Source organism: the organism of the source record quoted next, unplaced genomic scaffold, assembly GCF_019419815.1.
Source record: "Pyrus x bretschneideri cultivar Hongxiangsu unplaced genomic scaffold, Pyrus_bretschneideri_v1 Contig71, whole genome shotgun sequence".
NCBI lineage: Eukaryota > Viridiplantae > Streptophyta > Magnoliopsida > Rosales > Rosaceae > Pyrus > Pyrus x bretschneideri.
The window spans coordinates 208,069-259,897 of record NW_025999811.1 but is presented as its reverse complement, the minus strand read 5'-3'; the positions used below and the strand labels follow the sequence as shown (position 1 = coordinate 259,897).

General features: G+C 38.1%; 5 protein-coding genes and 1 pseudogene across 9 annotated transcripts; 3 read left to right on the top strand and 3 right to left on the bottom strand.

The window, feature by feature from the left end:
- Nucleotides 1–5,539: 5,539 nt before the first annotated feature.
- Nucleotides 5,540–9,174, top strand: LOC103933547 (annotated as a pseudogene).
- A 2,191-nt stretch (nucleotides 9,175–11,365) lies between these two features.
- LOC103933572 (pectinesterase) lies at nucleotides 11,366–13,107 on the top strand. Its single transcript, XM_048574406.1, has 2 exons — nucleotides 11,366–11,957; nucleotides 12,023–13,107. Exons 1-2 carry the CDS (start codon nucleotides 11,366–11,368, stop codon nucleotides 13,105–13,107), a joined length of 1,677 nt encoding a protein of 558 aa, XP_048430363.1.
- A 5,351-nt stretch (nucleotides 13,108–18,458) lies between these two features.
- Nucleotides 18,459–19,356, top strand: LOC103933548 (protein RADIALIS-like 3). The gene is made up of 2 exons (XM_009343238.2): nucleotides 18,459–18,924; nucleotides 19,133–19,356. Exons 1-2 carry the CDS (start codon nucleotides 18,623–18,625, stop codon nucleotides 19,158–19,160), a joined length of 330 nt encoding a protein of 109 aa, XP_009341513.1. The 5' UTR covers nucleotides 18,459–18,622; the 3' UTR covers nucleotides 19,161–19,356.
- A 1,334-nt stretch (nucleotides 19,357–20,690) lies between these two features.
- Nucleotides 20,691–29,147, bottom strand: LOC103933550 (proline-, glutamic acid- and leucine-rich protein 1). 4 transcript variants are annotated; one of them, XM_009343239.3, is made up of 14 exons: nucleotides 28,902–29,147; nucleotides 28,351–28,633; nucleotides 27,833–27,949; nucleotides 26,964–27,028; nucleotides 26,624–26,741; nucleotides 26,059–26,130; nucleotides 25,328–25,387; nucleotides 25,090–25,219; nucleotides 24,807–25,000; nucleotides 24,477–24,661; nucleotides 23,684–23,811; nucleotides 22,877–23,172; nucleotides 22,144–22,387; nucleotides 20,691–21,738 (listed from the first exon to the last, which is right to left on the bottom strand). In XM_009343239.3, the coding sequence occupies exons 2-14, from the start codon at nucleotides 28,612–28,614 to the stop codon at nucleotides 20,981–20,983; spliced, it is 2,631 nt and encodes an 876-aa protein (XP_009341514.2). In that variant the 5' UTR covers nucleotides 28,615–28,633; nucleotides 28,902–29,147; the 3' UTR covers nucleotides 20,691–20,980. The 4 variants fall into 4 exon arrangements, with proteins under 4 accessions (XP_009341514.2, XP_048430410.1, XP_048430412.1 ...); XM_048574453.1 differs by lacking the exon at nucleotides 28,351–28,633; XM_048574455.1 differs by lacking the exon at nucleotides 28,351–28,633 and having other exon boundaries at nucleotides 27,833–27,945.
- A 1,417-nt stretch (nucleotides 29,148–30,564) lies between these two features.
- Nucleotides 30,565–39,878, bottom strand: LOC103933551. Of its 2 annotated transcripts, none has more exons than XM_018644069.2 (5): nucleotides 39,429–39,878; nucleotides 33,161–33,567; nucleotides 32,418–33,001; nucleotides 31,185–31,700; nucleotides 30,565–31,054 (listed from the first exon to the last, which is right to left on the bottom strand). In XM_018644069.2, the coding sequence occupies exons 2-5, from the start codon at nucleotides 33,447–33,449 to the stop codon at nucleotides 30,920–30,922; spliced, it is 1,524 nt and encodes a 507-aa protein (XP_018499585.1). In that variant the 5' UTR covers nucleotides 33,450–33,567; nucleotides 39,429–39,878; the 3' UTR covers nucleotides 30,565–30,919. The 2 variants fall into 2 exon arrangements, with proteins under 2 accessions (XP_018499585.1, XP_018499586.1); XM_018644070.2 differs by having other exon boundaries at nucleotides 33,206–33,567; nucleotides 39,429–39,875.
- A 7,427-nt stretch (nucleotides 39,879–47,305) lies between these two features.
- Nucleotides 47,306–49,661, bottom strand: LOC103933552 (two-pore potassium channel 5). The gene is made up of 2 exons (XM_009343243.3): nucleotides 48,451–49,661; nucleotides 47,306–47,900 (listed from the first exon to the last, which is right to left on the bottom strand). Exons 1-2 carry the CDS (start codon nucleotides 49,644–49,646, stop codon nucleotides 47,753–47,755), a joined length of 1,344 nt encoding a protein of 447 aa, XP_009341518.2. The 5' UTR covers nucleotides 49,647–49,661; the 3' UTR covers nucleotides 47,306–47,752.
- Nucleotides 49,662–51,829: the final 2,168 nt, after the last annotated feature.

Here is a 51,829-nt window from a genome sequence, read left to right as displayed (position 1 = left end):
TTTCGACATGTTTGGTCCGAGCATAGAAGACAGGACTTAAGGCTAAAGCAATCGTAGAGATGTTATCACACCAAATCTGAGGTAAACTGGACAACTGAAAACCAATATTAGTAAACAATTTTCATATCCAAGTGATTTCAGCAGCTGTATGAGCTAAAGATCTATACTCAGCTTCTCTGGAGGAACGGGCAACAGTATGTTGCTTCTTTGCACTCTAGCTAATAAGGGAAGAACCAAGAATGATACAGAAACCACCAGTTAATCGTCTATCCCAAGAGCAACCGGCCCAGTTAGCATCAGAAAAGGCTTTGAGTGTAAAAGAGGATGAAACCTGGGGAAACCACAAACCATGTCCAAAAAAGCCTTTGAGATATCTCAGTATCCGTTTTACAGCTTGAAGATGTTGATCCCTTGGAGAATGCATGAATTGGCAAACAAGGTTAACATCAAAGGAAAGATCAGGCCTTGTCCAAGTGAGATATTGAAGAGCCCCAACAATTTGTCGATATTCTGCAAGATCTGCAAGCAATGCACCAGTGTGGTCAAATTTAGCAGAACCGATAGGAGTAACACATGGCTTTACTCCATCCATTTTTGTCCTTTTAAGCAAGTCTAATACATATTTAGACTGATGAATAAAAATGCCGGCATAAGACCTTTGTACTTTTAGCCCGAGGAAGTAATGAAGATCTCCCAAGTCTTTGACAGGAAATTGAACACTTAACTGAGATATCACATCACTGCAAGCAGTTGAAGAAAGTCCAGTCACAAGTATATCATCCACATAGATAAGGACAAGAACTAGAACTGGTTTGTGAAGGACAAATAAACTGTGATCTGATTTGGAGGCTTGAAATCCCATAGAAAGTAATGCAGACTGTAGCTTCTCAAACCAAGCTCGTGAAGCTTGTTTCAATCCATAGAGAGTTTCTTTAAATGGCAGACATGATTGGGGTGATCTTGATCAATGAATCCAGATGGTTGAGTCATGAACACATTTTCTTTCAAATTGCCATGTAAGAAAGCATTGCTAACATCCAATTGATGCAGAAACCAATTAGACTGAACTGCCAAAGTGAGTAGAATTCTGATAGTGACAGGCTTTGCCACTGGGCAAAAAGTGTCACTGTAATCAATTCCTTCCTGCTGATTATACCTTTTGGCCACTAATCTGGCCTTGTACCGGTCCACAGAGCCATCAGGCTTTCTTTTACTGCGAAAGACCTATTTACACCCAACTAGATTTTGAGATGGGTTAGAAGGAACCAATGCCCAAGTTCCAGCACTTTGCAAGGCATTGAATTCTTCTTGCATTGTTGTCCTCCAATGGGGAAATTTAGAGGTTTGCAAATAGGTAGAAGGAACATACTCAAGATTCAGGGTAGATGGCAAGGGATGTTTGGTTGCAGTGTATGCTTTTGATTTATAAATTCCAGATTTGGATCTAGTTTGCATAGGATGAGTAGAGGTAATGGGAAGTGGTGGATGTGATGGTAAGGGTACTGTAGAAGAAGTATTAATGGAGAGGGAAGGAACATGAGTGTCTTCTGTGGGTGGTATAGGTAAGGATACAGAGTGGGATGGTAATGGGGACATAATTGAAGTTGAAGGGTAAGAGGAAGGAGACTGATGGGGTGATGAAGGATATAAACTTGGAAAAGTAAGAGAGAATGAAGATGATGAAGTGGTGGTTGTGGAAGGGAACGTAGACAGTGACATAGAAATAGACTGATGAAAGGGGGAATGAGCTTTCATCAAAATAAACATGGCGAGAAATGTAGACTCTGTTGGTTAAAGGATCTAGACATCTATATCCTTTGTGAACTAGACTATAACCAATGAACACACACACCTTGCTCTTAGCCTCAAGTTTAGAGTTAGTATAAGGTTTTAGCCAAGGGTATCATGTACACCCAAAAACCTTAAGGTGAATGTAATCTGGTGACCTGTTGAAGAGTTGTTCCCATGGTGAAGGCTTGGAGACAGGTGGAAGTCTATTGATTAAATAAGCTGCAGTGAGAAAGGCTTTGACCCAAAATTGATGAGGAACGTTTGATGCAACCAATAAAGTTCTAGCTGTCTCGACAACATGTCTGTGTTTCCTTTCAGCATAGCCATTTTGCTGAGGGGTGTAGGGACAACTAATATGTTGTTGAATACCATGTGTAGCAAGATGTGTCTTAAAGGCATAACTGAGGAATTCACCCCCTGAATCAGATCGTAAAGTATCAATTTTGGTTCCATACAAGTTCTCAACAAGAGCCTGAAATTGTACAAATGTATAAGAGACATCTGATTTATGCTTCAAAGGATACAGCCAAGTATATTTCGTGAAGTCACTAACGAAAATTACATATAACCGAGAGCCACTCACAGAGAGTAAGGGTACTAGTCCCCAAACATCAGCATGTACCAGTTCTAAGGCTCTAGAAGTAGTACAGATAGAATCATGAAAAGGTAATCTGGCACATTTGCCTAAGATGCAATTTGAACAATGAAATTGAGTAACATTATTAGTAATAGGCAAGATAGACTTTGATACAACAGATTGAAAAGTCTTGAACGTTGGATGCCCCAAACGTTGATGCCAGATTTGAGTAGTGGCTTTTATTGCAGGATTTGCAGAGAATCTTCGTGTAGAAGGAGAGGACACAGAGAAGGGATAGAGACCACTACGAACATGACCTCTAAAAAGCATCATCCCCGTAGTAAGATCCTTGACATTAAAGTCAAAAGGATTTAGTGTTAAAGAGCACCAATTATCTAAAAGAAACATATTTGCAGAGATAAGATCATGTTGCAGATGAGGAACATGCAAAACATTGTTCAATTTGAAAGTAGCAGAAGGTGTTTGAATAAACGAAGAGCCTGAGTGGAGAATTGGCAAACCTTGGCCATCTTTAATGTAAACTTTGTCAGGACCAGTGTATGGCTGAGGGTTTTGCAGATTGTGAACATTGTTTGTCATGTGAAAGCTTGCACCAGAGTTAAGCAACCATGGCAGGGAAGAATAGGTGGTGGTGTTAGCACATATTGCAAGTTTGGCAGGTGGAATGCGCCCTTGGAAGTTGGGATTCATACGATTAACACAATCGATAACAAGATGACCAGGATCCTCACAAATTTGACAAGGAATAGGGCGAGGAGAATTGTAATTATTGTTGTAATAATGTCCACCATGATTGCCACCACGATGTCCTCCGCGATTGGTATTATTGTAGCGATTAAACTTGTTGCGATTGGAATAATTGCGCTGTGAGTTATGCCTTTGAAAATTATTTCTGTTTGGCTGAGTTTGAGCATTGTAAGCTTGCACATGAGGAACATTGGGTGTAGGCAGCAGCGGAGGTTGAGTGGATGCTTGGATGAAATTGAAAGCTTGATACTCGTCATTAGAAAAAGAACCTTGATTTTGCTTCTTTCTGGAGAGAGCCATCTCTTTACTGAGAAGAAAGCCATAAGGATCATCAATGGTGGTATCAGCCAAACGGAATTGAACAGAGTCCACAAATGAGTCATTTTTATTAGGAAGGCCACTGAGAATGATGAGTAGAAGATCATTGTCATCAACTGGCGATCCAGCAGCAGCAAGAGCATCTGTGACTTCCTTGATACGCTGTAAATAGTCAGAGATTAAAGAGGATCCTTTTGTCATGGATTGAAGACTGGAACGGAGTTGATGAATGTGTGATCGAGAGACGCCACCAAATCGACGTTCAAGATTCTGCCAAAGCTCACGGGCAGATTGGACTCCAACAGTGAACGGAATGAGATCTTCTAAGAGAGTAGAATTTATCCAAATGATAATGTTTTGGTCTTTCTCATACCACTGCTCGAAGGCTGGATTTGGAATAGAGTGGAGATTGCCAGATAGATCAGCAAGAAATTGAGGCAGTGCTGGCTCAGATCCATCAACAATTCCGGTAAGCTTGTAGCGGCGAAAGATCGGATCGAAAAGAGATTTCCAGACAAGATAATTGTGACGTTTAAGCTTTGTTTGAACCATACTACCAATGTTGTGGATCGTAATCGAATTGATTGAAGCCTAAAATGAAGAATTAGGGTTTGAGAAAAGCGGAGAAGAATTCGAATTTACGATCGCAGGAGGAGATCAAGGAGGTGCGACCGCCGGAGAAGATGAGCCAGAGTGTTCCGCCATTAAGAATCAGAGAGACAAAATCCTGAGCAAGAATTGAGAAGATGGAAGCGGAAGTCGAGCTATTTGGTAGGTGAGAAAATGACTGTTTGGTAGGTGGGAAAATTTTTTGGGGAAAAGGATCGAGGTTGTTAGACTGTGGCGAGAGATACCATATTGAGGAAAATGAAATATTTTCTCATTTTCTTCATAATAATTTTACAGAGTATATATATATAACAACTCCTAACTAAAGTTACCACAGAGTAAAAGTAAAGGAATTATTACTACAGTAGCTCTAGCTAACTTTTGACTCTCTATTATTCTCTTCATATCCTACTACTATAAATAAAGACATAATGAGGTGATATAACACACGCCTCACAATTAAATATCTCTCTACTCTCTCTTATTGCTGCCGGCCTCCCCTCTCTATTTCATTATAATAGTTCAGTCAGATAGGCCTACAACATACTGTAAATTGTTAAGAAGATAAGAAAGTAGCTTTGAAAAAGGAAAAAAAAAAGGGATAATTAGCTTTGAAAAAGGAAAAAAAAAAAGGATACGAAAAAATGCATGATCCATGTATTGGAAAAGGATTCTCGTCGGATTTTTTTTTTAGGAATTCTAAGAATCTCATGATAGTGACCGTTCATCGTACATTGTACGGTTAGAAATCATTTCAAAATTTAAAATTTAAAATTAAATATAAATAGTACGTAATGAAAACTAACTACACAATGTACGATGAACGATCATGAACACGAAATCTTTAGGATCCCTGGAAAAAGAATCCGGTCCTTTCCTCACGTATTGGGTATTTCTTTATGGATTTGCAGTGGCCTAGTGGTCATAGAATCACTAACCCCACTCTTTCGGCATTAACCAGGGCCAAGATATAGACTCATTCTTTTTCTTTTCTTTTTTTTCCTGGTCAAAGTCGTCTTGCCCAGTTTCGACGTTAGAAATTGTGAATCTGCGCCACCACCCACCCAACCCACCCACCTAACTAGTCTCAACGAAGGTAAATGTTTTCCCCACTACAACCAGGAAATATATTGTTAAAAGACGAAAGTATCCCACAACTCACGTTACCGTTAGGCCTGCTAGCATAATGAGGGCTAAAATAGGAAAATCACTTAACCCTACCCCACGAAAGTGGTCGTGGCGGTGCAGGATAGTATTTAAGTACGCGAGTGAGAGAGAATCAAAGTAAAAGGCAAAGAAAACCAAGTAGCGACTCAATCCACCGGATTTCCATTTCCATTTCCATTTGGTGTTTATGTTTTGAAGAACCGATCGTCTTCGCTCGTCAGTAATCGTTAGATCTCGATTTTTTAGAGAGCGCTAATGCCTGTGGATGTGAACGGAAGCAGCACGGCGTCGGGGGCCGCCTCCATGGGTATGGCGGAGGCGCAGTACCAGAAGGCCAAAACGTCAGTGTGGTGGGACATAGAGAACTGCCAGGTTCCCAAGGTCTGCGATGCCCACGCCATCGCACAGAACATCAGTTCCGCCCTCGTGGACATGAATTATTGTGGACCCGTCTCCATCTGCGCCTACGGCGACACGAATGGCATCCCTGCTTCTGTTCAGCAAGCCCTCTCCAGCACCGGCATCGCCCTCAACCACGTCCCAGCCGGTACTTTTCTTTTTTCTTTTTCAATTATAAATATTATTATTATTATTATTATTATTATTTTGAATTTTGTATTTTGTATTTTCTTGGCCTGCTGCTGTTATTTTAATTTTCCGATTCGATAGCATCAAGAATTGATTTTTTTTTTCAATTTATTTATTTATTTGATGAGTGAAATTGATTGTGTCCAAGTGTAATTTGATTGTTGTATAGTGATCTACTGATTTTCTTTGTCAATGATTTTTGTTAATTTGTCAGTCCTCAATTTGAAATGGCAAACTGAATCAACATGGTGCTGTTTTTGGGTAATTCATAAATTGCTTCAGTTTAGCAACTACTTGTTTTGTTTATACCTCTAGTGCTTGAATTTACGTTACAAGCTGTGTTTCTCATAGCAGATTGATCGTATGCTACCTCCTTTTTATGTTATCGTATTCATTCTTGTTAATATGTTGTGATTATTGAATGTTTTGTTGTTGTTGTAATTGGTATTTTGTATGGTTTTTCTCTTCAAATGATTTATGATGGTAGTTAAGTTGTCATCGTCCTTAGCATCTTCGTTGACGGCTCATTGTCTGAAACAGGTGTGAAAGATGCAAGTGATAAGAAGATTCTAGTCGATATGTTGTTCTGGGCAGTAGATAACGCTGCACCAGCAAACTACCTGCTCATTTCTGGAGACAGGGATTTCTCCAATGCTCTACACCAGTTGCGCATGAGAAGATATAATATTCTTCTAGCACAACCACATAAGGCTTCCGCACCCCTCATCGCTGCAGCAAAAACTGTATGGCTTTGGACGAGCCTCTCAGCTGGAGGGCCCCCACTTTCAAGCCGGGAATCATCTCAGCTTGTAAATGGTAACAATTCTTATAACCCTGAAACGCGGCAGCATTCCATGCCTGAAATAAACCCACCTCCAGTTTATTTTGAACATCCTGTGGGAAATCAAAAGCCTTCTACCAACGGAAGGGTTGGTGATACTAAAAACAAGGGGAAAGTCAATCGGAAAAACCCAAATCAACCCTACATATCAAGAGTCTCAAGTATGCCAGTTGGGAACCAAGATGACAAGAATACTGATTACTCTTACCAGTCGGAACATACACAGGCAAATCAGTTTAAGAAAGCTCCTCACTGAATTATATGGTTCTGGTGAGACTTCAGTCTCCACTAGTAGGTCCACTCCCGTTTTCTTCCATGGAAATTCTGATCCTTCAGGCGGTAATGGCAATAATTTCCTAGGTCAACCAAATCAGTATCCTCCTTCTTCAACGCCAAACAACTTCCACATGCAACCTAATTATTTTGGACCAGATACCATCCTCCCTCCTAATTCTCATAGTCATGGTTTTCGACCTATTCCTCCCAGACCTGATGGCCCTAAATTTTCTTCAGCCCCACCTACAAATGTGCCTGACATGAGTAGGCTAAATATCTCTGAGCACAACAACTATGCTCAAAATCCACAAAGGTTCCCTCATCGAAATGGGGAAGAGTTTAGAAGACCAAGGTCTAGCGATTCACTGAATTCTGCTAGCTTAAATGTGCCTCGTAAAGGCCATCATATGCAGAGTGGCCAGGTGTTTCATCATGATTCCATGAACAACAGGTATCCTGGTTCTGAGTATCAGTCTCCTCAGTCCTCCCCTGCTGTTGGAAACAACATACCTGGTAATGGTACTTGGGGAGCTCAAGGCTGCACACCACCATCTGAACATGTTCAAGGCCTTATTGGCGTTATTTTACTATCTTTGAACACCCTGAAAGTTGAAAAAATTATGCCGACTGAAGCAAACATTATCGATTGCATTCGTTATGGTGATCTGAAACACCGCAATACTGATGTAAGGAAGGCATTGGATTACGCAATAGAGCAACATATGGTAGTGAAGCAGAGCCTGGGTGCACTTCAGTTTTATGTTGGTAAGAAAGAGAAATTATGGAAGTGTGTGAACCCTATAGGGGGCAATCTTAATCAGTACTCCAAAGCAACATGGGATCGGATACAGAACTTTCTGAGTTCCTCAGATGGACGATCGGCATTAATGGCTTCTCAATGCAGGTATGTTTACAGTAGAATATTCAGCTACTTATGCTTTTCCTCTACTGTTGAGTTTTGAAAATAAGCTTTGATCATCTTATTTCCTCTACAGATATGAGGCAGCTATTATTTTGAAAAAAGCATGCTCAGAAGAGCTTGCTTTGGGCAGCGTACTTCAGATCTTGAATATGGTAGTCAGCGTGAAGAAATGGATCATTCATCATCATTCTGGATGGCAACCGATTACTATTACCCTAGACTAAAGCTGAAACAACTGCCGAAACTGGTAGTTGATTTGGTCAACAACACTCTAAATTGCAGAGAAGTGGCTCTAAAAGATGGCTACATCTGCAACAATATTATCAGTTTATCGGACCTTGACCAACTGGGTTTACTTTTGAAACAAAATACAGATACTAGAGTATCTAAAAAACTAGGGGGACGGAAACCTTTACATTGTGATCCAAGTCATCCCCTGCCCCTGCCCTCGGTTTCTCCTTTTTTATTTCTTGTTCTTCTTCTTCCGTTTCTTTCTCTTTTTCTTTTGTCCTCTCTGGGGTACTTTAGGAGCTTCCAAGGAATAGGTGAAAATGCTTCTAACACAAGATCTATTATGCTATCAAAGTTCTTGCGAGCTGCCTATTTGAGAAGTTGATTGTACCCGCATTGTGAGGCCTTTTGTCCATTACAAATCAATGGATCGTTCTGCCTAAACCCTTCCTTGTAAGTGACGAACTATGTCAGGAACAGCATCTGGAAGTGGTAAATATCATATTTCAGCATATGAGTGCATATGCAAGATTATATAGCTGTGGACATTATTATTCAACTGTCCGTGCTGATGAGCTCCATTGAAGACTATGTCATTATCAGGTATGTAAAACCAAGTGGATGTGGTTCGATGTTGTACTGGACATTATTAGTTGATGCGAAGGCACGTTGGCAGGGGAAGAAAGATTGAAGCAACTTCGGACATTGGAACAGCAATTGGAAGTGTGCACATTTAAGAAAGTGTCTTGGGTTCAGAAGCATGCCAAGGTAAGCCATACGTACCTGCAATTGCATGCACGTAGGAGGGATGCGATTTCTGGAACCTGGTATGGCAATAATATACATGCTTGGATGTTGCAGAGAACGCAAAATTTAGATCAAGCTTTTTGTATCCTATGCGACGCTGTCTGTTTTGAAATATACTCTAGGAGAATAGAGTTGTATGATATAACCACTTGTTTTCTTTGTATTCATCCTTTATGTTTGTTGTCTGCAACTCGAGCTTTCATTCGTTGGAGTTCAGACTGAACTGTTAAGCTTGGATTGCTCCTGGAGCTCAACTCAGAAATAATGTTGTGTTAAATATGTGTAAGCTCCCCATGATTTCAGTTTGGTTCCCTTTGTAGTTTTGATCATATCAACTGAGTTTTCTCCGGAAAATTGCTATGCCGGTAGCCTGGGCTTGTATCTTTAAACCTAAGATTGTGGCTCAAGTTAGGGACCCATGAGTCTCTCCTGGCTTCGTCCCTCACGAATCACAAGTACGTCGGAGAAATTGTGTACAATGTTTTAGTGATATGGCGACAAGTTAATGTGTAGTAAGAACGTGACGTATGAAGGTGTTTAGTGGCAAGGTGTTACCATATCTTTAGCTTTAACTACATCATTTTCCTGCAAAGTTTAGTAATTTGAGTCGAGTCATGCCACACAATAGTATTGTAAGCAGCTATGTATTACATAACTAATTTTAATGTGAGAACCACTCACTTTTTCATTCCTTGTGCGCTAGTAAAATGTTAGAGAGGTCAAAATTTTAAACTAAATTTGCAAACCAAATTATGTGTCACCAATAAGAAACATGTTAATCAACGCTCAAGTAATAACCAATCATTAATAACCATATCATTCGGTTTAAAAAGTTTGGTCTCCCTAGCATTATCCCTCAAGATATCATGAATACTTTTACAACCATACTTTGTGGTTTAAAAATTTGCTTGTTGGCATGTCCGAGCTAAGATTGGTTGAGGCGGGTAAAGACGGTTGCGTAGCTTACTTGGTAAAGGACTTCTTTAGTTTAGCGGTCATGGATCGATTCTAGGTGGTTAACTTGTATACCCGAGTTCACGTTCTGATCTAGCAAATCGACTTTTCCCATAGTTTTGGACAAGACAGGTGGGAACCTGGAGGTAAAGCCTCTGTTAAAGCAATCGGGCAAATGCTAGTATACTAGCTTACTAGCTTTAGTAGCTTGTGTACTAGCCTGTTAAAGGAAGCAGGGGTACGCGGATTTGGGATGCTAACTAAGTAGACGCGTAAGCGAGGTGCGAAAGCAGGCGGGCAACAAGAATTATCCCTTAATATATCATGAATACTTCTGCAACCATACTTTGTTGCTTCATTTGACACAGAGGATTGAGTTGAAAAGAATACCCATATAAAGTCAAGGCATACTGAAGGAATCAAAAAGGGTTTAGACATGAAGAAAACTTTTCTCTTATAAACCTATCATTTTGTGAAAGATTAGAATGAATGATTCTTCTTCTTGAGTAATCATCTCATACCTTGAGTTGGCCACAATTTTTTTTCTCTTTAATATCCTTGAAAGTGTCATCCATTTCAATATAATCTTTTATACCACATAATTCCATCAACATAACTTTAAAATACTTGTGACCAAAACACAAGACCTCATAATTCAAATATAGAGATGTCATTTGTTCACATGAAAAGATTTTTACTTGTAATCAAAACATAAGATAGTAAATTAGACGTAATAATATAAGTAAAAAGTTTTAATTTTTCTGCATTTGTATTATGATATGTATTGTACCGACTTGTATTTTTGAATATACTAAAAGGGGTCATATGTGAGCATGACTAAATTTAACAGAAAACTTGATTTTTCCATTTTCTTTCCTTATCTTTTTCTATTCCAAAACGATGGACCCCACATCCCACCTAGTCAACATTTTGAAAGCAAACATTGGTGGATTCCAGCCACACTTCAAGTCAAAGTCATTCCTTCTGCCACAATGTTAAATATCGTTTCTTATGTAGAATATAGGAATAGCAGAAGAAATGACAAATACAGTGTTTGACACAAAACAAACTAACTGGTTCATTGTTGATTGTTTAAAGACATGAGATCCAGTGATCCGTGCCAAACAAATAGGATGACGACGACGGCAGTTCTCTAACATTCCGGTGTGTTTTGTCTCGGGGCTGTCCTAAGCCAAAGCCACCATATCCATAACCATAATCCACCCTTAAATCAATCTCAAAAAGCGGTCAACCATGCAACATTAACATCCATTCGGTTCCATGCAAAACCTAATTCAGGAAAATTCCACCACTATATTACCCATGCAAACCTCCTTCATTTCTCGTAGACATAAATTAATTAGGGTTCTCTTTCTCTCATCTCCTCTCTCAATAGTTTTTCTCTCCGTTCCGCCGCTGGCTCATGTGTTAATTTTTTTCTGTCGCGGCAGAAAATAAAGCGGTTCGGAGGGATATTAGGGTTAAAAAAAAAAAAAGGAAAGCTGAAAACAAAAACATGGCACTTAATAAAAAAGTGGTAGTATCGGGGATTTCCCTGATACTTGTGGTTGGTGCGGTCATCGGAGCGGTGGTGGCCGTAGTCCACTACCAAAAGAAACCGGGAAGCGAATCCCTAACAGCGCAGCAGAAGATGGTGACCCAAATCTGTAATTTCACCGACTACCAGCAGGAATGCCAGAAGAGCCTCGGCCCCGTCTCACAAAATAACAACGCCAAGTTTAAGGACTACGTAAAGGCCGCATTGATGTCCATCTCTGAGGAGGCCAACAAGGCCTTGAACACGTCCGAGTCACTTCTTGTCGACGCCAAAAATGGCACCTCCGCCAAGAGGACGCTCGAGGAGTGCAAGGACATGTTGAAGGAAGCTGTTGCCGAGGTGCAGGCGGTGTCCTCGTACGTGGGCGATGCTGACATGCACACCATGGAGGACCGCGTGATGGAGCTCAAGGCCTGGATTGGAAGCGTCATCAGTTATTCCACCACCTGCCTTGATATAATTGGCGAAAACGACCACAACCTCTATGAGGCATTGAAGGACCCCATCGGCAACACCTCTGCCAACACAGACAATGCATTGGCCATCGTTGGTGAGATCAGCAATATCCTCGGCATGTTCGGTGTCAAAGTTAATGACAAGGCCTTGAATGCGGAGGAACACAACGCCGGCTTTTGCAAAACGAGCTCCGCAGCGACGGGATCCCGACGTGGTTCTCCGTTTCCGACCGCAAGCTCATGGGGTTGCAAGACAACGGGAGGTTGAGGCCTCACGTCGTTGTTGCCAAGGACGGGTCTGGCCAGTACAAGAGCATCAACGACGCGCTTAAGGAGTACCCGTACGGACAGAGAGGGCGATACATTATTTACGTCAAGGCCGGAGTTTACAATGAGTATGTTTACGTGGACAAGAAAATGATCAACGTCTACATGTACGGAGATGGACCCAGATCCACCGTCGTGAGTGGAAGCAAGAGCGAAGCTGGAACCAGTGACAAAATCTCCACCAGTGGTACATTCCAAGTATTTGGACCGGGTTTCATTGGAAGGTCAATGGGAATCATTAACACCGCCGGTCCAGAGGCAAGGCCAGCCGTTGCTCTCCGTACGGTCGGGGACCAAATCGCCTTCTTCAACTGCAGGATCAGCGGATACCAAGACACCTTGTACATGCAGTCCGGCCGACAGTTCTTCCGCAACTGCGTTATCTCCGGACACGTGGACTACATCTTCGGTGACGCCCGCGCATACATTCAGAACTCGTTGATCATCGTGAGGAAGTCAACCAACCCGCAGCAAAACCAAGCCTTCATCACCGCTCCCGGAAGGCAGTTCAAGCACGAGATCGGCGCCATCATCATCCACAACTGCAGGATCGTCCCCGAGCAGAAGCTCGTCCCCACGAGGTTCGAGGTGAGGACATACTTGGGAAGGCCGTGGAAGCCCTACTCCAGGGCTGTCGTCATGGAAAGCACTTTGGCAGACTTCATCAGGCCGGAGGGATACTCCGCTTGGGACGGCAAGGCCGGAAACACCCAACACGCCTTCTTCGGAGAGTTTAAGAACCGCGGCCCCGGTGCCAACCTTGCAAAGAGGGCCAGGTGGAGTGGTGATGGCTTCTACGGAGAGATGAACAGGGCCACCGCCGTGCAGTTCACAGCTCAACCCGCCCTGTTGGCTGATCGCTGGTTGAAATTCGCTAACATTCCGTACCTCCCCGGCTTCATTAGTACTGATGCCTAAGAGTCTTTAGGTGCTGACTTTCAGCCTAGAGAGAGAAGAAGAGATCTAGTACTCGCATATATATCACATCATAATAATATACCACCTATCATGTAGCGCTGTGTCTCTCTCAATATATATGTATGTATATATCGATTACTCTAGTAAAAATTAACATGATGACTTTAGTGGCGTACGTGCAAGATGGATGCATGCATGCAGATGGTGTATGCATATATAGGTGCATAGATTAATGAATTAATGAATTGTTTTCCCCATCCTCAATCGATGTACAATTTATAGAAACTTAGAGAGAAAACAGAAATGATAAATTGTTTACTGAATATTCGTCTTCTTTCATTAAGTGACAATTACAAGATACACTTGGTATCTATAGCATTGTGCTATGTTGACAGTTACATTTTAATCCCTAACTATTCTAACTAATCACATGTACATTTATAACAAGCTTACACTAAACAGAAACCAATTTTGATACTAGACTTGATGCTCTTTACAACCCCTCAAGCTAAACTTGGTATCAAATTAAGGAACCAAGAGAAAGCTTGGATTGTAAGTACTGAAACTTGTTCTTGGACAATGACTTTGTTTGAATATCAGCAAGCTGATCTTGATTGCATACATAATAGACCTTGATTGAATTGGCAAAAGCTAACTTTCGGATGTAATGATAGTCTATTCCAACATGTTTGGTTCTAGCATGGGAAATTGGATTAGAAGCAAGTGATATAGTGAGATACTGTCACACCAAAGTTGAGGAACTTTGAGCAGAGAAAGGCCAATATCATGAAGAACTTCGCAGATCCAAGTAATTTCCGCAACAATATGTGCTAAGGAACAATATTGTACTTTTGTAGAGGATCTAGCAACAGTGGATTGCTTCTTTGTACTCTAACTAATGGGGTTAATACCAAGAAGATGCAGTAACCACCCGTAGGCCTTCCATCAAAAGTATATTATGCCCAATCTGCATTAGACTATGCAGTGAAATGAATTGAACCCTCTTTGAACCATAATCCAGGTGTAATAGTTCCCTTGAGAAATCTCAAAATCCTTTTGGCAGCCCACAAGTGGGATTCTCTTAGAGCATGCATGAATTGACAAACTTGGTTAAAAATGATAAGTCAGGTCTTGTCCACATCAAATACTGCAAGGCATCAACTATGGATCTGTATTTTGTAGGATAAGACATAAGTGGTCCAGTGTGATCAAGCTTGATAGAACTCACAGTTGTGGAGCATCGTTTTGCACCTTCCATTTTTGTTTTTTGAAGCAAGTTAAGAAGATACTTGCCTTGATGGAGAAACAAACCATATGTTGATCGTTGTACTTCAAGGCCTAAGAAATAATGGAGAGGGCGAATATCCTTAACAGCAAAGACAATACTTAGATTTTGACATTCACATCATATTATGTATAACTAGCTCTTCTTATAACAAATTTAATTAAATTAATAAGTTGTAATACTTTATAATTTGTGTATTCTTTAATTCTGCATTTTATATGTCCTGAATTTTCAATACAAGTATAGTTTTTTTTAAGTGTAAATATTTTATTATTTATATGATATATAATAAATTTACTTAACTGCCTAGTCTACTTAGGCCCTAACTTTGCTATATATAAAGAACATTGTTCTCATATTGGATCATTTGTTAGATGGATTTGTGAACATCTCTCTCTACGTGCTCTCTCCACCCATAGCCCCCATATAGGAGTATGCTAGCACCAACTTGCTCAAAATCCATCTCTTCTTCAGATCTCTATCTTTGTGTAGAGACTTAAAGGAGGACTCATAACTTTAGAACTTGGAGATTGTATTCAAACCGAGGAGAGCAAAGGAATATGATTCTGAAGGTCACCATAGGACAAAAGTTTTGTGAAAATAAATAGGATGTTGCTATCCACACACTTTTTTTTACCTCTTACATCTTTTGTTAATTTCTATTCTTTGATTTTCTTCAATTCATTCAATTTCACATCCGAAAATTGACAAATGTGTAAAAAGTAAAAATAAGTGTGTAGATAGCACACCGAATAAAAATTACTTCAAGAGGTATAAAGATACAAGTTCTTCTTCTCCTTTTAAGTTTTTTTTTTCTAGGTTCAACAATCCTTGGGCTTTGGAAAAGTAAGGGAAATTGATCTAAATTTAGGTAATGCTATTCATCCTATATTTTTGTACCACATTTTCATATCACCTTAGGTATGTGGACAACCGCATCATTTGAATTACAATAATGCTATATTTTTGTACCACAATTGTGTACCACCTTAGGTGACATTTGATGTGAACGGTCACATCAACTAAATTTAGCATTTAATTTCAAAATGTTGATCAATAATTAATAAAAAGATTGTTAATTAAATGATGATTATGGTATACGAATAGTCTCATTCTTTCACCTAAGATTATTTAAGTGTTTTAATTAATAAAAAGATTGAAATTAAATGATGTAGCTTGTCCAATTCATCTGCCACCTAAGATGGTAAAGAAATGTGGTATAAAATTGTAGTAAGAATAGCATTACTCTTTGAATAAATCAAATTTTTAAATTTAGTTCATTATTTAATAAACTAATAATTAAGAAAAACTAGTTAATCAAATAATGGTTGTGATATACGAGGAGTCTTTCTCCTTCATTTCCTTGGGTTTTGCAAATTTTTCGAACGATGTGGTTGTCCATCAGATGTCACTTAAGATGATATAGAAATATGATATATAATACATGGTATGAATAACATTACTTGCTTCTGCTTTAATCTCCTTTGAAGCATGAATTATTCAAATTACCACCAATCTTGCAAAGTTTTTCCCAAGTCGCGCAAAAACTTTAGATAAATATTCATTTAAACTTAAATAAATTTGTTATTTACTAGCTTTTAAGCTTCAGGTATTTGTCTCCTCGGTACTAAAAAAGTCGTTAAGTCCTAAACTCCATTTCCAATTATATCATTAAAAAGGAAAACGTGATAAGGTATTTAAGTCGAAAACAATACGTGTAAGAGTTATGTGGACTCATGACAAGTGGCATCAAAGTCCATGGTTTGCACAAAGCACATGAATAATAACTTATAAGTTTGCAAGGAATAATGGAGGAAACGAGATAATTAATGCTCCAAATTGGTAATCTTGCAAGTTGTCAAGTCCAAATGTTTGGTTATTGGCAATTGAGTTGAAAGAAATAAAGATTAAAAACTGACCTTTCGCAAGTTGGTATGATAAGTCTCCCCCTAATTATCAATCATTATCTTCTCCCCCCTGGCAAGGCAAGGGATTGCCCCACACAAACAAGTGGGTTTCGTTAATATGTTATCTCTTAACCTAAACCAAAACAAAGATAAAACCACCATGATTGATTCTTCTATTTCTCTAATTAACAAAAGACATGCTGAGAGCCTCAACTTGAGAGAGAGAGAGAGAGAGAGAGAGAGAGAGAGAGACCCCCTTTGCTGTTCAAATGTGGATTCTATACTATATAATCTGGTTTTCTCCGTTAATTAATCTATGCAAGTTATAAAATATGAGATTTAAATTAAGTACTTCATTGAACATAGTGATGACCGGATGCCAAATAACCATTGGTGTCTTTGACGACGATTCAAATTTAGGATATGAGGAAAGGAGTATAAATCCTCTCTGGATCTAAAAAAACTGAGCCTAAGGATCAAATGATCTGAGTCTTTAAAATTTGATCCAACGGCTACAAATAGGAGACTCCTCTAAAAGTTATAATAATTGTAACCGTTAGATCAAATTTCAACGGTCCGAATCATTTGATCCTTGAGCTCAGTTTTTTTAGATTCGGAGATGATCTGTACTTTGAGTAAAGTATATTAGGAAAAAAAATATGACAAGAGAAAGGGGAAAAAAAAAAAAAGAATGAATGAATAAAAGCACAATCTTGAAAGTTGAAATAACATATAATTTTTTTTGTTTGTTTTTAGTTTGGCTTTTTTTATTAGCATCTCACATAATGTTGAATACACCACACATTAAAATTTAATATGAAATAACTCATATACCCTAATACGCAATGACAATTTCAACTTCATAAGGTTTAAAAAAATAAAACAAAATTCTAAATACACCTCAAATCACTTTTGCCACATGTATATCTCAAGATTATTTTATCTTTTTCAACTCTTGAACCACTCTCACCATCCATTATAGAACATAACTCTAACCAATGAAACTAAAACATGTTTTTTGAGAAAAATTATTTTGATAAATGACACATGAAATCGACGTTTTAAAAGCTTTGCATGAGGTAAGACCATATTTTTAATTGTCTTAATGATTTCAATGACATCGGCATTCCTATAATTAGGTTATGAATGATATCATTGAAAAGTATGATTGATGATGACAATCACACACCTAATAAACCCTAAGCCTTGTTTGATCACAAAATTTTGAAGATGTGAAGGGTATTGTTTTTGTTTTTTTTGTTTTTTTTTTTTGGGGGGGGGGGGTGTGGGTGGTATGTAGGAAATTTAAGGTGTATGTAAAAAATTGGGAGTGCAAGTAGAAAATGAGGAGTGTACGTAAAAATATAGTGTGTGTTGAGAGTGTGGGGTGTGAAAGTATTATGAGAAAGTATTTGAGGTGTATTAGGATAAATTTTAATTAAAAAACTAAATATAAGAGTATTTATATAAGATGTATTACATATGTAGGATGTAAAAATTAGGATGCATTCAATAATATGCAAGGTGTTAATAAAACAAGTCATTTGTCATCCTTACTTTTTCCCACATAATTCTCCACTGTCACTAACATAGAATGTGAAAAGCAAAAACAAAACAAAAGACGAATGTAAAGTGTTAATAAAAACAATTCATCCTTAATTCCTCGCACATAATTCTCTTCTACCATTAACACAAAAAGTGAAAATAGAGAAAAAAAAAAAAAAAATATCCAATAACATAATCATACGGACCCAGGACCCTTGAGAACAGTGCACCAGTTTATAATCATTAAAATTATAAAATCAATAATTACGTGCACACGAGATTAACATGTGATGGTGAAATATACAAGGCCATGAGCAAAGCCCGGAAGATATGGTGCAAAATGCAAATCCTCTGGGTCCAGAAGTGTCTGGACTGAAGGAGACAGATTAACATATTTAACAAAAAGCTAAACATTGAATCATGGTTTAGATTTGAGTTAAGGAGGACCAAAATATATTCCTTGACGCAAAAGAAGAGTAACATTAGGTAGACTGATCTTTTAGACCAAAATTTTGAATCATGTTATATGTCACCAATAAAAAATAAACACTTAACTAATAATCCGTCATCAACAACCACTTCATATGATTTAAAAAATAACCAAATACTCGGACACACCCATCAGAAACAATATGTGGTCAGAAAAGAATCTAACCCTATTTATTCTTCTTCAATGGATACCTAGCAAGTAGCAACAATATGTGAATGAATTGTTTTGTTGGGTCATCCTCGTTTTCTCCAAATCTTTTTTTATAAAAAATCTGTTTCTGCTGCTGACATGGACGTGAATGCTTTTCCAAAGCTTGTATGTGGGTGGAGTTGGGAGGAGAACAAGTTGTTCGAGCTGGCTTTGGCAGTGGTTGACGAGGAAGATCCGCAGCGCTGGGATGTAGTTGCAGCCTTGGTTGGAGGTAAAAAGAGTGCAGAGGATGTCCAGAAACATTATGTCATTCTTTTGGAGGATTTGCAGGTCATAGAATCTGGTAAACTGGATCACAAACTCGGGCAGCAGCCGCCGAAGAATTATGTTCAAGTGGATCATTGCACTCAATCCGTATGCTGGACTGACGAAACTAACAAGTATGTGAAATCTTGTGGATTAAAGTCATTGATTACTGCAAAAAATGCTTGTATTTGTTTTCATTTATTGGTCATATGTAACTTGGACAGATACTAGAACTTGTTCCTACCTTCCTGTTAGATAGCTACTTTAGTCTTAATCTTGTTTATTCAGTTCCATGGAATATTTTGAAATTTTTTCTGATGTTTAGAAAATGTCGTGTAACAGCTTGCTGGTTCAGTTGGACTTGAATTAAATCTTTCCGGCAAACTGCTATCTGTCGAAGCTTTCTTGTTCAAGCGTGTATCCGAAATTGGATGAAGTGAAGCTGTTGGTCATTGCAAGTGTAACAGTTTGAAAGCTCTCTCAGCAGCTTGTAAAATATCCACCCTTCTCTTCTTGTAAAACACAAGTTTAGTGAAATCAAGTGAGATAGATTGACACTCGAAACCCTAAATAGGGTTCTCTCTTCTGATTCATCTCATAGAAATTAAATCCTCACTTAGTTTCTAGCTACTTATATATCTTTATACATGATCTGCATCATTAAACAATGTTTATAATTTTATATGGTGATCGATCGACTACTTCGCCTTTGATGAGATTTCTGCTAACTGCTAAGTAAAGATGTCTGGGAACAGAGCTTATTGTAGAGAAAATTGTAATGACATTTATTTATTTGTTTTTGTTTTTGTTTTGCAATCTGTTCTGATTAAGATACATTGTGCTTTGTATGAACGAAATTGTGCCATATATGAGAAGAACATTACTAAAAGAAACTATATTTGATTGGGACAACGGAAACAGAATTTACAATCAACCGACACAAGGGCTGCGCTCGTTGCACGACTTAACCAAACACCTTATGGCACGAGCTGACGACAGTCATGAAGAGACGCTCATTTAATTCAGAAACCGTAATTTTGCTGCTTCTTGGGGCCTAAGCCTTGTTGTATTGCAGTGTCTATGAAACGCATTCTCAACCTCCAAACTTGAGCTGAGCAGAAAAGATAACGAAACCTGCAAGTAGTCATTTGCTTAGAGACGTGGCGTTGAATGGCAAAAGAGAGGTGAACGTCTGCCGACGAATGACATAAACCTAACAAGGCAGTTGATAAGAGGGCCCTAAAGTTTTTTTATGGTAATGATCAATTTCGAACACGTATTATGTTATGTTGTCAGACGGTGAATCTACACTTAAATGATAAGGAATAAGTTAAGAGAATGAGAAAAAGAAAGCGGATCGAGGCAAGCCAGAAGAGGCAGTGCATTGCATGAGTAGAGCCACAAGAGCTATATTTTGCTGATTGGAACTCCATCCATGTTCGACCTCTTGTCTGTCTTATTAACTATCTTTCCAATTACCCAATAATCAACATATAATAAAACATATACTTTACCAGTTGGTTGGCATTTGAGATTGATAATTGCCTCCATCTCCATCTGCTTCATTCAACTTCTTGGTGGGTATAATATTTGTCCCTTACAGCTGTCTGTATATAAACCAAATGATTAGTGCCTATGCCTAAACCTAATGTGTAATTTCAGTTATGGAAGGGGCCCACAACAATTGACAAATGTGACGATTGACGATTGAGCTACCTTCATCACCAAACTCATCTAAACCCCAACCAACCAACACACCAGATTGATGTTTGCCTTGCCTCTATCTGCAGAAACCTTTCTTCCTCCTTTTTTACTGTTTGTTTTAACTAAAGTGGTCAAGGTGATTTTTTGGGTAAGGCAAGATTTTGTTGCGTACGGATCAAAATTTAAGAGATGAACATTACGTAACGGATTCACATTTAGGCAAAACTTCCATAATAAAAGGTTAAGAATAGCTTCTTTAACATCTCAAAAGACATCACGAATCTGTAAAATTAATACTTTGTTACAAAAAGATGACAAGGGCCTTCTTCACTTGAGCCAACTTCTGAATTTCTTCCCCTTCACCAAACACGTGACAAAAGACGTCTAACGACACAAACAATGTGAACCAACTCCCTAATTCCTCCCAACCCAACACGGATTCTAGAGTCTGTAGAAAACAAACTCAATAAACCAAAAATTCTTACATCATTCAGAATCAGAATCTCGATCCACAATATCAGGAAATGAATCCGCATCTGAATCATTACCCAGTTCATATGCAATTCCCTTGCCCTTCTCAGGATTTGAAGTAGACGCTGAATTCTTCTCTCTGCCCAGAAACCCATCACCTTTAGCCACCGGAACATCGTGGCTTGTAACCGTAATGCTACCTGCTTGATCAGATGGACCACTTCCTAGAGCAACCCTCCCAAAGACTTCTTCAGCAACTCCAACTTTTGAAGACAGACCATTCTCAAGTTCCACTGCAAATTCTTGAACTTGGCAGCATTCAACCATATTTTCATCCCCATTGACTCTCATCTCCACATCCTGAATGGATAATTTCAGCTCCTGTGCACTTCCTCCTAGAGTCTCTTTTCCAAATGAACCATCTACAGCAAGTTTTTTATCCTGATGAACCGTTGGAGTTTTGGATGGCTCTCCCGCCTGCAGAGTCTTGTCTAGGTCACTCATCGGTGCTTCTAATTGTTTACCAGTTGCAAGCCAGCTATTATATAGGTCGTCACAATCTGAATCAGAAGCATCATACACCATTCCCCGTATGTCACTTGAAAACGGAGTTTGGTGCTTTACACTACCAGAGTACATGTTTTCTGGGAGTTTGTGGCTAACTCCATCCGAGAAACCTGCCAGTGGGAGTGCCCTGGGATGTATAAGGACCTCTAGGGTCAAAAGAGAATGAGCACAAAATCCAGCTACTTTGGTTCCAGTTTCTTGCTTGCCTGCAGAAAACCACTTTCATGTGGTTACAGTAATTAAGGAAATACACGTACAAGAAATACAAAATTCATCTGTAGCCGTTTCACTCGGGCATATTGCACAAAATATACTTTTCTAATTAAAGAAAAATTATTGAGATGGTTAATATCATTTCATATACGTGTCTCTTTCTTTTTAAGAAAGATGTCTCATGCTTGTCATTGAGTTTTAATTTGTAGATTCAGAAAACAATGTCAGTCTCATACTCCGTAGTTTTCCCTTTTGAGTAATCACGTGTTATTAAAGAGGTGTAATTCCTTCCTAGACATCAGTAATTAGTTGTAATAGATGCCTATTTGTTGTTATTGATACATCCACGAGATAATCAAAATGAAAAAAGAGATTCCACTTATTCTTTAAGGAATTACCTCTGCGGAAAAGATCGAGACCCTCAGCTAAATAAGGGGGGCGTACACCAGATGAAGAAAGTAATGATGCCAAAAGTGCACGTAGAGCAGCAAGCTGCAAATCACCCCAGATATCAACAGGTTCCTTCAGCTGATATATGTTTTTGTTATCACCAGCACGTTCCCCTTTCATAGAATTTGTAGCTATGTCCATCAGAAGAAGGCCAACATCCGATCGCCATCCTTCAGATTTCAACGCACCACCCTGTGCAAAAGACATAGAACCTCTTGTCACTCATTAGTAGTCCTTTGAGGTCAGAAAGAATGATCCACAAGCATTACTTACACAAGTAGATCAGGAACATAAGAACTTTAAAAGACCACACCCGTGTTCTATTAAGACAGAATAATGACAAAATTTGACCACTTAAATATATTTCATCACCAAAGGAAAAAAAATGAACTCAACAAAATCAGCAAGGTGGGCGGATGATTATGTGGTTGCTAAAATTCAGATTTGAAGACTACATATTGAAATCTAGGATCCAGTAGTCAAGCATCACTACTCTTCTACTTGTGCAAGGACTTTACTATTTCTTACATTAATTATTGACAGAAACCTGATCCAAGACCTTGGATTGACATAAATATCATACACAGATGCATTTGAATCAACATTCTATTCAAGGACATACAGAGTACACTCCCCCCACAAAAGGAAAAAAGAAAAAACAAGGACATGGACTACACATACCACAGTCACAAGAGCTTCTAATGCCTCAAGTGCAGCGATTTTCACAGGAATAGGAGATATCGTATGGCTCTTGGGGTTCCCCTCTCCCAAACTACTAGTCTTATGCCACTCAAGAGATCCGCTTGAAGCTCCATGCTTCCTCTTTCTATGGCTAGATTGTGGTGTTGTTTGAAGCAATGCTTCAGTATAAGGCTTTGAGTTTCCACTAGAAGGTGCACCGCCACTCTCATTCACAATGGGATTCAGATCAATCAAAGCATTGTTAGCAACTTCCCGTGCCAAGCTTACTGTCATACCTGATAAGCATATAGTTCCCAATTAACAAAACCAAAAAATGACTTACAGAAGAAGGGCACTAAATGGCAACCAAAATAAAGGGTATCAGGAGAAAGCTTTATGCAGATTCCCTAAACAATTGCTGTCTTAAATAAATGAGGATCATGGACAGAAGCATCACAAGACCATGGCAATATATCAGAAGTAAAGGAACATAGTGGAAGGGTGGTTACTTACTGAATTTGACTTTTTAATGCAAATTCAGGACAGAAGTAGCCATCTCCCCGCACAAGATAGCTGATAAGATCAATGCGTAAACTTTATTTCTAGGATTTCTCAAAAGGAATGACTTTGTTTAATAATATGGCTATGCAGATTAGTTCCTTTCTAGAGGGATTAGGCTTTCTGGATTGGTCAACATATCTTGCTCCATCCCCGTCTTTGTAATGTGACATTAGTATTTAACAGGAAGGTTTCTATTCAGCAGGACGAAAACTAGATTAAAATATATTTACTGAAATTACTGCATACCAAAACCCATGGATATCAGCAAAATCCTTGTGATTGAGTAGACCCTTATCCTTAATTCTGGCAATGCACATCTCTTTAAGTACACTGAAAGAAGATGCACTAAATAAGCAGCATGTGGTAAAAGTTGACTGCAAGGAAGACAACAAGATTACCAGAAAGTTAGCATTCTCACTACTCAAGAGCCAGGAAACAAACTAAAGAAGGAAATATCTTTAAGATGTTTAATAGCTGAGAGAAATAGAACCTAAAAGAAACATCTCTTGCATTCCTAAGTTCAGGACTTGGCATACTGAACTCACATTATAGTTGGGATATCAAGTAAGCATCCCCCCGAATATCACAAGTTCAAGAATTAGGTGTCACCTATTACCCAAGCGTTCTATTGAACAAAAATTTATGTTGTTCTAAGATATTCATTGACAAATGGCAAAGACAGTAATATCACTAGAGAGACAATTTATTATATTTCAAGCTTGTACATCACTAATTGTCAGCTCAAAGAAAAAAACCATTTGTTCTCTCATTGTTTCTTTCCTTTTGTTTCTTTCTTTCCTTCTTTCTTTCTTTCTTGGGATTTATGCAATTAGACAGAAAATGAGAGTTAGATTATCTACACTTGCACAATATTGGGCAAAAGCCAACAATAGCAGGTCCCTGTTAACAAATTTCCAGGTTAGCATTCAACTATGTCGAAGTTAAAACCCATACCAAAAAATAACAATTAAATGGATAACTCAAATTATATCAGTAAGACACATCTGGTAAATAATAGAAGAAGATATTCTAGATTTACCTGTGCACGCCCTCTATGATAGCAGTGAGGAACTCTAAACCATACAGGTGCAGAAGTGGTAGTTCCGAACAGATAAACTCTTGCTGTGTGGCAGTCATAAAGGGCAGCAGAGAGTGTGGGATGGAACCATCCACAATCAGCACTCTCTCAATAAGGGCAAATAAGGACCGAATAGGAACAGTCACCTATTATTATAAATATATTAGATACTTGAGGACTATCAAATTCATTTGCATTGTGCATAAAACAAGGAAAGACAAGTGGAACCTAATATTATAGTGACACTCAGTTTATCTGTTTTTCTTTTTTTCTCTTTTCACAGAAACCCACCTGAACAGGGTACGAAGTTGTTATCATTGTAGAGCAGCAAACCATCAGTGCAGAGATACTGGACATTGTCAAACGCTGAGAACTCTTTCTTCCCTTCGTTGAATCTTTTCCTGACACTTTATTTCCTCCCAACTGAGGAGGGGGATCTTTTCCTGGGGGAATCAATAATCTAATAATTTCATGGCGTTTCGTTTCTGCAATACAAGTTATTATGAATATCAGTTATTTACATTAACGCCAATATCAATACAAAAAAAATATCAGAATAGCATCATAACTGTACCTTCCTCAAACCCCTGGAAAACATCATTCAGGTGACCGTTAATCATCAATAAAATCTTCTGAATCATTAAGGACCAGCTATCCTCATCTCCTCTTGACTTTGGTAGTAATGCCAGGCAATAAGCAAGTTTCTGAACGTTGAATACCAGACAGAAGTTATTGCAGATGCCAACTATTGTGCCAGAATATTAACACTACATTTTCCTCACATAATTTGGTTCAAACAAACAGGAGTTTACCTTCAGCATGTTATCACTTCCTTTTCCTGACAAAATTGTTGAAGCAATAACATCTTCAACCTGCATAAACATACATTTAAAATTCATTAGCGAGCAAGGTCTAGTGTGGATGTGAGAAAGTCCTTTCTAGTGTTTGTCCAACAAATAAGGGTCTGGAGAGGTGAGGTTTAATGTTCTTGAGCGTTAGTTCAAGTCACAAGAAAATCTTCTAGGTTTTTCACGTAAAGCGGATCAAATAAGGTTTACCTCTAAGGTATTGTTAACTAGGCTTAACATACCTATGGTATGATGAATATACCTCTAGAACAATTCAAGAGGACATATATCTAGCCAACCATTATTAGGTTTCTATGCATTATCTACGATGAGATAGTATGACCCCCTCAATGAGGTACTCTCTGCAGTATTAACATCATTTTTCAGCTTCTAGCAGGCCACATCTCACAAAGAGAAGTTGTGTCTTTATCGCAAGGTGCAGTTGATAACGTTGTAACTTAATGTTGACAACTTAGAACTGAAATGCCCACACAGTAAGAAATTGATGATTGTCTGATCCAATTTGGTAAAATTGGCATTTGATTGCTATAAGAACAGGCAAACATGTCTCAATAAATCAAATAATACAAATATACTTCATCCACCAAAAAGAAACTTATTTGATAATATTTACTGTACTTAGCCATGTACAAGTCCAGTAATGGAAGCTCTGTAATGGAGGACAAGGAACTTACACTGTCATAATGACGATTGATGCTCAATGGAAAGAAAGATATAATTGTGCATAACAATCGAACTGCTCCTTCCTGCATGTAATAGCAAAACCATTTCATACATAACTAACATCAATAAAATAAAAATAATAATATTGTCTTACTGAATTATATATTCTATTTTGGACAAATGTAATATATTCACAAGACTAAGGTAAGTCTACAGACTCTACACGAACCATGATAAGCCTACTTTTTAAAGTAATTTTCCAAAATCAAACTTTAACACCTGTAAATGAAACTTATTGGATTCATGAAGCTATTTTAGCCAGGAACACTGACTATACACAGTAAAACTAAGAACATCGAGCTATTGAATGACTATAGCTTTAGCCAGCTTGGCCTCTTCAGGGTTTTATCTTAGAACATCCAAATTTGCAAAACATGGCCAAAGATGTTGCCTTACAACTGCCTTAAATTATGGTTTCTATTTTATAAGTAAATGCAAAAATTCATTCCAAAAAAAATCGACCAGAAAGAAAAAAACGCTTCTTTCACAGTTATACAACATTGATTAGCAGCTTACCCAAACAACCTCTGAATGATCATCATTTAACAACTTCAAAACTGGTTGAATAATTTGCTGAACAAGTTTCCCGGCATGTGCAGTTCCATCCCTTTTTGCATTTAGAGATCCACCCAACCTAAAAAAAACAAAAGAAAATAGCTTCACACTTGAGGACAGGCACAGTACTAATTTATATAGCCTTCAAATACAATGGATAAGCAATAAGGAATATTAATTCCAGTACAGAATTGCTGATGTAATTTATCAACATTAAATCTTGACTTGATATTATAAAGCAAGATAACAGATATAAGTACCAATGAAAATTCGAGGAATTAATTTGGATATAATATACAACCTTGTGATGAGATCTGACATCGAGGCACAAGAGGCCACCTTCACAAATTGAGAAGTTGTTGTGGGCTGCAAAATGAAACACAGAATAAGATTTCAGTTAAAGATTACCTTAAGAGGGTGGAAGAGGGATAGTTCATATATAAATCAGTTTATTCACAACAAAACCAAAAGTTCAAGGGACAGAATCCATGACAGCATCTAAACCTATATAAATGCAGTCAGAGCTATATCAAAGTTCCAAAAACAAATTGCAACAGAGGATCAAGTGATCCAAAAGGGCAGAGTGCAAAAAATGAAATGCTTGGGCAGCAGTAAAAAAATAGCTAAGTAACATATAGTATAATCCGAAACGTGAGGGTTTTACAGATCGTTAGGATATTAGGATTTGTGTATTTATATCTGGCATCTCTGGCATCTCTTTATCTTTATCATTCATTAAGAAGGGAAATGTTTGTAGTTTCTATAATTCGAAAATGTGCCAAAATTGTGAGGATGGGTCTTGTTACATAAGTAGTCCTGTGAATTCTTATATTTTGATTGCCGAACGTGAGACTGATTTGTTTAGTAAAGGCATTGATGCCAAGTGGAGCGCAATTGGGCACCAGGGCCATGTTTGGCATCGTAACCATACCATCAATATAAATACACCAAATCTTCCTTAAAGCAGCCGGATGAGGCCTCATGTGTTGATCAATAATATTAATATTCATAGGAAGATTAACAAATCTAATACTGCGTTTGTTCAGGTGAATCAAAACCACAGTTGGCAAGGCATGAAGTGTTATTGTAGAAGCAATGTTTTCTTTACATAAAACAAGTATAACTACTGCATAATGAATATTTAATTTAAGCAAACATTCATCTTGGTACCTGAATATGTGATAGAAGTATCTGGAACCAACCAGAGTATGATTCCAAGAACCGCTCAGAGCTGCATTCCCGACAAGTCACCCCCATCAAACAAATTCCTTCCCAACATTTATCTGGCTACAACAGAAAATATGATCAAAAGAATTCACAAGGAAGACAACGAAAACTCTGTCGAATGAAAACAGATAGTTCTTTATTTGACTCGTCGTAACATGGTGTCAAACTGTTACTTATGCCTCTAGTTGCAACTACTAATATAAAAGGTGACTCATCCCAAAACAATTTTACTGGTTCGGCTTCCTCCATAAAGTGGAATTCAGGGTGCACTTTGCCAGCCTAACATTGATAGCTAAAACTGAAAATTTATCATTCAAAATGAATATATTGGACTTTCCTATAGTACTAAACCCAATTGTTTTCAGTAAACTAAAGAAAATCAAATTTATCGTTTTCAAAAAAAGTAAACAAACAAGTAACTTCAATTAAATTGAAATAGTAAAAAACTAATATGCAAATACCATGTCACTAGAAACAAGCTGCACCAAGCGACGGACCCAGGAATCAATAGCGGATTTCCACGTAGTGATTAGCTTTTGGTCAGTCACATCTTGTACAGACTCAGAAAGGAGGTGGTGGGTTTTGATCGCGTAGACTACCTTCGACAGCTCCAATGGACTCCCAGACGGGTGTTTATCGTCGGGGAGGTCTCGGATGAGCGTTTGCAACAGACGAGGCCTCAGAGCAACATCGTACATGTCCTTGACATGGTCGAATGCCACCATTGGAGCCGAAGCTTAAGCTCTGAAATTGAACAGACAGGAAAAAACAGAGGGCCTTAGGGTTTATGAATTTGGTAGTTAAACCCTAATGGGAGGGAGCTTTGGTCTATGTTACAGTTCAAAATTCAACCCAAGTCAATAACTTTCAGTGTTAGGAAATTTCCTACATTGCTTCCCTTCCCCACAAAATAGTAAAATACCATGAATGGTTAACACTCAAATAAATACTCAAATTTACACTTTGCAGAATAATTTAAAAAAAAAAAGAGGAAATCCAGAAAGAAACTTACCAAATATCCGACCAGGGTTGGTGGAGAAGGAGATGGAGGTGTGGGAAGTGAGTGAAGAGACTGATAGAGGCGAATGTTTGGGAGAAAGACGCGTTTACTGTGACAAGTGAACAACAAGGGCGTCGAGGGAGTTCCAGGTTGGTTAGGGGCGGCAACGATGGGCTAAACATCCGTTCGGATGGGCTTTAGATTTTTTTCCTTTTGGACTACAGCCCAGTCAGTGCGGTGAGCACGCCCTAAAAGTTAGATCCTCCAGGAGATGGGATACTCGAGCCCAGTCAGTCTGGTGAGCACTCCAAAAAAGTTAGGCCTTCCGGGAGATGGGATGCTCGAAAGTATTTTAACGGTTAGATTTTAGTTTTTGTATAACGGTTAAAACATTCGGTGTATCTTTTAAATAGCTAATGCATATGTATGAAGTGGTAAAAAAGTTGTGTAAATTACCATTTAATACTATAATCCAGTGGAATTTATCTTTACTTGTAAGTGAGAAGTCTTAGGTTCAATTCTCGTAAAAGTCGAATTCGAATCACGTTATTGCTAGGCCATTGTAAGGCTTAGCCCACCCTTCTAACTCTTACGTGTGATAACAACATCACCCTTCTTTTAATCATGTCTGTCCTTTAATCACGATGTGAGTGCGTGTATTAACCATTTTTTTCTCCAAGTGACAGCTTGCAGCTGATGTTTGGTGTCATCTTTTCTTCTCGCCCCTTATCCAAAATCCTCTCCTTATCATACGTCTGTCATGGAGGATGTTAGGTGATTTCCAGGAATGGAATACCACATTTCCACATTTGGTTGTGTGAATACTTCCTTTTTGGCCTCTGTTGCCTTATTTCTTTCTTTTGACAAAACGATAAAACAATTACAAAAAAAATCCTCCAATGTACGAGAAGAAAATTCGAATTTGAATGGACCACTTGACCAAACTCATATTTGCAAACATACGAGTGAGTAAGCTGCCACACATAAGTTGGCAAAGTACAATTTTAGTTATTTAATTCTAGCAACGTCATTGGAGATGTTTAATGGAATTTGTTGTTAAGCGTTTCAGGGCTCTCGTGAATATGCCGTGAAAGGTGCGAGACATGAAGGCCAAGTGTTAACCAACACAACAGATGCAGATGGATGGTCAGCGTCAGACGATCCCGTGACTCAAAAAGCCTCGTTTCCACATCAAACTTTGGGCGCTCGCGCGTTTCCCACCACCAACCCCACATGGCACATGGTGGTGTAAATCCGAGTCATTTGATTGGACCAATTTTGTCAAAGATTGGTTTGGTTTGTTGCAAAGCAGAGTGGTGGGTGGTTCTTGCTTCAAATGGAGACGACACCCTACCAAAGTCTTCTGCAATTTGCTTTTCCCATTGCGTTGTACAGTGCCAACTTCAATGGCCAACCGCAACCAAGCAACTCAAAGTAGGAGAGGACTTTCATGCCATTTTGTTAGTATTTCAAATCCACTACTAAATGCAATGTGATGAAAAAAATATGATAATACGTAATTGACTTGAAATACTCATTTCTGTTTGTCAACATCCCTTTGGTGTTATGAAGACGATAATTTAATAACTTGAGGTCAACTAGAGGCATTAACAAATGGTTTTGCAGTAGACTTGTTGCTCAAGTGATTAAGGGCTTATGCCCAAATACCCGAAGCTCGTAATTTCACAACTTTATTGGGCTTACACTATAAAAATACACTCACATTTGGAGGCAGAATTTGATGATCTCCTTGTGATATTGAGAAGAATTGATGAATGTTCACAATGACTTCAAGTTGAAGGCAAACAGGAGTACAGGGAGGGCCGGGGATTGGTGGGGAAGCAAAGCCCACCCTTACGGGCTTGTTTTGGCTTTCCTATTCCCATCACCCTTATAAATCCTGGAACACATTTCTCTTCGTTCAATCGGTCTAAACCCTACAACACCTAGCTCTAAACATATTTAGGATGAACAATTGAAATGATGAAAATGGTTGGAGAAAAATGCTGGTATGGATCTGGAGTTATAAATTATTTTGGGGGTGTATAAATAACGTCGAAGTCGCTTAGAGTCCACTCTGCCACTTCATCTTTGTCACTAACAAAAATTTCTGTACCAACATCAATTGATCCCCATATCCTTCTAGCAGGAGTGGTGCCAGGATCCTACAAATCAGAAACAAAAAATGAATATCAATCGCATGAAGTACACAAATAGTTTTAACTAAACACGAAATAGTTACCAAACATGCCGTAAATTAAACAAAGTTTAGTTCAATTAATTAGCGAAAATTACCTGGTAGTAGTGGAGTCTACTGGATAGGCCACCAACATCAAGCTCCCAAGTTCTAGCATCCCCAATCCAACCCTGCCCTTGTTTGGTTGGATACCCGTACTCGGCCCAGATGGGGTGAGGGAGCAACTGAACTATCTCTTGTGCCTGGGGATTACTGTAAGGATCACATACGCTTACAGGTTTCTCTAAATGTTTAGCATTTCCCGGAGCACAGTAGTAATGATAAGCCCCATATGGGAAGTTGGCAGTGTCGTTTCTATAAATTTTTCTGTCGTTTGGAGTGATATGGTACGGCGGGCAATTGCCTAAACCTGTGGGGCTGCACCAAGCAGGAGTTTCCGGGTTTATGATCATCTCCGTGTATCTGGTCACGTCCGTGAGCACATCCCCGTCACAGGGTTTGCCGTTGTTCTTCCAACAGCTACCAATGTCAATGAGATAGAACTGGCTCTTGGGTCCTCCTCCTTGTTTGATGTCCAAAGTCAGCCTGACTTTAAAATTAGGTGACTCTGGAAGCTGAAAATTGACTTTGAATTGTAAGTTAACCGATTAAATAGACTTATAATCCATCTCTTCTAAAATAATCTAGAAGCAATTATATTAGAAAACACGGGCAGATCCAACTAAAACAAAGATGAACGTTCATACGCAGATCCAGCTCAAACAAAGATGATAATGCTTATAATTGGACACAAGTTATTCATCTCTAATTAATTGCGGCTTTAGGCGAAAATTCATAGTTAGACCGCTTAAATCAGTGGCCTTGTGACCTTCACTAGATGAACAACTCGAGGGTTGGCCTAATAGTACCACTAACAATTGAAAAAGGTCCAGAGTATGAAGTTTCTAACACCGTTGACCATGATTTGGTATGAAATGCCATCTAACAGGATTGAATAATTAATCGTTTCATGCAAAATGGACAGAGACAGATACAAGATTAATTATTCATAAAAATCCTCAGCTGAATAAATTAACACCAGAAAAATCCAGTTAGCTTAACGGATTCTTAGCCGTCCAATTATGTCCTTGTCTTGTTAATTGTTGCTTTGTTATTTGTCGTATGAAACAAGGAAGGCATATGCCCTGTTTGCTAATCACTACATTACATATTTTCTTATCACCAAGACAAGCAATAAGACTAAACTGTGTGCACGCAATTAAGAGTGTAAGCAACGTAATTGGATTCGAGTGCTTGAAATTGTATTGGGATGAATCGATTATTCTACTTACAATTTTGAGCATTCCTCTTGTATCATAGTGATAGCCACCAGAATATCCTTGGGTTGCATCAGCTCTGAGGTAGAGCATCAGCCATGGATACTTCTTTGAAGTCTTGAGCATGTGCCTGAACTCCCAGCTTCCAACACCAAGTTTCTTCTTCCATTCCACCTCGTAGAAAGATATCGAATCGAGCCCATCGCTGGGGTTGGATCCCAGATCATAAGTCCCATTGAAACTTCCTCTCATTGTGGTATTACCATCTAGCAGAGTCCTCTGGTGGACCACAGTGGGTTGATTCATACAGCCCTTCCCAAAGCAAGGGAACCTTCCGGGATCGCTAAAAGGCGGTGTCTTTTTCCCATTGGAAGGGCACAGCCCAGCCATTGTGTCAAAGTTTCCATTTTTGAGCATAATCATCCAGAAATGCCACGGTTTTGGAGAGTCTTGGACTTGACACAGAGAACCCAGATACAGCTCCTTCTCCACTGCATAAAGGTCCACATTGTTCAAAGCCCCCGGGCTTATCCCTGGGAATGGAGTCCCCACCCCAAGCAAGTTGTCTTTTTCGCTCACTCCGTGTTTTAAGGAAGTACCTAAGATAAACAGATTAATCATCAGAATTAATTAAGAATTATACAGTGACAAAAATTGACAAGAAATTGGAGCATTTATCAAACAAATGGTGAGCAAATAAATAAATGATTGAAGCAAATTGAGAAGTGAAACAAAAAAAACAAAAAAAAAAAACCCACTATTTTTCGTCAGTTTCTTTGTTGATTTATGGTGGTTGTGCTTACTTGTGAGATTAAAGCAATCAGCAGCTCTGGGACTGCCCATATCAGGTGCTTCTTCTCCAACTTCATTGCAGAAGTTCCAAGCTTCCAAGGCCACTCTCAGCTCATCCCTCCTCATTCCTGGGTCTCCAACTGCTGAGACATAATCACTTTTCCCAGAAGCAAAAGCACCATCAATGAGCAGCAGAAGAATCAGATGTGACAATAACAATGAAACGTGCATCATCTGATTCTGATCCTTCTTCATGGCTCTCTCTTCTGTTCTCAGAGAAAGAGCAAGATGGTGCAACTTATATATCTACGATATTTTGGGAATGCTGGTGAAGTGCGGATGTTGGCCAGTTCCTCCCTCTATTTTTTTTATTCTGAAAATATTTAACTAATTAAATCGCCGAATATGTGTTTGTTAATCGGATTATTATTAATCTGTTAAAAGTTATAAAAGTATAGACTCTGTTCTTTTACGTTTCACCTAAAGCAACAAAGGTCTTTTGTGGACCCTCTGTCTCTCTCAAGCTAAACCGAGTTCTTTTCATACGATAATACTATTTACACCCATTTTATATACAATAATACTATTTACACTTATTTTTATTTTCTACACATTTTTTTTAATCTATCAAATCCAAAAAATTGAGAAAAATTAACAAAAGTACATGAAAGATTAAAATAAATATGTAAATAGCATTATCTTTTCTCATATTGCTAAATAATCAAATCAGACTTGTTATTTCTATCAAAAATCCCAATTGATAAAACAAATTACAACACAAAATTAAGAAATTTGCTAGCATATATTTAGTAAATTACACCAGATCTTTTAGGATGAAAGTCGAGCTAATAAGTGATCAAATTATCCATTTCTCTAAAACCTTGACCTTTTCTTTTTCTTATTTTCAATATTATTGCTTTAGTTTTGAATTTAATAGCGTGACTCCAACTTCCATTCAAAAAAAAAAAAAAAAAAAAAAAAATAGCGTGACTCCAACAAGAAGCAACAATCGATTCGCTGGAGGGGATACTATAGTCGGTCACAAGTGGGACCTTTTATGGTGTAAAAGACGCATGAGCCGAACTAGTCTGGAAAGAAAGGACGACTTAAAAGGGGTCAGGAAGTCAAGCAGTTCGGGTTCTCGGTCGGTTCCTGTTCCGCCCGGTTCATAACTAGAAAATTCGCACATAGAACAAAAAATCAAGAGCTCCAAGATAATAAAGACCGAGAAGAACGACTCAAGAACACTTTTACATGTTCCTCGTTTTAATAGAACAACGACGTATGTAGATCTGTATGCCATTTTTGTATCAAACTCGTTGCATGTAAATACATGGTTGTCGCAAATAAGGTTTTACAACCTAAATCTCTTTTTATTCATATTCATTTGCCTTTTCTAATTTTTTATCGTTTATTTTTGTGGTGAAGGGTGGCAATTGTCCATTAATGAGCACTGGTTCTTCTTGTAATTTATCACTTTCGTAATGAAAGTTGGGATGGTCACAGATCTTTATCAGATTTATGAAACCTAAATTTTTTGCCTGGAATGTAAAATGATATTCTCCTTTTTGACCTTTTCAACCATTTACAGGAGAATCAAATCTTAACTGTTTAATTCATTTTGCCTATTTTTTGGGCCAACTTGAATTTTATTTGAACTTAAAAAACTAATCGTATATTATCGTTTGTCACGTCATACCAATCGATGATAAAAAGTTAAAAAAGATAATGAGTATGGGCGTGTTTGTAGAAATAGTGGACGAACATAATATCTAGCAGTCAAAGTAGTCCACCTGTTGATGATGTTATTATACATGGCACTAGCTAGCTACTAACTTTACAAATTCAATTCAACTTGAGACTCCTAAATGAGTTTGTTTACGGGCTCCTTCGAGCCTAGTGCATCTTCCCACACTTAATCGTAATCATTATCCCATCTAGATAAGGACAAACACTATATGAATATATTATTTTTTATTACAAACGTTTTTTTTACGTACTTTTAAAATGATTAAACATATTTTCGGTGAGAGTGTTTTCGAATTTCAAAAGCATTTGAGGTGCAATTTGAGAGAAACACCAATTATGTGTTTTTTTTTTTTTTTTTTTTTTTTGCAGAAAATACTTTCATCAAAAAGATTTTTAATCATTTTAAAGTGACTTCCAACCACACCCTACATTTGGATTAGTGAGATGGTCTTAGTTTAATACAAGACCAGACAGATTATGTAATATGCCTACCCTACATTTGGATTAGTGAGATGGTCTTAGTTTAATACAAGACCAGACAGATTATGTAATATGCCTACGCATTTAATCCTGAGAACATGCCTGGCTGCCTGCAATCCGATCGAGCTTCAACATTTCACAAGCACCAGAGAAACCACTCACCAGAATGCATTACCAAAACTAATATATATATATATATATATATCCATTATCCTGTCATGAATGAAAGGACCATATATATGAATTATTTGAGTTATTAAGGAACAGGTAATGTTAGGTGGTGGATACAGATTTGATCAAATGATATATTTATATATACACATACACACCCACAGATAAGTTTGGCTCATATATGCCTACTTACTCCTCAATCAATTGTGTTCTCTAACTGATCATCTTCTTTGCAACTTGCTTTTGCCACCATATTAGGTCATTTTCTTACTCCTAATTTTATACATACGAGTACATGCCCATGAAAATCTGATAGTGATACAAAAGTTCAAAGATTGCGTTTGATAACAATTTTGTTTTTTAGTTTTGATTCTACTTTTTTTTATTATTTGAGACTGTAGAAAAGAAAAAAAAAAGAGGGATGAAGAAGGGTGATGGAGAGAGAGAGAAAGAGTCAGTCCCAAAACAAATTAAGGCCTAATACGACTCGAGAGGGCAATGAGACCTTTCTAATTTCATACTTTAGCATAATATTTTTGGACTAACTACATTTATACCCTTTACGTTTGGCAAGATTCTCTAAATCTGTCAAGAAGTTTCAATTTTCTCGCATTAGTTGTAAAATTATATCAATTGATCTCTTATTTCTAGTTAACCGTCTAGTCCTTTGTGAGAACATACCAGTATAAGATCCATTCCTATATTGATGTGGAAGTCACAACTGCACCATATGAACCAAAACTAGTCACCATGGAGCTTCAACTTCTCTTGAATCAACAACAAACCACACATTTTGGCCCCAACTTCTCTAGTATAACCCTTTTGATAACAATTTATTTTTTATTTTTGGCTTCATCTTTTGTGTCTGATATGAGGAAAAATAATTGGGACAAAGGAGGGATAAAAAGCGTGATGTGAGAAAATGAACAAAAACAAAATCTTGAAATTGAAAGCAACTAAAACTAGTCTTTATTATGCATTTCTTTTACATCTTTCCAATAATCCTTTATCCACTCTTTCTTCAGCCCTCTATTCCGCTATATATATTCCTCATCTCTTACAAAAAAAAAAAATTATGAAAACCAAAAACAAAACATGAAATAGTTAACAAATACGGCATAAGTGGTTCTTATATTAGCACCAACTAGGGTATTTGTATCACGTCCCGATTCCGACATACGACCAAGATCTGCACGCAACATCACCACATTACTGTTTATCTATCATGTCTCACCTCCGAGACAAGACCAAAACACAATTATTGCTTTAATCACGCATTCATTTTCTTTTATTTCATGGCTACATTTACCCTTAGTGTTATACTGCCTACATACCCTACGAAGGGATCAAGCCACTGGTAATTCACCATTCACTAAACTCAGACATTTATCCCAGTGCGTTCTAATAGGAAGGCATAACATCCCTCAATCAATTATTGGGACTTGACAAGCATGAATTACTAGATTCAAAGCTACACAACAAACCCACATGATAACCAAGATTTCCATTTCATCCATCGTATAAATCACTATGTTTCAACATAATACCGCAATTTATAGCATGCAACATCTCAAAAAAACCAACGAAGCACAATATTATTCTCTATCCACATTGGTCAACAAATCTAATCATAGTAAAAACAATTATATCCAACATCATTCCACAATTACTCCAATTAATCAATCCCAAGAATCAAAGATGCACGATATTAACGTCTGACTACGTTAATCAATCAATGAAATAACATATCATTTCATGAATTTAATTAAAGAACTCTACATAATTCCCTACTTGGATTATAAGTAATAACATGGTAAATTTCATTTATATTCACAAGATCTAGTGTGGTTAATCCACATTCACTCAAATCTAGGGTTCCAGATTAACTTATGAAAATGAGCAAGAGTAAGAATTCCGAACCACTCAATGGAATCCAACTAAAATATGGCACCTACTGAAATGTTTCAAGTACTACTACTCCTCATCACCTTTGGTATGCGTATGGTCCCCCATTACGGATATACCAAGTAGAACCATAGGCATAATGTGTGCAGACAGTGATCACCCATCACGGATATACCAAGCATGATCATTCCTGTAATACGTATGGCCCCCCATCGCGGATATCCCAAGTAGGACCACATCCTAACTCTAGGTAGTGATCACCCATCGCAGATATACCAAGCATGATCACTCCTAGAATGCGTATGATCCCCTATCACGGATATACCAAGCAGCACAATATGCATAGTCTAATAACGTAGGTAGTGATCACCCATCGCGGATATACCAAGCATGATCACCCCTAACAGTCCCCCATTGCGGATATACCAAGCATGATCGCTTCTAGAATGCATATGGTCCCCCATTACGGATACACCAAGCAGAACCATAAGCATAGTCTATTCGTGCAGGCGGTGATCACCATCGCAAATATACCAGGCATGATCACCCCTGTAATACGTACGGTCCCCCTTCGTGGATATACCAAGCAGGACCATCCATGTACCACGCTACATGGTGCATTCACATCATACATTCTATACCATACATCAGTTCATCATGAATCTCAATTTCACAGATATACACTATCGACTCCACCTAACCTAACAATATGTAAATAACAACATGGTCACGACATAACATTTGTACGAGTACAACTTTAGAAAACATGGAACATGTAAAAGTCAAATATAAGTATGCTATCTTTTGAAATTAATTAAATGATAAGCAAATACCATATACAGCCTTCTCTATATCGGCCTCTATACATAAAAACCAATAGGCATATAATTCTTACTGTAAATCCCTATTATACAAATCACATATCATGTTGTATATATATAAAGCAATGAATCAAAATAGAAAGAGACATCGGGTTTCCCTCTAATTACTACTTCCTACTTTTCTGAACCATAAACCATATTAATTCTGTAAATAACAACCTATAATCAGTCATTAGAATAATAAAGAAATTTGGATTGTTTAACCATATGTGCAAGCTACAGTTTGACTAAAGGTGAAGTAGTTTGTTCCCTAATCCTTTCTTGCACTTGAAACTAATCAATTAGTAGCCGAAGTAATATCGTATATCCTTTTGTTTAACATGCAACATAAACATTATTTTAGTACAACATATACTTCAATTAACGACACTAGTATAAAGCAAAGTAATTTAAAGAAAAACTCGGATAAGAATTGAATAATGTAGAAATAACACTCGTTCTCTCTACAAAAGTTGCACAAAACTGCTTTGATCAACCAAGTTTAAGCTCATAATGAACGCTTAAACCTGAACCAAATGGTATCAACTTAGATGGTTTTTTTTTTTGGAGGCTTGTTTTGTGTACTTTAAAATCATATAATATTGGTAGATAACGGAGCCCTAAATTGAAAGTTATGCTAACTATAAAATGGAGTCCCAAAACTGGAAATACAGAACTTGCTGTTGTCTGGCAGCCCTGTGACTCAACTTTGGACATGATTTTGATCAATCAAAATTCAACAGAATTGAGTGAAATCAGATGGGTTTTGATCACGGACATGTCTATTTTCAAAACACACAATATTAGATCAAAAGGAGCTCACAAGGACATAGAAATCAAAAGCCAAAGTAGACTACTTGAAACATAGTTTCTCTCTGCAAAATGAATAAGTTTCTTGCGATTTAAAACGCATACTCGTTTAATCTAATTTACAATTTCAGGGCAATTCCAAACTATATAGGAATCATATTTAACTTCTATTTCAATGCGTTAACTTACCTATATCATGCTTAATTCTTCCTCTTTTAGCCAAATACTACAAAAAATACAATAAAATTAAAGTATGTACCTTTTCTTGTTTCATCTTGCAAGTGAACTCGTTGCTCCATTGCTTGCAAGCACAGCTTCAGTCATTGTTCCTGTTTGCCCATTTGTATCTCGCAGCATGAGAGTCAATTGAGTAGACAGGGATGTTGCTTCTGTTTGCAATGTCTGGACATTCTGTTCTTCGTTCCTCTACCAAAATACACATGCTTCGCCGGAAACTTGTAGAAACTCGTCCGAAAAGCCGGACTTCGTTGGAGCTTCTCGATTCGTTATCTAAATTTCATTTTTTTCAAAATTAAGCACAACAGGGGAGTTCGTGGCGAGATGGAAATTATGAATGATAGTTTTGTGATTTGGGTTTGCCGGATAACGCGGCTTCGACTCCTTGTCAGCCTTGTCCGTGTCGTATGAGGAATGAAAGAGAGGGATGGACTTCGAGTGAGAGAGTTCTCGAGGGTTCAGGAAATAAGTGTCTGTCCCCCGAACCCCACGACAAGAAAATTAAAATACTCTCTCTCTTGCTGCCATCTGGCAGCTTCTAATCTTCATTTCTTTTTTTCTTTTTTTTTTAATTCCTTGTATTCGCCCCTTTCCAAATTAATGGAATCCCTAAAAATATTAAATTTCTATTTTATTTAAGAAACTTCTAACATCCGTAACGTCTTTTTTCTCATTCCGATTCACGAACGACATTCGCCTGTGCGCTCTTGGGGTTGAACTCAATTCGAAAACATTAAGAGTGACCCCCGAAAGTCTACAGATTTAAATAATTATTTTCAAAAATTCAAACTTCGTAATTAAGTAATTAAAACCTAAAATTAATTTAAATTCACGAAAATGATATAAAATTCTGAGAATAAAAAATACGTAAATTACAATAGTGAAATCCAAGAATGGGATTTCACAATTTGACAATATTGTCATCATTTTTCATTTTAGTGTTGTTATTGACACTCCAAGCATTAATTACACAGTTTTCATAAATATATTTTTATTTCCACGTACGTAGAAAATTAGAGAAATGCTTGGGAAACTCTCTCAAAGTGACACTCTCTATAAACCATCTACCACCTAATAGTTTAACTCAATTTCCACGCTAATTTTATAAAACATTGTATCAAAAATATTAAGTAGTAAAGTGTCCCATTTTTTAGAGAATCTTTTTAGCATTTCTCAAAAAATTAAAATGCCATGCGCAAAAGGTATAGACACCGAATTGGCAAATTAACAAGCCAAATAGGGCTCTAAGGCTATCTCCAACCGAGGGCTGGCCAGAGGGCTAGTTTTAGCCATCTGGCCCTTCAAGATATTAATATTTTAATGAATAGTACAAGGTCATATTTGCCTCCGTCTCCAACCAAGGGCCAGAGGGCCAGAGAGCTCGTTTTAGCCCTGTCACAAAAAATCGTCTCCAACCAAGGGTCAAATGGCTATAGAGCCAAACATAATTTATTATTTAAAAACTACAACTTAAATGTTGTTTAAGTTTCTTGTTGTTAAATGTTTTTTTTTTATGTTGTATAATATTTATGTTGGTTAATGTTATTAATATTGTTTAATGTTGTTTCATGTTACTTAATTTAATTATAGTTGTATAGTGGCTTAGGAGGTTATAGAAAAAAATAAAATTAAAAAAAATATGAAACAAATTTTGTGACAGCCCGTTCCGGATTTTCGAACTGTAGGGGTGAAATGACGATTTTGCCCTTAGCATGGTTGTTTCGTTGTGTGGTTGTTTTTGGATTTTCTTGGCAGGTTTTGGACCACACACACACTCTCCCACACCCCCTCACCCTTTTCCCTGCCCTGCATCCCTGTCCCGAGCCCTTTCTCTCTCCCATTTCTATCCCTATTTGTACGGACACACCTCAAAACCCTCCAAACCTCCACAGATCGAGGAAACAAAGTACATATTCATGCTTGTGAGGTCCGTAAGAGTTCAACCATACCCATTTCAGGTAAGGATACCTTCGTTTTCACGTCGAACTCAGGATACCCCGATTTGATCATTGTTCATGCACATGTTAATTCTTGTGTTTTTAGGAATTTCAAGCTTATAGGAAGCTTGGTGAGGTCCTTAGAAGGCTCGGGGTGGTTCCTTTGAAGGTTTTGGATGTCGGGATCGTGGGTTTCGAGCTTGGCCGGAGTTGGTGGTGTTTTCCCGGCGAGATTCCGTGGATTTTAGTGCTTGAAAGTGGCATGCATTTGTTCCTCTTGTTGTAAGCTTCATTTTGGTACCAATTTTGTGAAATTTGGTTGAAAAACGAAGAAGATACGAAGTTTTGAATTTTCCCCGATTTTCCGACGCCAGCGACGGCGCCGGAGCTTCGCCGGAGAAGATGACGGAAGATTCCGTCAGTTTGGACGGAATATTCCTAACGGCGTTAACGGAATCCTTTAAAGTTAACGGAATACTCCTGACGGCGTTAACTGACGCCGTCAGTGTGCCAGGCACGTGCCTGCGCATGGCCGGCGCGTGTGGCCGTGCCTTGGCCAACGCGTGGGGGCGCGTGCGGCGGTGAAAATTTTTTCTGAAAATATGGGGATGTTCCTGAGGTTGAGTAGATCACGTTGGTGTATTCATACACCCCATTTGAGCATTGTATGAGAAGTTATTTCATAAGGTTGGTTATGTGTTTTAAAATTAACGTTTTTATAGTTGTTTCGCATATAGGTGAGACCTATCCCGAGGACGAGCGCGATCACTCGAGGCATGGGGGTTACGACCCTTCTACATACCAGTGAGTGGGCTTTTGGTTTTCCGTATATACCTATATACTTCCCAGAAAATGAATTGAAACGTTTATACGTTTTTATGCCATGCATTATGTTTGCCGTTTGTTTATGCATTGTTAGTTACCTATATATATATATGTATGTACGTTGGTGCTGCGGGCGCACAGGTAAGTGCCAGGTGAGCATAGTTTATGCTTATATTCAGTAGTGGTTTGAGATGCATAAAGAGCTCATAACCTGCACCCCCGGTGTTAGTGCTCCCGCTCAGAGTTGAGCACAATCTTTCACGTGATGTTCACCTCCCGCACCACATGCTCATCTTGAATCCAAGTTAGGTGCACAGTCCTGTCGTACAGACCATTTAGGTGGTTCCGACTCGTAGGTGACCCGCGATTCGTCGCCCAGCCTTCACGTGATCGTAGCACTTGAGCGTACTTATTATACACCCAGTCCTGTCATACAGACCACTTTAGGTGGTTCCGACTCATGTGCAGGTACAGTTAGTGAGATAGAGATTTGAGCTCTAGATTCAGCCGTACAGGTCACGTTAGATGACTCCGACTGACAGCTTACATGGCATTGATTTGATATTCCTGAGCACTTGCATTCTATTTAGAGACATTTGGCATGGCATATTTCTGAGCATGACTTATATATGTATTATATTTTCTGGGAAGTATACAGGTTTTACGGCGAGGGGTTAGAATCTTGTTTTTTTAAATTGGTTTTTGAAAAGCTTTGTTTTGCCCACTCACGCTTTTGTTTTGCGCCCCTCTAGGTTCTAATTGGTTAGCATTCTTGGTGGCTCCCCAGAGGATTTTTCCCCAGCATACCTGACAGATTATCACCAGTGTAGGACCACCTTCGGGTGTGTTTATGTAGTGTTGTTTCTTCCGGATTGCATTAGGTCGTCGTACTCTGAACTTTGTTTTCACACTTACGCTTGCACATGTATGTTATTACTTTGTGTAAAACTGGTTTTTATTTATTCGTACTTTTATTATTATTTTATTAGCTTCCGCACTGTGCACATGGTTACGTCACTTCCACATGACGGCCAGCATGCCCTAATCTTGGTCGGGGTGTGTCAAATTTTGTGAAATAGAAGTTATAGGAAAAAAAATAGAATTTAAAATAAAATGAAACAAATTTTGTGAAATAGAAGTTATAGGAAAAAATGAAATTTTAAAAAATATATGAAACAAATTTGTAAAATAAAAGTTATAGGAAAAAAATAGAATTTAAAAAAAAATATGAAAAATAGAAGTTATAGGAAAATTTTTGTAAATAAAAAATAATAATAAAACTGTTAAAAAAAATATTCAAAGAATTAACTGACAGGAATACATTTGTATTATTTAGTATAAATGTATTACTGTCAGTTATAACCGACAGTAATACATTTATATTAGTAATACAATGTATTCATGTGACATCCCAAATCGTCCAGGGGAGTGATCCTTAAATGTATATTCACATCCTTACCTAGCACGAGGCCTTTTGGGAGCTCACTAGCTTTGGGTTCCATGGGAACTCCGAAGTTAAGCGAGTAGCGTACGAGAGCACTCCCAGGATAGGTGACCCATCGGGAAGTTCTCATGTGAGTTCCCAGAAACAAAACCGTGAGGGCGTGGTCGGGGCCCAAAGCGGACAATATTGTGCGACGGTGGTGTAGCGGGGCCGAGAAGTGGTCCGTCCCGAGGCGAGATGTGACAATTCATGTTGGTTATAACCAAAAGGAAATCCAACATAAGCAAAAAAAAAAAAAAAAAAAAATAGCCAACCCTTTAGCCCTCTCCGATTTTGTGGGGCCTTCTCAGATTTCATAGCTCTCTGCCCTAGCCCTCGGTTAGAGACGATTTTCGGGCTATTTTCGGCCCTCTGGCCCTCTGGACCCTTCGGTTGGAGATGACCTAATACCAATGTAAATCAAGGAAAGGATTTTTATCACAAATGGTCCCTAAAATTGATCCTCACCATCAAGATGGTTCCTGAAATTAAAAATCAATCAATGTAGTCTCTGAAAATAGGTGTTGCAAATCAATATGATCTTTCTGTCACACTTATGTTAAAAGTTCTGTTAAGTGCTGATGTGGCACATAAATGGGTCCCACAAGATTTACGAGTTTTTATCACAAATGGTTCCTAAAATTAACCCACACCATCAATATGGTCCTTGAAATTGAAAATCAATCAATATAGTCCTTGAAAATAGGTGTCCAAATCAATATGACCATTTCACCACAATTCTGTAAGAAATTTGTTATGAGTTAATGTGGGTTTAATAATTAATTAAAAAAGTTGTCGAAATACATTTTTGCATAATGGAATTTTTTTTTTCTTATAGTAAGGCCTACTCCGAAAATAGCTCCCTTCCATAAATTCTCAAAGGCATAAGGCTTAACCAAGGCCTAAGAGGGGGTGTGAAAATAGTTTTCAACCAACAATAGATGCACCTCGGTTATAACCTCATTATCTCAAGGCATACCTCGTCATTCTTTGTATCACCAGACCACCAGGGAAGCGCCGAATAAGCTCTCCAAGATTAAGATTGTAAGGATGTTGATCGCCTAAATATTAATGGTAATGTCCCAGAAGTCGTTGCCAATGGGGCAATCCGTCACCAAAGGTGATCTCGATCCAGATTCAATTTGGTGAAGGGTGTCGAAGTGTGTAAAGATGGGTGTATTGAGATTTCTTTTTTAGAAAATAGAGCGTGAATGAGGTATAGAAAAGTGGATTGGGATCGGATGTGATGTGATTGCAGAATTGGGTTTTTTGGTTGACAATTTTTTTATTAACTATTAAATCATTAAGCCTATTTGTAATTTTTTTTTAAATTTAATTAGACTTGTGTGATCCATTTATGTGTCACATTAGCACATAACAAAATTTTTGACATAATTGTGACGGAATAATTGCATTGATTTGAGACACTTACCTAAGGGACGACATTGATCAATTTTCAATTTTAGGAACCATTTTGATGTCATGGGTCAATTTCAAGTACCATTTGTGAGAAAAAGATGACTTATGGGGCCTATTTATGTGCCACATCAGCAATTAACAAATTTTTTTAACAGAATTGTGACGAAATAACCACATTAATCTGCGATACCTATTTTCATGGATTATATTGATTGATAATCAATTTTAGGGACCATTTTAATGGTGAAGGTCAATTTCAGAAATCATTTGTAATAAAAACCCATAACTAAAGGGAAGTGTTATTGACACTCTAAAAATATCATTCTACACTCCTCACAAGTGTATTTTTCTTTCATAATATAGAAAGTTTAGAATATAAAATGAGATTTTTGAAATGCTAATAACAATTCCTAAGTAAATAATATTCTCAAATAATCATTGTGGAAGACCTTCACTTGTTACGAACCTTCTAAGCCTTCTAGCCTCCGTGTACTTCTGGGTGGTAGGGCCCAACAAAAGTTTAAAGCTTTTTTTTGTTTGATTTTTTTTTTGTTTTGTTTTTTTTTTTTGAAACTAAATTTATAGCTTAGTTATATTCGGATATTTAGAAAATTTACGATCATAATGCGTCAAAAGAAATAATAATTCGTAATTCGGATATTCAGAAAATTCACACTAAGCCCATACAAACCCCCGCGTATTAATCATGCTAGGCTATATCTAAACAAGTTTACAATATTAATACATTAACATTTTAATTCCAATTACGCCAAGCCACTCTTCACCTAACATGCTTAAGTGGGCCTGAGCCACATAACGAGGCTTGTCGAGTGAGTTATGGTGTGGACGATTACAAAAGTTCAATGGGCCTATGTGGAATTCAAGTTTGTGGATCTTTTGGGCTACTTGAGAACACAAAAAAATAGGCCCACAACTTTAGTTTCACGTGGAAATGTTGTAGGGGATAATTCTCTGTTCATTCCTTTGCAACGTTACTAAAAGGCTAAAACACTTCAAAACTAATAAGATTTAAAAATCCAATTCGCCTAGATTAATGCGTTGACCAAGTCCGACCTTGAGCCATGCACCTAGTTTTAACGCGTTGGAAGAACCTAAGCATTTTAAGCTCGCGCAAGAAATGAAGAAGAAAACAGAGAATGAGCGTGGCAAAAAATGGAGCTTTGTTGTGGGACTAGGTGCAGGAAAGAAGGGATTCTTAGCAGAATGTTCAGCCTAGCTTTCACGAGGCAATTGACTCTTACAATACTAACCCAATGAGACATGATGTAGCTACAACAATGGAAAAGAACACAACAAGAAGAAGAGAGAAAGCCCAAGAATTCTCCAGGAAGATTTTGAGGAATTCCCGCATCTATAAATTGAAGCCTTCAACACGCTTGAATAAGGGGATGGAGTAAGTAGAGCAAGCAATCTCTAAGAAATGGAAAACCCTAATTCATGAGCTCTAGCCTTTCCTTCATTCTAACCTTTGCAATAAGCCTCCCTTACCCTTCAAAATTATCCCCATTAGAAATCCTAATTAGCCACTTTAAAACGAGCAACCATCAATGATATATCTCTCACGCCAAATTAGTAGGCTTTTAATTCCTACACCACTCATCACTCAAGCAAGTTACAATTTGTTGTTATAATCACTCATCACTCATCACTAAAAAAGTTGCTCATTTATCTGGAATATCTCTGAAAACATGCTTTTCTTTGAAGGTATCTCAGGGTCTATTACCGGAAACAAACCAGGTGAGTTAAGCGTCTCAATGTTCAATTCTACTTGATCAAAAGGTCCCCAACACTTGGTCTGGCAGGTCAATTAGGATAACTACGGTATATTGAGTTGTCCCAATGATATTCGCTTCCAAAATTCCTAGAACTATGGCGATAACTCGTGAAGTGAGCTAAACTACAGAGAACATGTGGAGGGAAAGGGAGTTTGATACTGTCTCACACACATTTCAATCTCAACAATATCCCTTGTGATTTATTTTATCTTAATACATGCAATGTTTCCACAAGAGGGGATGATTTGAATTCAAGATGCGGTGGGCTAAAGAGGAAAGCCCTGCCCACCAGGAGAATCCACAAATGCTAAGTTTTGCTTAAGTCGGCCTAGACTATAACACAAGCTCTATAGTACTACACACCGAGGAACCAGTTCACTGTGTCTACGATTGAGCAAACTACCAAAAAAGAATTATAATGCCAAAACACAAAAAAGGATAGGAAAAGGAGAGAAACTATATCAGATTATTCAAAGCCTTCATGAGAGTATAAGTATCTCCAATTACACGATGTAAATAAAGGGAATCCGTGTACGCGCCAATGCCAAATGACCTTCTTTGTTTCTCGATTCCTTTTTGTTGTAATTACAGTACAAAAAAGGAAAAGGAAAGAAAGGAAGAGATTCTAACTAACTTTGGACAAATTGTCTATGCACTTCATCTTCTTTAATCCTCGTCCAGCAGCTCGGTGCAGAATAATGTCTATACAGTCCATCTTTTGCAAGGCAAGCTTACACGCTATGCATTAATCTTCAAAGAATAGTCTGTCAGGAATATACAATACAAAGGCCTTTGCGTTCAACATTCCCATGCTTTCACCTGGAATGAGAAAAGGAGTCTGTTTCTTTGAACAAAAAGAGCAGAATCCAGCCTTAACCATTTGAAGTTACAAGCGATGCGCCAACAGATCAGGCAGTGTTATCTTCCCAGAGTGGTTCTGGTCAAGCCTACTGAACTGATCGCAGATTTGCAGAATATCTTTCTCCCCTATCTTTCCCATCTCTTTAAGCTTGTAAATAACATACTCTGACTTACTGAAATGTGAATGTGCAAGGTAGCTTGTATGATTCACAATTCAAACTTAATACATGTAGCTAAAAGCTGAAAAACTAATACGGATGCAAAACAAATAAGCATACGGAATTGCTCCTCTTGAATTATTCGCATTTCTGTAGCAGGACTCTGGTGTCCACTACAATAGTCAGCATCCTTATCAGATCGACGCACCTAGACGTTACATGTTAGACTAATTTCATCTTCAATTGCCAACTTACTTCACTCCAAACCATCTCGTCTTTTAGAGGCTCTAATTTGAATTAAGTACATTTGCTAAGTTCACACTACATGCGCACAAAGTTGCACGGCTATGCTCACACACCTAATTCACATCCCATCATCATACTAATGATCATCCAGACCAACGGTCGATATAATACTTACGCTAAACTGTTACTTAGTTATGATTGACTGTAATCCGATCAGAATTGTTAGAATTTGCTTGATTTGTTGAGTGAGGTGGCAGCTAATGACAATTAAAAAGAAAATGACAGATAGGATGGATGGAATTATGGAAACACAACACACCTGATGAAACCATGGTTATTGATGTCGGCGGCAAGCAGATCCTGGACAGTGATATCCCTATGCAAAACCCAGTTCATAATCCTCCTGTGCCTTTTGTCCACCCTGGCCTCTGCTAAATATATAAACGCCCGAGCCACCGCCAACGTCGAAAACAGAAGCCACACGGCGGCGAAGAGTCTCCCTTGGAGAGTCTTGAAGGCCCTGTCACCGTACCCAACCGTCGTAACCGACATAACGGACAAGTAAACAGAATCAATCCAGTCCAAATTCTCCACAAAACATAACACCAAAGCCCCAATGCCGATGCACAGGACCACCACCCCAAGCGCCAGGCCGACCTTGAGTCGGATTCTCATCCTCCCCTTCGCCACATCGACAATATAGTCCCTGGCGGAGAAGCCATGATTCCGGGAAGTCTGACCCATTTGAATTCCGGTCAAGATCATGTTTTCTTGCAAGTCGAGGACAAAATTGACGACCCCACTGAGCAAAATATCGATGAAACCGAACCCGAAGAGCACAAAGATGCAAGCAAAAATCTTGGTGAAAGGAGTGGTCGGAGCAATGTCACCGTACCCAATGGTGCACATGGTGACTATACAGAAGTAGAGGGCGTCGACGACCGGGTGGGTTTCGACGCCGGAGAATTTGTCCCTGCTGAAGGAGTAAATTACAACGCCGAGGGATAGGTAGACGAGGAGCAAGAAGACGGCTTGCTTGATGATGGAGGTGGAGTCGGATTGTGGTTTGGGGACCTGGGTTGTTGGGTTTGGATTGAGGCCTTGCATAATGGCCATGGCGGGGGCCGTCCTGCAGCGGTGGAGAGTGCCGGGTCTCTTCTGATAGTGGGCATTCGGGAGTCCGGACGAAGAGGGCTGCGGGTCGTGTTGGTGGACATGGTGATGGTGGGGTTGTTGGAAGTGGTGGAGATTAGGCTCGCTGTGGGAGGGAGAGATTTTGAAAGAGAAATCATCAGGGTCGGGGACTTGAACAGTGGGGGTAGGGGTGGGTCGGAGGAGTTGGTGTTGGGGCCCTGTTTGGGGGCCGAGAAAAGGCTCCCTTTCCATCGGGAGAAAACAAGGGAATAGATTCTCTCCCTTGGTATGGGGGCTTGGGGTCTGTGGACTGTGGACTGTGGACTGTGGAGGGAGAGTCGACACAGTTTGAGACTCGGAGCCTGAGGGTTCGAGGAGCATCTCTTAATTAATTTCACGTGGGCGGCAATGTAATACAACGTCCTGTCTCACTCAACATGCCGTGAGACACACTGTGCCAATAATATTTGCAGTTTTATATTCGTTACAAAAATATAATTTGAGGCTTAATACGAGTATTTTATATACAACAATATTTTACACTAAAACTTGAGTTTTTAAATAATTAATACTAATTAATACATACACATTATAATTTGGGATAAATACATAATACCGTATTAGCAGCGTACCAGGAAATTAAAGAAAGAGAGGGGGAAGGTGGTGGCAATAAATGATGCAGGCGCAATCACGCGATAGACATGATATTCAGCTAACTAACTGAAATAGACTTTAATTAATTTGCTTTTTCCACAGCACATGATATTATAGTTGGACTTTTGCTTTTTGAGTAACTTGAGAGGAAGAAACTCACTCCATAAATTTGGATCATTAGCGTGAATAATCATTTTTGGACATTTACTTAAGAAAATTATCAAGTTTCGTTATATTCTTGTTGTGTAATCGTTATATTATTGTTGTTTCATCTATCTATGATCAATATGTCATCGTCCTTTAAAAAAAATCATTTATGCAACCAAATGCCAAAAATTCAAAAACTCAAAATCACAAAAAATATTTGCAGTTTTATATTTGTTACAAAAAATATAATTTGAGGCTTAATACGAGTATTTTACAATGATATTTTACACTAAAACTCGAGTGTTTAAATAAATAATACTAATGAATACAGACACGTTATAATTTGGGATAAATTCATAGTACTGTATTAGCATAGCAGCGTACCGGGAAATTAAAGAAAGAGAGAGGGAAGGTGGCGGCAAGGAAGGCTGCAGGAGTAATCATACGATGCACATGATATTCAGCTAACTAACTGAGATGGACATTAATTAATTTGCTTTTTTTATAGCACATGATATTATAGTTGGACTTTTGCTTTTTGAGTAACTTGAAGAAGAAACTCACTTCATAAATTTGGATAATTAGCGTGAATAATCATTTTGGGACATTTAGTTAAGAAAATTATTAAGTTTCATTATATCCTCGTTGTGTAGTCGTAATATTATTGTTGTGTCGTCTATCTATGATCAATATGTCATCGTTCTTTAAAAAAAAAAAAATCATTTATGCAACCAAATGTCAAAAATTCAAAATTACAAAAAATGAAAAGAATAAAACAAAGAACACACCACCCCTCACCAATAAAGCAAATCTTATGGGAGTGGAAAACGTCGTCGATTTGGGAAATAGAATAGGTCAAACGTGTTTTTGGGTCAAACGCACCTCCCTTCTCCTTCCTCTAATTTACCGGATTTTACCCATAAATTATACAGGTCTTTAGAACCCAATTATACCTATAAACTAGGTTGATCATAGCTGTTGGATCTTCGTCAACATAGATTGTTCGCATATTCCGTCTACAGGTGAGAAAAACTGTACGTTACAAGATTTGAAATAGGCCGAAATATCCTCCTCTAAAAAGAATTGTGAGAGAGAAGAGTGATGCAAGAATATGTTTTTCTCGCAACTAAATGAGAAAGATTGTCACCTATTGGAGCATGTTGGAGTTTAACCCCAACTTGCAAAATCCTTACCCACATAACTCAAGCCCAAGATATGTATACATCCATGCATGCATGGTTCAATTATTTTTTTTAACAAATGATATTATATATATTAAAGGATGAGAGAATAGTTTAAGCCTCACAATGAACTAACAATAATATGGTCCAAAATTGTCTTTGGTGAGAACTGAACTTAAAACCTTTCACTTACAAGTGAAGAGAAATATTACTAAACTGTAGTATTAAGTGACGGTCCAACTATTTTTTAGAACTGTACAATTTGCTGCTATCGTCCCTAGCCACTTTTGTTGACAGCTCCACAAGACTTCAGAGCCCTTCCGACCTAAAGATCCCGTATAAAATAACTACACTCATAAGTTCTGTTTAATTTAAGTGATTTCATTGTATTAATATACTTTATCTTCTTCATTAAGATACATTAAATCATTTAATATATTTTAGTATATTAATTTCGGTGCATACATTTTGGTGCATATATTTTGGTACGTTAATTCAATATAATACTTTTCGGTACATATATTTCAGTACTAACATTTAGGTGCATTAATTGAGGTTTTCAAGTTTGAAGAATGTTAATAA

What these genes read in the sequence shown, in the direction of transcription:
- LOC103933551 (XM_018644069.2), bottom strand. Translation starts at nt 33,449, where the DNA reads ATGAAGAAGGATCAGAATCAGATGATGCACGTTTCATTGTTATTGTCA. An exon ending in AAAGAAACTGACGAAAAATA is followed by an intron (nt 33,002 to 33,160) that starts GTGGGTTTTTTT and finishes TGTTTATCTTAG; the next exon opens with GTACTTCCTTAAAACACGGA. An exon ending in CAAGAGGAATGCTCAAAATT is followed by an intron (nt 31,701 to 32,417) that starts GTAAGTAGAATA and finishes GTCAATTTTCAG; the next exon opens with CTTCCAGAGTCACCTAATTT.
- LOC103933550 (XM_009343239.3), bottom strand. Translation starts at nt 28,614, where the DNA reads ATGGTGGCATTCGACCATGTCAAGGACATGTACGATGTTGCTCTGAGG. An exon ending in ATCATTCAGAGGTTGTTTGG is followed by an intron (nt 26,131 to 26,623) that starts GTAAGCTGCTAA and finishes TATTACATGCAG; the next exon opens with GAAGGAGCAGTTCGATTGTT. An exon ending in TAGAAGCTCTTGTGACTGTG is followed by an intron (nt 22,388 to 22,876) that starts GTATGTGTAGTC and finishes TCTTTTGCACAG; the next exon opens with GGTGGTGCGTTGAAATCTGA.
- LOC103933548 (XM_009343238.2), top strand. Translation starts at nt 18,623, where the DNA reads ATGGACGTGAATGCTTTTCCAAAGCTTGTATGTGGGTGGAGTTGGGAG. An exon ending in TGGACTGACGAAACTAACAA is followed by an intron (nt 18,925 to 19,132) that starts GTATGTGAAATC and finishes GTCGTGTAACAG; the next exon opens with CTTGCTGGTTCAGTTGGACT.
- LOC103933572 (XM_048574406.1), top strand. Translation starts at nt 11,366, where the DNA reads ATGGCACTTAATAAAAAAGTGGTAGTATCGGGGATTTCCCTGATACTT. An exon ending in CAATGCATTGGCCATCGTTG is followed by an intron (nt 11,958 to 12,022) that starts GTGAGATCAGCA and finishes TTGAATGCGGAG; the next exon opens with GAACACAACGCCGGCTTTTG.
- LOC103933552 (XM_009343243.3), bottom strand. Translation starts at nt 49,646, where the DNA reads ATGCTCCTCGAACCCTCAGGCTCCGAGTCTCAAACTGTGTCGACTCTC. An exon ending in AATAACCATGGTTTCATCAG is followed by an intron (nt 47,901 to 48,450) that starts GTGTGTTGTGTT and finishes TTCACATTTCAG; the next exon opens with TAAGTCAGAGTATGTTATTT.